General features: G+C 44.3%; 1 pseudogene; it reads left to right on the plus strand.

The window, feature by feature from the left end:
• The first annotated feature begins 38,669 nt into the window (after positions 1-38,669).
• Positions 38,670-49,747, plus strand: LOC137313348 (NACHT, LRR and PYD domains-containing protein 3-like; annotated as a pseudogene).
• The last annotated feature ends 22,342 nt before the right edge of the window (positions 49,748-72,089 follow it).

Consider the following 72,089-nt stretch of genomic DNA (forward strand, 5'->3'; position numbering starts at 1 on the left):
TTATATGTCCTTGTTTTTAGTCGGATACTATACTTAATTTATTTACTTAGCCACGGATGGCTGTCATTTCTTTTACACCCTTTTTTCCTCAGTGGAATATATATTTTTTGAAAGTTGTAAAATAACTCCCTAAATGAACACCACTGCTCATGTACCGTCTTACCCGTTAATCTATTTTCCCAGTCCACTTTAATCAATTCCGCTCTCATACCATCATAGTCTCCTTTATTCAAGCTCAGTACATTTGTTTGAGAACCAACCTTCTCACCCTCTAATTGGATATGGAATGTAACCATGTTATGGTCACTCATTCCAAGGGGATCCTAAATTTGGACATTATTAATTAATCCTGGCTCATTATACAGGAGCAGGTCCAAGGTTGCTTGCCCCCTTGTATATTAAGCTGGATATTATGACAGGTCTGAGTCATATTGTGAAACGGCACTAACTATTGCTGTAAAATCCGTCCCACAATAATTTATGCACCAAGTAGAGTTTATTCTGTCCAGTTACAAGTTTTAAATGTTCCCGGACTCCGAGTTTATAGGAGAGGGGAGTCTCTCACTTTATTCCCATTATACTGGCTCTACATTTATTTCACGTATAACGGGCCCGACAGTTTTTGTGGAATTTTCGCAAGTTGCTTACCCGAGTAGGGCCTTACACACAGGGGGCAGATTATGGCATATTCGCGGGATCACTGCACCCGGTCTACCCAAGAGCCTCCCGTTGTGTTTGAGGCCACACCGCTGGCCACTTTGTGTCTGTACTCCTGCGCAAATACCCCACAACCCGGAATTTTTGAACATATTTACCGGCAGATTTTCGCTCCCAGATCCCACTGAAGTGTCGGCCTGGATTAATAAGCGAGGGGCCTGAATCCACGACCTTCTGACTCAGAGGCACGAGTGCTGCCAGCTGGGTGAAGAGATGGTGGGTGTATTGGAGAGTGTAAAGGGCTGTGTCATTGATGAGTTAAGATAACGTACCGATGTCCTGCGGGGAAAGCTCAGCTCGCCCACTGACGGTTGACTGCCCGAAAGCTGTGTTTTGCTGTTTGTTACTGAATGTTAAGTGTTTCTGCTTCCCTCTCCTACACACGTTGACAGTCCGGTGACTGTCACTTGCCCCCACACCTCGGTAAGAGGGTGGGATGTTCCGACACACGGACTGCTGCAGTTAGTGTCAGTCAACGTGCAAGTAACAGTGAGAAGGAGCCGCTTCAATTGACGTATCTCAGGCAGTGAGAGAATCAGCAATAAATATCATTTATTGCAATTAAACTATCAGAATCTTCAAGTGACCTGTATTTACTGATCCGATAAAGACGGTAAAATCCCGACTTGTTCACAAGGATCCATTTTAGATTCTCCAGTCCTTCGGGAATTACAAACCGATCCTCTTATCATTTGTCATATTTGTGTTGAATCTGCTTCTCTCTGGTTTAACTGAACTGTTTGCTTCCCTTTATTATGGAGCTGCAATACAATCCGTGACTGTTCTACAACTAGCCTAATGGTTGGAGACAAATAAAAAGTTAGCTCAACACCTGGCATTTGTGCAGTACGGGTCCCAGCCGCTGGAGTCCTTCACACTGAATGGAGCAGTTCTCCAGATCGAGGTGTTTTATTGTATCACAGAGTCCAATGACATGAGACAGCACCGCACAGTCAATCAGAGTCAGTCCCAATCTACTAAATGTAAGTGTTTCCACAGATCCCACTGTGACCCGAGCGAGTGTTTGATTCTGAGACTCAAACAGATAGTGGAATGTGTTCAGGAGGTCCCTTTTACCAGTTTTACTCTCTGTGTTTCCAATCTGTCCTTCAACCTTCTCCTTCACCCAGTCAATCACTCCACAGATTGTTTGATGAAGAAATGGACCAAGAAACTCCTCCAGGGGCCGAGCTGACTGTGAGGAGGAGAGACCAACAACAAAACGGAGAAATATCTCAAATCGCCCATCTTCCTTGCTGTGGGCTTCACTGAGGAGTTTCCGGATGTCCCCTGGATCTGGAGTCAGGAATTGTGCGAGTGCGGCTACAAACTCTTGGATGGTGAGGTGCGGGAATGTGTAAACCACACTCTGGGAAGAATCATTTCTCTCCAAAAGTTCCATCATGAACCCAGACAGGAACTGGGAAGGTTGCAGAATGTACTTGATCAAATCTCCATTTCTAAACACAATCTTCTTCTCCGAGACTCCTGTGAAGGCCATCTCACCGATCTTCAGTAACACATCACGGGGGGATTCAATCTCTCGGCCATGGTTTTTCAGAATGTTGTAAATATAGTAGGAATATAGTTGGGTGATGGTCCTGGGAACTCGCTGCTGTTTCCTGTCTCTCTGTGTGAAGAAGGGACCCAGTGACAGACCGAGGATCCAGCAGTAGGAAGGGTTGTAACACATGGTGTACAGGATCTCGTTCTCCTCCACATGTTTGAAAACGGCTGCTGCCACCGACTGATCTTCAAAAAACTTTTTGAAATATTCCTTCCGTTCCTCACTATCAAATCCCAGGATTTCAGCGCAGACACTGATCTCAGCCTTTTCCAATAAACGTAATGCAGTGGGGCGGCTGGTCACTAGCACTGAACATCCTGGGAGCAGCTTGTGTTGTATTAAACTGTACACAATGTCAGACACTTTACAACGGCATTCGGGATCTGTGCACATGTGCTGAGGTTCTGTATTTCTCCGATTATCAGCAAAATCGATACTGTCCTTGAATTCATCTAAACCATCGAATATAAACAGTAATCCCTCAGGGTTCTTCCAGAGCTCTCCCAAAATATTCCTCAAGTAAGGATAGAAAATTAGTATCAGGTTCCACAGGTTTATGCTACAGTTTACAGCGTTTAACTCACGGAATTGAAAACTGAAAACAAATTGAAAGTGTGGGTATATTTTCCCAGTGGCCCAGTCATAAACAATCTTTTGTACCATTGTTGTTTTTCCAATCCCCGCGACTCCGCTCACTGCTGCTGAACTCCCAGATTTGGATTTTCTCCGGGAAAAACTGCTCTGGAACAGTTGATCAGTTCGGATTTTTTCCAGTTCTCTCCGGAGATGTTTCTTTCTCCACTCTTCATGGTCTCGGCCTCTTGCCAGCAGTTCATGTTCTACAATTATCCAATCTCGAACAGTAGAAATGACCGTTAGCTCAGTGTATAGAGTGACCAGCTGGAAAATCTTAACCTTCTCCTTTATTAGGATCGTGTTCACTCTCAATGTCTCAGTTTGGACCCGGAGTGTTTCCTTGTGTTTCTGTTGAACATCTTCAATTAGAACAGACAGAAAGTGGTTCTCAATGTTAGTTGTATTGATATAAAAAACATTCTCAATGTCACTTTACTATTCAGTAAAATGTTCCGAGATTGAATTCACAGCTTCGATAGAGGTGCGAGCAGGAAATTAAACTCAGTTACTGAAAACTTCGCTTGAAAGTGAATAATGGCGGAGAAAAGTTTCAAATCCTCTCTTGATTCTAATATTTACTGAACATGGAGATTTCGATGAAGGTGATATTTTCCCTCTGATGATTAATACTATCAGCCCTGCCCTGTACCATGGACATATCATTACAAATCCAAACGTGATTGAGGTTCCAGTAGAGTAATTTATGAAACCGTCAGTGGTGCTGACCCTCTGCGGAAATGGGAAATAGGTTATTGTGGGCATTGGGAGAGGGACAGATTGTGAATGGACAGAAGTTCCACTGTTATTGTATCAGGCCTCGGGCAGGTTATCTGGGATATTTTGGGCATTGGGAGAAGGAAAGATTGAATAGACAGGAGATAAATTGCTATAGTTTCAGGACTCGGGCAGGTTATTTGGTTATTACGTAGATTTCTATAGTCACCTCTTCAGGTAACGATTACTGCCATTCTGAAGGTACAGAGGGGATTCAGAATGATGATGTAAGGTATTCGGACTTTAGGTCCAGGGAATGGCGAGAGGGTTTGGTGTATTTTGTTTGGGCAAGCGAATTTGGGATTGAAATGTTTCAATGGAATTCCCAACATTTGTAAGAACAGAAGAACATAAGAAATATAAGCAGGTGTAGGCCATACGGCCCCTCATTCATTAAGGTCATGGCTGATATACCCCAAATCCACTTGCCCACCCTGTCCACATATACATTGATTCAATTCGTGTCCAAAAATCTATCGATCTGATTCTTGAATATACTCATCGGAAACAGGAAACAGGCTCACAATCAACAAAATAATTAAATACGGAGAAGGGAAGTCAGTGTAACTTTCTCACCCAAAGGGCCAGAGAGCCTGGGAAGGAAACTGAAGGGGCAGTGTAAGTGGGGTCAAGAGATAATTGAACGTGTTTCTGTGGTTATACTGAGAGGAGGGGGAGGTGGGGTCATCTCTCTAGCAGGGACAGGCTTATTTGGGTCAAATGGCCTTCTCCTGTCTCGAATCATTCTCCTGTTATATTGTGTTTCAGAAATTGCGAACAATTTTTCAGCAATTTTACACCTACATCGAATGTGCTTTTATAACAATCCTGTCATATCACCGATTACAGTTAAATATTCAACTACTGCCCACGTCACTCAGTGTAATGTCAAAGCAGAAAACATTCGCAGTTCATTTCAACTGTTCTCCCAATTATTTTACTCCGTTGTTTCATTTTGGTCTGAATTTCCTACAATGCAGGTTTGGGAAATTACAAATCTGTTTCCATCAGTCATTCCATTGGATCTAAGAAGACCCCGAGTTAATGGACTATTCTTTGAGTTGAATAAGTTCTCCCTTTCACTGCCATTAGGAAGCCATCCCATAACTTCCGAATTACCCTGGACATTGTCTTTCCCTCACATTTCTCCACGGATTAATGATCCATTGTGTGAAAATCCGCACATCATCTAAGATCAGATCGTACATTTTGAAGTCAGTGAAATGATAACATTTTTAATATTTCGCATTTCTCCACCTCGTTCCCTACAGGTGATTGTGAGCAGATTTGTAGGGGCGCACGTAAACGTCTGGCACAAAGCACTGCTCATTAATTGTGAGCCGAAAGCATCTGTGGGGCACATTGGAGTTGTGTGTAGGATGCACAATATATCAGGATCCTGCCAGGTGCGTATGGGGATTCACAGTCACAAGTCCAAGTCACACACCATCCCGACTTGGAAATATATCGCCGTTCCTTCGTCGTCGCTGTGTCAAAATCCTGGAACTCCCTTCCTAACTGCACTGTGGGAGAACAGTCACCACACGGACTGCAGCGGTTCAAGAAGGCGGCTCACCACCACCTTCTCGAGGGCAATTAGGGATGGGCAATAAATGCTGGCCTCGCCAGCGACGCCCACATCCCGTGAACGAACAAAAAAAAAGTGTATCAAGATCCTCCCAGGTATGAACGGTTTTTCACAACTGTTATCAATCAGCACCTGGATTAGCTGGAGTAATAAAACATCTGCAAATTTGCAAATAATTGAGAACAACGAATACGAACGGATCGCGCAGATCATTTGAAGATCATCAACTAATCAAAATCAAACTTTATTCCGTTCTCTCCAGCCTATCAACTTCTGATTCCCAGATTGTGACAATCTCTAAACAAAGGACTACAGTCAAACATTCTGATTCTCAGAAGTGAAATAATCGGTTTGAAATCTCCATTTCATCACTTACCTTTCAGGTGACTGGGTATTTCAGGTAAATCTGGTCCGATGTTCATATAATCAAATGGATCAGGACCTGTTTAAATCAATGAGCTTTCATGAAATCAGATCTGTGTAATATTTTAGTAAATTCTGCAGTGTTTCAATCTGAAATTGAATTCAGTGTGTGATTTTACCGTACCAAGTTCCTGCATCTCTTTCAGTATTTTGTCCAACTTTGGTACCGTATGGTGCATTTTCACAAAGGATTCCCACATCACCCTTCGGGCCCGAGAGCCTTTCTCCATCACCAGATTTAGGACAAGTTTGGAACTGTCCGCCCTGTTTCCCTTCTCCACGAGATCAACGACTTTCTGTAAAGAATTATAATTAATATACTGGTCCCTCCTTTTCCCAGTCCCACTTAAACTGTTTCCCTTTTGTTTTCAGTCCCACACAAGAGTTCTACCCGAACCGTTCCCCTGTCCTTTATACAGACACTGACCGCTCCACTGGGTATTTTCACCTCATCGTATCAGTGTTTCAGATTCACTGTATTTTCAGTTTGATCCATTTCTTTCCTATTTGACCTGTTTCTCTTCTGTAACATTCTATGATTCCAAGATCTGACATCTTGTTAGTTCTGTGATGTTTAAATAATCCAAACTCATTCTGTGTTCCTCACACTTACCCGATGTTCCTGTCCACTGAAATGCCTCTCGTATGTTAACAACGAGCTGACTCCGTCCACCACTTCTTCAATCGCCTGTTCTAGTCTGTCCCGGTAGAATTTCGTCAACTGGAACAGCTGGTAATCGTCGCACTTTGTCAGGAGCTCAGTGATTGCAGTGTTCGGATCTGTGAAAAAATGTGGTGAAAACTAAACACATTATCGACTTTCTATCCGGGCGACTACATTTCCTCTTATACCAAACGGCTGAAGCCTCCTGTGAGTCACATTATCGAACACCTTCTGAAAACCCATATACACCGCATGTGCTACATCCCATCGATCTATATGGTCACCTATCAACAAAGCTGTATAAAATTTTTCAAATTCGGCTTGTCTGCAGCAAATCAGTTCCTGCCTCCCCTGATCATCTCCTGTATCTCTAAATGTTCACTCATTCGACCTGGAATTACAGATTCGAGGAGTTTGCTCACTACTGATGGAGACTAATTGGTCTCCAGTTACCCGTTGACCGTCTCTCCTTATTTTATCAGATGTAAACAATTTTACAACACCAAGTTATAGTCCAGCAATTTTATTTTAAATTCACAAGCTTTCGGAGGCTACCTCCTTCCTCAGGTGAACGATGTGGTTTTATTAGAGACATTACTTGGGCTCCTTCAGTCCACCTGGATATTTTTAATAACAAACGAGGATTGAGAAATTGTGGTCAGGGTCCCTCCTATCTCCTCTCTGACTTCCTTTAACTGCCTCGGGTGTGTTAACTCTGGGCCCAGTGATTTATCCACCTCGGCGATGTTTCTCAGATCCAAATCCTTCTCTACAGTTATCTCTAACTCTGGCCCCACATCCTCCTCTCGTACACCAACATTTTCACTTCCACCATCATTGTTAGAAACTAAAGGAATTATTTTGTATCTCCTCTAAAACTTCATTCAGAACTAGTTTCTCCCAGTTCCCCATCTATCTCACTTCCACTGATTACTCGTCTGCAAAACCCACTGAGAATTGTGCTAATTCCCTTCGTGTTGTTTAACTGCGTTCATATGGATTCCATGTTAACATAGCTCCCTGGAACATCCTTATGTTCTAAACCGCTCCACTCTATCTCTCTGTTCGCCTTTAAGACTCTCCTTAAAACCTATCTCTTTGGCCAAACTAAAATCTCCGTATTTGACTTGGTGTCATATTTTGTTTGATAATCGCTCCTGTGAAGCCCCTGGGTCGTTTTACTACGTTAAAGGCGCTATATAAATGCAATTTGTAATTGTTGGAGCTCTGTAATCGAACCTTTATTAATACTGGCGTCCATCACTATTTTTCTCTCCACTCAAAATGTTCTAACCAGGAACATTTCACGCTGAGTCCTGTGACAACTCAGGCCTTGTCTCACAGAAACGACATCATATTTCTTATGCTTCTGATTTTCCAAATGTGTTTGGGATGATTTGTAGATTCACAGAATTAACGCACAATCCGAACTCCGATTTTTTGGAATGTTGACCCGTTTTCGTTTCTTCTTTTTTTAAATCGCAAGTGAATTTCTCTCTCAATACTTCAAAACCTCCTAACTTTTTTCCTGCTAATACCTTTTCATGATTTCATAAATCTTCCATTCCTGCTCCAACAGTTTTATTAATTCCACTCTCCAGTCTCAGACCCGGATATTTCCCACCTTCCTGTCATATCAGCAGAAACCCTCCCACTGCTCCAGTCGCCCAGTCTGTAAAACCACTGTTGGTTGGTTCAGATCGTGACCGTCCCTCCCCTTCTCCCTGAACTCACTCTAGTCCACAAGACCATGACCCCTTCCCTCTTGCTCCAACCTTACTTCTACACATTGACCTGCCTCATATTTCCCTACTTAAGTGGCCGAGTGTAAAACAGTGGCACCCCATCCACCACCCTGAACATTCACTCCCTTCTCCGGCGCACTGTGGCTGCAGTGTGTACCATCCACAGGATGCACTGCAGCAACTCGCCAAGGCTTCTTCGACAGCACCTCCCAAACCCGCGACCTCTACCACCTGGAAGGGCAAAGACAGCAGGCACATGGGAACAACACCACTTGCACGTTCCCCTCCAAGTCACACACCATCCCGAGTTGGAAATATATCGGCCGTTCCTTCATCGTCACTGGGTTAAAATCCTGGTGCTCCCTTCCCAGCAGCACTGTGGGAGAGCCTTCACCACACGGACTGCAGCGGTTCAAGAAGGCGGCTGTCCACCACCTTCACAAGTGCAATTACGATTGGTAACATACTGGGTTATAAATAAATGCTGGCCTCGCCAGCGACGCCCACATCCCATGAACAAATAAAAAAACCACGGAGATCACCAGCTGGAGGCCTTGTTTTTTAGTCTGGACCTTGAATCTTAATATTCCCTCCATAAACGTATTCCTCTCCTTTCCCTCCCAGAGATGTTCCCACCCGTTCCAGCATGTTCTTCCATCTGGCACCAGGGAGGCAACTTACCGTTCGGAACCTGCTCAGGGCTGCATAAAAGTCTGTCTGTTCCCCTAACTATATAATCTCCCTCCACTATTGCTCTCCTATTTCTGTGTCCCATCTGCCTCTCACCCGCGCCCGACTCGGGATGCACCCCTGCTCCCCGATCTCACACTGTTACTCAGGAAGAGCATCTTCTGATCACTGTCACTATAGAATCATAGAATCATAGAAGTTACAACATGGAAACAGGCCCTTCGGCCCAACATGTCCATGTCGCCCAGTTTATACCACTAAGCTAGTCCCAATTGCCTGCACTTGGCCCATATCCCTCGATACCCATCTTCCCCATGTAACTGTCCAAATGCTTTTTAAAAGACAAAATTGTACCCGCCTCTACTACTGCCTCTGGCAGCTCGTTCCAGACACTCACCACCCTTTGAGTGAAAAAATTGCCCCTCTGGATCCTTTTGTATCTCTCCCCTCTCACCTTAAATCTGTGCCCCCTCGTTATAGACTCCCCTACCTTTGGGAAAAGATTTTGACTATCGACCTTATCTATGCCCCTCATTATTTTATAGACTTCTATAAGATCACCCCTTAACCTCCTACTCTCCAGGGAATAAAGTCCCAGTCTGTCTAACCTCTCCCTGTAAGTCAAACCATCAAGTCCCGGTAGCATCCTAGTAAATCTTTTCTGCACTCTTTCTAGTTTAATAATATCCTTTCTATAATAGGGTGACCAGAACTGTACACAGTACTCCAAGTGTGGCCTCACCAATGCCCTGTACAACTTCAACAAGACATCCCAACTCCTGCATTCAATGTTCTGACCAATGAAACCAAGCATGCTGAATGCCTTCTTCACCACCCTATCCACCTGTGACTCCACTTTCAAGGAGCTATGAATCTGTACTCCTAGATCTCTTTGTTCTATAACTCTCCCCAACGCCCTACCATTAACGGAGTAGGTCCTGGCCCGATTCGATCAACCAAAATGCATCACCTCACATTTATCTAAATTAAACTCCATCTGCCATTCATCGGCCCACTGGCCCAATTTATCAAGATCCCGTTGCAATCCTAGATAACCTTCTTCACTGTCCACAATGCCACCAATCTTGGTGTCATCTGCAAACTTACTAACCATGCCTCCTATCCACCTTACAGTCCCCAACACCAGGTATCGAATGGATAGTTCCAGTATTCAGGAGATCCCTCCACCTGTGACTGCACTGTCCCTCTCGATGGTCACTCACTTCCCCCTATCTACACAGTATTTGTGCAGTTACCTCTTCCTGTGTGAGCTGCAGGTTCTTGCTCGAGATCCGGACCCTTTGTCAGGACAGAAATTATAATTTGATGAATTTTCTGAACTTACCTGTGTCCATTCCCATTCTTGTTGAAGATGTTGGTTCTTCTCCCCTGTTTGGACCTTCAGCCATGGTGGTGACAGGCGTTCCCTGATTCTGATGCTCTGTAATAAATATAATATTAATAGGAGGGTTAGACAGAAGTATTAAAATGAGCAGGAGAACGTTCCCTTGTTAAACGTGATACCAAGTCCTTCCTCCCCCATCAGTACAACAGCTGATCGCTCTGGAATTGAGCATTCCAAGAGTGTTATGATCAACACTCCACATTAGATGTGACACAGACAGCTGCCCAGTGAAATTCAGTGAGTCCCGCTGATTTCCAGAACCCAGTTCCAGACGTGCTCCCGTCGGCCGAATCGCTGCACTGGGAGGGCCCATTGATAAGAATTACCCACACAGTTCAGGCCAGCACCAGCCTGATTAGGAACATAGGAGCAGGGGTAGAGCATTCAGCCGCTCGAGCCTTTTCTGCCATTCAATGAGATCATGGCTGATCTGTATCCTAACTCCATCCACTACTCTTGGCAAAATATCCCTTAATACCTTTGGTTGGTAAAAATCTATCGATCACAGATTTAAAATAATGAATTGAGCTCGCATCTATTGCTTTTTACGACGGAGAGTTCCACACTTCTACCACCCTTTGCGTGAAGAAGTGTTTCCTAACTTCTCTCCTGAATGGCCTGGCTCTGATTTTAAGGTTATTTACCCTTGTCCCAGAATCCCCCTCCAGCAGAAAAAGTTTCGCTCTATCTACCCGATCGATTCCTTTCAAAATCCTCAATCAAATCACACCTTAACCTTCCATGTTCCAGGGATTACAAGCGTAGTATATGTAATCTCTCCTCATAATTTAAGCCTTGGGGCCCTGGTATCATTCTGGTGAATCTGCGCTGCACTCCTTCCAAGGCCAATATATCCCTTCGACAATGCCGTGCCCTGAACTGTACACAGTTCTGAGGTAGTGAATATTCTGGAGGGAAATATGGAGCGGGCTGACCATTGATAAATTAAATAACCCTTCACTCGGTTTTACACAGTCTGGGGCAATTGAATTATTTCATTTATAGATTTGTGCTTGATAGTTTAAATCTGTTGGAGGAGGATGGTGTATTCGACCGTATCAGACAGGTGGATAAGGCCAGGAAGTGATAGAGTACCGCGGTCACAGTCACAGAGGGCGAGAGAGAGGGATAAGGAAAGGGAGGGATAGAGTACCGCGGTCACAGTCACAGAGGGTCAGAGAGGGGGATAAGGACAGGGAGGGATAGATTACCGCGGTCACAGTCACAGAGGGTGAGAGAGGGGGATAAGGACAGGGAGGGATAGAGTACCACGGTCACAGTCACAGAGGGTGAGAGAGGGGGATAAGGACAGGGAGGGATAGAGTACCGCGGTCACAGTCACAGAGGGTGAGAGTGGGGGATAAGGACAGGGAGGGAAAGATTACCGCGTTCACAGTCACAGAGGGTGAGAGTGGGGGATAAGGACAGGGAGGGATAGAGTACCGCGGTCACAGTCACAGAGGGTGAGAGAGGGGGATAAGGAAAGGGAGGGATAGAATACCGCGGTCACAGTCACCGAGGGTGAGAGAGAGGGATAAGGACAGGGAGGGATAGAGTACCGCGGTCACAGTCACCGAGGGTGAGAGAGGGGGATAAGGACAGGGAGGGATAGAGTACCGCGGTCACAGTCACCGAGGGTGAGAGAGGGGGATAAGGACAGGGAGGGATAGTGTACCGCGGTCACAGTCACAGAGGGTGGATAAGGACAGGGAGTGATAGAGTACTGCGGTCAAATTCATTGAGGGCGAGATTTGTGACGGTGATTTGGGCCACTTCATTGCTGAGGTCGGGGCGGAAACTTGATTGAATTGGTTCGATTGTGGAGTTATGAGAAAGATGGGCAGATTTGGGAGGCAAGGAATAATGGAGAGGGAAGGTAGGTTGGAGATGGTGATCCACATGTGTAACTATTCAGCCACGTTTCAAACTGGCCGTGTCTCTTTGATCAAACCCTCCGCTGTGAAATACACAAGAGTAATTTGTGGGTTAATGTTATAGAAACAGGGAAACTCATTACACTGTCCATAACATCCCGCGGTCTCGGGCTGGGTAATTAGTGCGGGGCGACCGGAATCTCCCAGTTTCATCGGAGGGTTTCGCTTGTTGCATGCTACAGAACTAAAGCAAAGCTTCCAATATTCTCATTTTACAAAACTGCTTCAGAAAATGCAGCTTCTTCGCCATCTCTTTCTCTCAGTGAGGCTCTGTAACCAGGAGCTTGCCCTCTCACAGTCCCGTGCTGTTGTTACACAGTCCAGGCTGCCGATTCACTTCCTTGTGTGGTCACTGCTGAAGGTATTTTTTAAATTCAGCACCGGAAACACAGGACGCCATAAGAACATAAAAAACAAGAAATAGGAGCAGGAGTAGTCCATACGGCCCCTCGAGCCTACTCCGCCTATCCATTGATTCTCCTGGAGTCCAAAAATCTATGCATCTCAGCCTTGAATATATTCAGTGACTCAACATCCACAGCCCTCTGGGGTCGAGAATTCCAAATATTCACGACCCTCTGTGGGAAAAAAATTCCTTCTCATCTCATTCTTGAATGGCCAACCTCTTATCCTGCGACGATGTAGACTCTCCAGCCAGGGGTCTTTAGTTTACTTTCAAATTCCATTTTCTCCCTTTTTTTCAATTTTTTGATCGTCCTTTGTTGGTTTCTGAAATTCTCCCAATCTCCAGGCTTATTACACTTCTTCGCAACATTATAGGCCTCTTCTTTCAATCTAATACTATTAACTTCTTTACATTCCAATGGGCGGACCACTTATCCCGTGAAGTTTTTATTTCTCAACGGAATGTATACTTGTTGTGAATATTGAAATATTTCTTCAAATGTTTGCCACTGATTTTCAACTGTCAAACCATTTTATTTTATTTCCCTCTTTTCCTTTGACAACTCGCCTGTCATACCTATGTAATTGGCTTTATTTAATTTTAAGATTCCAGTTTCTGACTTTAGAACGTTTCTTTCAAACTCAATGTGAAATTCTATCATATTAAGATCACTCTTCTCCAAAGGTTATTCTACTGTTAAATTTCTAATTAACCCAATCTCATTACATAATACAAGATCGAAAATAGAATGTTCCCTGGTAGGTTCAATGAAGTATTGCTCTTGGAAATCGTCTCGAATACATTCCATGAACTCGTCTTCAAAACTACCTTCGCCAATTTGATTTGCCCATTCTATATGCAGATTAAAGCCCCCATAATGACTGCATTTCCTTTGTTACAAGCTCCTGTTATTTCATGATTAATACTCTGTACATCTGTATTGGTAATATTAGTGGGGCAATACAATACTCCCACTTGTTATTTCCAATTTCCACCCATATTAATTCGACTTCCTGATCTTCCGCGTCGAGAGCCTTTCTCACCAAAAGACCATAAGAGATAGGAGCAGGAGTAGGCCATTCGGCCCCTTGAGCCTGCTCCGCCATTCAATGAGATCATAGCTGATCTGATTTTTACCTCAACTCCACTTTCCCGCCTTTTCCCTATATGCTTTGACTCCCTTGCTGATCATAAATGTGTCTAACTCAACGTTGAATGTATTCAATGACTCAGCCTCCTCAGCTTTTTGGGGTAAAGAATTCCAAAGATTCACGACCGTCTGGGAGAAGAAATTCCTCCTCATTACCGTCTGAAACGGGCGATCTCTTATTCTGAGACTATGCCCCCTAATTTTAGATTCCCCCATGAGGGGTAACATTCTCTCAGCATCTACCCTATCGTGTCCCCTCAGGATCTTGTATGTTTCAATAAGGTCTCCTCTCATTCTTCTAAACTCCAATGAGTATAGACCCAACCGGTTCAATCTTTCTTCACAAGGTTCACTAGGTTGATTCCATACCCGGAATCAACCTAGTGAACCTTCTCTGAACTGCCTCCAATGCAAGTATGTCCTTCCTTTAATAAGGGCACCAGAACTGTACGCAGTACTCCAGATGTGGTCTCACCAGCACCCTGTACAGTTGTAGCATGACTTCCCAACTTTTGTACTCCATCCCCCTAGAAATAAATGCCAATATCCCGTTTGCCTTCCGGATTACCTGCTGCACATGTCCTTATGTCATCCTTTATTATTTGGGCTACACCCACTTCTTTCCCACTCTGCCCGTGTTTTCTAAAAGGTCATGTACCCTGTAGTATTTAGTTCCCGAACTTCGTCATTTTTCAACCAAGTATCTGTAATGGCTATTTGTTCAAACCCATATATCGCTATATGTGCAATTAATTCATCTATCTTGTTACGAATGCTCCTTCGCATTCAGATAAAGAACCTTAAATTTTGACTTTTTACAAGTTTTTCCCTCTTTGACCTTCCTTGTCGTTGCATTATTATTAGTAAACTCCATGTCCCTTCCTGCCACAGTCTGATTATCTTTACCCGGGTCAGCAAACTGTTTCACTGTATTAACATTTCTCATTCGATTTCGAAATTTCTCCTCACCTGACCCCTCCCCCTTTTTCAGTTTAAAGCCCTACACAGGAGAATAGTTGATGAAAATACCGACTGTGTAAAGGTCAAACTAATTTTCCCTTAGTAATGTTAAAAAAAATCAATCGTTGAAACGTAGCTGATGGAAAGCTGACATCGCCCTAAGGAAACAAACCACTGACTCAGAGCTGCACTGATCCCCAACTTACCCAGTCCCAAACCGACATCCTACTGACCCAGTCCCACAAAGACATCCCATTGACCCAGTCCCAAGCCCACACCCAACTGACCCAGTCCCACATCGACACCCCACTGACCCAGTCCTAAACCTACATCTCACTGACCCAGTCCTAAACTGACTCCTCGAAGACGCAGAAATACACCGACACCGCACTGAAATGTTGTTTTATTAAATGTGGTAACTTCCTCCTTACCATTTAAATGTTTAAATAAACTGGTCCGTGACACATGATCTGCACCCAGGAGGTTATAAACATCGGTAATTCGCCAGGGTGCTCTGTGTTGTATTTTTCACAACATGGCACTGTGTGAACACCAACAGTTTAATCCACACAAACGACACAGAAAGCAGCAGCAACTTTAGTCAAATGCCACTTTCGTATCTTTGTTCCAGTGAGGCCATTGGGGAATAAATACCAGATCTCCAATATTACACCGAAGAAAAATACTTTTCATTATCGTCCTGTAGATTTGTTTTTACTGCATGATCTATTTCACAAAAAGAAATTGTAACATCGAACATCGATCCAATAATGTTGAACTAAATCAAAATCATTGTGCTGTTTCAACTTACCCGATATCCTTGTAACGCCCCGAAATTTCGCTCCTTATACAGACTCCAGTGGGTTAAACCTCCTCCCACACTGAGGGACAATCAGAGATTTATTATACAGCGTCCCCGGCCCCGCTCCTTATACAGACTCCAGTGGGTTAAACTCCCTCCCACACTGAGGGGCAATCAGAGATTTATTTATACAGGGTCCCTGGCCCCGCTCCTTATACAGACTCCAGTGGGTTACACCTTGTCCCACACTGAGGGACAGTAGGAGATTTATTGACACAGGGTCCCGGGCCTCGCTCCTTATACAGACTCCAGTGGGTTAAACCTTCTCCCACACTGAGGGACAATCAGAGATTTATTGATACAGGGTCCCGGGCCCCGCTCTTTATACAGACTCCAGTGGGTTAAGCCTTCTCCCACACTGAGGGACAATCAGAGATTTATTGATACAGGGTCCTGGTCCCCGCTCCTTATACAGACTCCAGTGGGTTAAACTCCCTTCCACACTAAGGGACAATCAGAGATTTAATGATACAGCGTCCCGGGCCCCGCTCCTGATAATGACTCCAGTGGGTTTGTGTGTGAAATAGAACCCCCGGTTGGCAGAAAACCCGTGGGGGTACGTTATTATCCCGCGTCGGAGCATCAGAGCGACTATAGAGTCCCTGAAATAATGTGGCGAGGGAATGTGGCATGGCATTGGGGTTTCGGGACCGTTCGCAATTTCAAGCCCAGTGGTGACAAAACTGCACCAGGATCCTAAAGTTCCTGAGTTCAAATCCCGACATGGCATCTGTGAAACTCAAAAGAGCTGATATTACTGACAGTATCTGGACTGATTATAGAGCTGGTATTACTGACAGTATTTGTACTGATCATGGAGCTGATATTATTGACAGTATATTTGATGATTAGAGAGCTGATGTTACTGACAGTATCTGTACTCATTGTAGCACTGATGTTACTGATAGTATCTGTACTCATTGTAGCACTGATATTACTGACAGTATCTGTACTCATTGTAGCACTGCTGTTACTGACAGTATCTGTACTCATTGTAGCACTGATATTACTGACAGTATCTGAACTGATTATAGAGCTGATATTACTGACAGTATCTGCACTGATCATGGAGCTGATATTATTGACAGTATATTTGATGATTAGCGAGCTGATGTTACTGACAGTATCTGTACTCATTGTAGCACTGATGTTACTGACAGTAACTGAATTGATTATAGAGCTGATATGACTGACAGTACCTGTGATGATTATAGAGCTGATAAGACTGAGAGTGTCTGCACTGATTATAGAGCTGATTTTACTGACAGTATCTGTGTTAATGGAAGAGCTGGCATAATGAAAAAAATACTGTTTTACCGCACAGCAAGAGGCCATTCGGCCCAACAAGTCTATGCTGGGATTTATGCTCCACATGACGCCCATCCCGCACTACTTCATCTCACCCTATCAACATATCCTTCTATTGCTATGCCGCTCATGTATTTATCTACCTTCCCATTAAATGCATCTCTGCTATTCGCCTCAACAATTCGATGTGGGAGTGAGTTCCATATTCTCATCAGTCTCTGAATAAAGGAGTGTGTGCTGAATTCCTTATTGGATTTATTAGCAACTATCTTATATTTATGGCCTCGAGTGTCGGACTGCCCTCAGGTGGAAACATCCTCTCTGCATCTACCTGAGTGAACCACTTCATAATATGAAACACAGGTCATCTGCCAGTCTTCACTTTAGTCGAGAAAAGAGCCTCAGCCTGTTTATTCTCTCCTGATAGTTGTTAGATAAATAATACATTCAACAGGAACACCAGAAATGAAAGGAAGTTAATGCCAGGAAGGAACACCCAGGCCATAATATTCTCCCCCAGGATCGGATTAATGCCGACAATCTAGGCCCAATCCAGTGCCTGTGGAAGGATACCTTAAAATTGCACCAACAAAATATCTGGAGCCGGGAGGCCGTGTTTGTACATTGCTGCGGTTACAGCTCACCAGTTAGAAGGACTGCACTGGGCAACTCACATTTTAAAAAACAACCTTCTGTGGAATTGTTGTCTTGTCCCAACAGGTGGGTGCGGGAGAACTGCTGGGACTCGCCCGGCAGAGGCGGAGATTCCGAAACGGCGCCAGAGAGATTGCGGTGTCCCGACCTGTCTCAATATTTATCGACTAAACAACAAGGTTGTTATTATAACGTGGGTTTAGGTGGTGGGTGAATTGCGATCCAGAAACCAGGAAACAGCAGGATCGCATCTCGGCAGATACAAAAAGCCTCAATTTCACGACCCCAGTAATTGAAATTTTTTTATCGACAATGTCTTGAGCCGAACTTTTAACCGTCCCCGAAATAGAATCACATTTAAGTTTCAGGGAGTCACTCTTTAATTGTGGCACAGGGAGGAACAGTGGGTGTTTTTACTAAACTATATTGAACATTTATTCTCTCGATCGTCTCGCAAATATTATCTGATCTTTTACTCCCCTAGAATTCTGTGAAGTTCGGAACAGATGGCACTCAACCTTAAATAAGACATTGGCCCGTCCCCTCAGACACTGGCCCGTCCCCTCAGACATTGGCCCGTCCCCTCTGACGCCGGCCTGACCCCTCAGACCCCGGCCCGTCCCCTCAGACCCCGGCCCGCCCCCTCAGATCCCGACCCGTCCGCTCAGAGACTGGTCCGTTCCCTCAAGTAAAATGATACCACCCCGTTCCTCCTCTCGGTGGACCTAAAAGTTCAACTGCTCCCTGCGGTGCTTCATCTCGACCTCTACAATAAAGATGTAGGTTTGTCCTGCGTTTATATTCACCGTTTGTTCTCACTGAACAACCATTATTGTTTTATTGTTGTTCGCAAGACCCCCAGAAATGAGCTAGTTCGTCATAGAACTCCAGATGGCCAATTGATTTAACATTAATCATATAGTTAACAATATAAATCTCGCAACATTGTCCGGCTTCTATCAGTATCGGAGGCTCATTGTCTCATCACAAACCTGTCTCGTTTCACAATGTGGAAACCAGTTCCAGCAAGCAGTCACAGTTAGTACAATTTGCATTTCAGTAAATAAGCAGCAGTCAGTTACGTTGTCCAATCGATACATTAACGCACAGCTTTCACTTACTTAGACATTAAGCACATCAGACACCCTTATTACCCAGACCCTCAATAAACCCCTTCACAGCATGCATCTGTTGAACTGAAAACAGCTAATATTACTGATATTAACTGTATTAATTATGGAGCCGCAAGTACTGAGAGTATCTGAACCGATTACAAAGCTGCTATTCATGACACCATCTCTATTGATTACAGAGCTGATATTACTGACAGTATCTGTACTGATTATGGAGCTGATATTACTGACAATATCTGTATTGATGATAGAGCTGATATTACTGACAGTATCTAAACAGATTATAGAGCTGATATTACTGACAATATCTGTATTGATTATAGAGCTGATATTACTGACATTATCTAAACAGATTATAGAGCTGATATTACTGACAGTATCTGTATTGATTATACAGCTGACATTACTGACAGTATCGAAACAGATTATAGAGCTGATATTACTGACAGTATCTGTATTGATTATAGAGCTGATATTACTGACAGTACCTAATCAGATTATAGAACTGATATTACTGACAATATCTGGATTGATGATAGAGCTGATATTACTGACAGTATCTAAACAGATTAAAGAGCTGATATTACTGAAAGTATCTGTATTGATTATAGAGCTGATATTACTGACAGTACCTAAACAGATTATAGAGCTGATATTACTGACAATATCTGTACTGATTACAGAGCTAATATTACTGACAGTACCTTTATTCATTTTAGAGCTGAATTGACGAACAGTACCTGTATTGATTATAGAATCATAGAATCATAGAAGTTTACAACATGGAAACAGGCCCTTCGGCCGAACATGCCCATGTCGCCCAGTTTATACCACTAAGCTAGTCCCAATTGCCTGCACTTAGCCCATATCCCTCTATACCCATCTTACCCATGTAACTGTCCAAATGCTTTTTAAAAGACAAAATTGTACCCGCCTCTACTACTGCCTCTGGCAGCTCGTTCCAGACACTCACCACCCTTTGAGTGAAAAATTACCCCTCTGGACCCTTTTGTATCTCTCCCCTCTCACCTTAAATCTATGCCCCCTTGTTATAGACTCCCCTACCTTTGGGAAAACATTTTGACTATCTACCTTATCTATGCCCCTCATTATGTTATAGACTTCTATAAGATCACCCCTGGACCTCCTTCTCTCCAGGGAAAAAAGGTCTCAGTCTATCCAACCTCTCCCTATAAGTCAAAACATCAAGTCCCGGTAGCATCCTAGTAAATCTTTTCTGCACTCTTTCTAGTTTAATAATATCCTTTCGATAGAAGGGTGACCAGAACTGTATACAGTATTCCAAGTGTTGCCTTACTAATGTAGAGCTGATATTACTGACAGTATCTGTATTGATTATGGAGCTGATATTACTGACAGTACCTAAACAGATTAAAGAGCTGATATTACTGACAGTATCTGCACTGGTTATAGAGCTGATATTACTGGCAGTATCTGTACTAATTATAGAGCTGATATTACTGGCAGTATCTCTACTGATTATAGAGCTGATATTACTGACAGTATCTGCACTAATTATAGAGCTGATATTACGCTCAATACCTGTATTGATTATAGAGCTGATATTCCCCTCAATATCTGTACTGATTATCGAGCTGATATTACTGACAGTATCAGTACGATTATAGAGCTGATATTACTGTCAGTATGTATATTGATTATAGAGCTGATATTACAGACAGTATCTGTACTGCTTATAGAGCTGATATTTCTATCAGTACGTGTATTGATTATAGAGCTGATATTACGGATAATAAATGTGCTGTTTGCAGAGCTGATATTTTTTGCAGTATCCGTGATGATTGTAGATCTGCTATTACTGACTGTACCTGTACTGATTATAGAGCTGATATTACGCTCAGTATGTCGACTGATTATGGAGTTGTTATTACTGACAGTAGACTTATTGATTCTAGAGCTGATTTTACTGACTGCAGCTTTATTCATTAGCGAGCTGAATTTACTGGCAGCACCTGTATTGATTATCGAGCTGATATTAACGACAGTACTTGTTCTGATTATAGAGCTGATATTACTGGCAGTATAGAGTCATAGAGTCATAGAGTCATACAGCACGGATAGAGGCCCTTCGGCCCATCGTGTCCACGCCGGCCATCAGCCCTGTCTACTCTAATCCCATATTCCAGCATTTGGTCCGTAGCCTTGTATGCTATGGCATTTCAAGTGCTCATCCAAATGCTTCTTGAATGTTGTGAGGGTTCCTGCCTCCACAACCCTTTCAGGCAGTGAGTTCCAGACTCCAACCACCCTCTGGGTGAAAAAGTTCTTTCTCAAATCCCCTCTAAACCTCCCGCCTTTTACCTTGAATCTATGGCCCCTTGTTATAGAACCCTCAACGAAGGGAAAAAGCTCCTTAGTATCCATCCTATCTGTGCCCCTCATAATTTTGTACACCTCAATCATGTCCCCCCTCAGCCTCCTCTGCTCCAAGGAAAACAAACCCAATCTTCCCAGTCTCTCTTCATAGCTGAAGCGCTCCAGCCCTGGTAACATCCTGGTGAATCTCCTCTGCACCCTCTCCAAAGCGATCACATCCTTCCTGTAGTGTGGCGACCAGAACTGCACACAGTACTTCAGCTGTGGCCTAACCAGTGTTTTATACAGCTCCATCATAACCTCCTTGCTCTTATATTCTATGCCTCGGCTAATAAAGGCAAGTATCCCATATGCCTTCTTTACCACCTTATCTACCTGTTCCGCCGCCTTCAGGTATCTGTGAACTTGCACACCAAGATCCCTCTGACCCTCTGTCTTGCCTAGGGTCCTCCCATTCATTGTGCATTCCCTTGCATTGTTAGTCCCTCCAAAGTGCATCACCTCGCACTTTTCCGGGTTAAATTCCATTTGCCACTGTTCCGCCCATCTGACCAACCCATCTATATCGTCCTGCAGACTGAGGCTATCCTCCTCGCTATTTACCACCCTACCAATTTTTGTATCATCAGCGAACTTACTGATCATACCTTTTACATTCATATCCAAGTCATTAATGTAGACCACAAACAGCAAGGGACCCAGCACCGATCCCTGTGGTACCCCACTGGCCACAGGCTTCCAGTCACAAAAACAACCTTCGACCATCACCCTCTGCCTTCTGCCACTAAGCCAGTTTTGTATCCAAAGTGTCAAGGCACCCTGGATTCCATGGACTCGTACCTTCTTGACCAGTCTCCTGTGGGGGACATTATCGAAGGCCTTACTGAAATCCATGTATACCACATCCACTGCGTTACCTTCATCCACACGCCGAGTCACCCCCTCAAAAAATTCAATCAAATTAGTCAGACATGATCTTCCCTTGACAAAGCCATGTTGACTATCCCTGATTAATCCTTGCTTCTCCAAGTGGAGACTAATTTTGTCCTTCAGAATTTTTTCCAATAATTTTCCTACCACTGATGTTAGGCTCACTGGCCTGTAGTTCCCCGGTTTTTCCCTACTCCCCTTCTTGAATAATGGTATTACATTAGCGGTTCTCCAGTCCTCTGGCACATCCCCTGTGGCCAGAGAGGTTCTGAATATATGTGTCAGAGCCCCCGCAATCTCCTCCTTTGCCTCACACAGTAGCCTGGGAAACATTTCGTCCGGGCCTGGGGATTTATCCATTTTTAGGCCTGCTAAATCCGCCAATACCTCCTCCCGCTCGATGTTCATATGTTCGAGTATATCACAGTCCCCCTGCCGTATTTCAATGTCTACATCGTCCTTCTCCATAGTGAAAACAGATGCAAAAAATTCATTTAGGACCCTTCCTACATCTGCCGGCTCCACACACAGATTGCCATTTTTGTCCCTAATGGGCCCTATTTTTTCCCTAGTCATCCTCTTATCCTTAATATACTTATAAAACATCTTAGGATTTTCCTTTATTTTGCTCGCCAGTGTTATTTCATGGCCCCTCCTTGATCTCCTAATTTCTTTTTTAAGTATCCCCCTGCACTTTTTGTACTCCTCTAGGGCTTCCTCCGTCTTTAGCCTTTTGTATCTGCCAAAAGCCCTCCTTTTTTTCCTAATCCATTCTCGTATATCCCCTGACATCCAAGGTTCCCTGGAGTTCTTGTAACCACCCTTTACCTTTACGGGAACATGTTGCCATTGTATGGTCTCAATCTCCCTTCTGAAAGACTCCCATTGCTCCGATGCGGATTTTCCTACAAGCAGCTGATCCCAGTCCATTTTGGCCAGATCCTGCCTTATCCTATTAAAATCGGCCTTCCCCCAATTTAGAACCTTTATTTCCGGCCCCTCCCTGTCCTTTTCCATGACCACCTTAAATCTCACCGAATTATGGTCACTGTCACCAAAGTGCTCACCTACTAGCACTTCTTCCACTTGGCCGGCCACATTCCCTAGAATTAGGTCCAGTACCGCCCCCTCTCTTGTAGGACTTTCTACATGCTGGCTCAAAAAGCTCTCCTGGATGCACGTTAAGAATTTTGTACCCTCTAAGCCTTTTACACTCTGAGTATCCCAGTTAATATTGGGGAAGTTGAAATCCTCCACTATTATTACCCTATTATTTGCACAATTTTCTGAGATTTGCCTACATATCTGTTCCTACATATCTGTGATGATTATACATCAGCTATTACTGACTCTATCTGTACTGATTATAGAGCTGGTATTATGCTCACTGTCTCTAATGATTATCAACTTGTTATTACTGACAGTGTCTTTATTGGTTCTGTCGCTGATTTTACTGGCAGTACCCCTCATCATTATAGAGCTGAATTCACGAACAGCACCTGTATTGATTATAGAGCTGATATTAATGACATTACCTGTATTGATTATAGAGCTGATATTCATGACATTACCTGTTCTGATTCTAGAGCTTATATAACTGACTGTTTCTGTGCTCAATATAGAGCTGATATTACTGAGAGAATCTTTGATCAATATTGCGCTGATATTATTGACAGTATCTGTGCTCAATATAGCGCTGATATTACTGACAGTATCTGTGTTAATGAAGGTCATGTATAATGCAAAAAATACAGAATTGCATACTATTTTACTGCAGAGCAACAGGCCATTCAGCCCGACAGGTCTATGTCGGGATTTAAGCTCCACAAGATGTTCCTCCCGCACTAATTCATCTCACCCTATCAACATATCCTTCTATTGCTATTCCCCTCATGTATTTATCTACCTTCCCATTAAATGCATCTCTGCTATTCGCCTCAACCATTCCACGTGGTAGTGAGTTCCATGTTCTCGCCACTCTCTGAGTAAATAAGTTTCTCCTGAATTCCTTATTGAATTTATTGTTAATTATTTTGTATTTATGGCCTCAAGTTTTGGACTGCCCTCAAGTGGAAACATCCTCTCTACATCTACCCGAGCGAACCCCTTCATAATATGAAAGACTGGCCATCTCTCAGTCTTCATTTTGTAGAGAAAAGAGCCTCAGCCTGTTCATTCATTCCTGATAGGTGTTAGATAAATAATACATTGAACAAGGGACACCAGAAATGAGAGGAAGTTAATGCCAGGAAGAAACACCCAGGCAATAATATTCTCCCCCAGGATCGGACTAATGCCGAAAGTCCAGGCCCAGTCCAGAGCACTGTGGAAGGGTAGCTTAAAATTACACCAATTAAATGTCTGGAGCCAGCAGGCCGTGTTTCTACATTGCTGCGGTTACAGCTCATCAGTTGGAAGGATGCACTGGGCAACTCACATACTAAAAAATATCCTTCTGTACAAGTGTTTTATTGTCCCGCCAGGTGGGTGCGGGAGAACTGCTGGGACTCGCCCGGCAGAGGCAGACACTCCGAAACGGCGCCAGGGAGTGTGCGGTGTTCCGACCTGTCTCACTATTAATCGAGCGAACTACAAGGTTGTTATTATAAAGTGGGTTTGGGTGGCGGGTGAATTGCGATCCAGAATCCAGGACACATCAGGTTCTCATCTCGGCAGATACAAAAAGCATCAGTTTCAGGACAATAATAATTGAAATTTATAGAGACAATGTTTTGGACCGAACTTTTAACTGTCTCCGAAATAAAACCACAGGTTCAGATTCAGGGGGGTCACAGTTTAAGTCTGACTGGACATTGGGCGGAACAGTTGGAGTGTTTTTACTAAACTATATTTCAGAAAGTTTACCCTCGATTCACTCGCACCGATTATCTAATCTTTGCTCCCCTGGAATTCTGTGACGTTCAGAACAAATGAAGCTCAGCCTTAAATAAAAACAGCCAAACACAGGCAGCTTGGTTCAGGGACAGAGTAGCCACGTCCCTACGAGGGGGGAAAGGAAGGGCATCCAAAGCTCGAGCTCCCTGGATGACTAAAGATACAGAGATTAAAATTAAGCAGAAAAAGAGACTTCTGACGAATGTAAGGTTCTTAAGAGAGGAGAGAACTTGGCTGAACACAGTAAGTACAGAGGCGATCTAAAAAAGGGAATAAGAGGGACAAAGAGAGAGTGTGCGAATAGATTAGTGGCTAAAAGAAAAGGGAATCTAAAAGTCTTCTATAAACATACAAATAGGAAAAGAGTATTCAAAGGAAGCGTGGGACCGATTCGGGACGAAAAACGAAACATTCTTATGGATTAAGAGGGCAAGGCTGAGGTACTAAATGAACACATCCCTCGTCACTAGAGGAGAGGATGCTGCCATTGTCGCAGTAAAGGAGGAAGTAGCATCGGTATTGGATAGGATAAAAATAGATAAAGAGGAGGTACTTAAAAGATTGGCAGTAATCAAAGTATAAAATCACCTGGTCCAGATGGTTTGCATTCTAGGTAACTGAGGGAAGTTAGGGTGAAAATTAAGGAAGATCTGGCCATAATCTTCCAGTCCCCCTAAGATACGGGGATGGTGCCAGAGGATTGGAGTATTGCATCTGTTACACCCCTGTTCAAAAAAGGAGAGAGGGATAAAACCGACAATCACAGACCAGTCAGCCTAACGTCGGTGGTGGGGAAAATTTTAGAGGCAATAATCCGCAACAAAATAAATTGACACTTAGAAAAGTGTGGGCTAATAAATGAAAGTCAGCACGGATTTGTTGAAGGCAAATCGTGTTTGACTATTGAGCTTTTTGATGAAGTAGCGGAGAGGGTCGATGAGGGTAGTGGGGTTGATTTCATATGTATGGTCTTTCAAAGGGCATGTGACAAACTACCAGGTAATAACTTATTAGCAAAATTAAAGCCCATGGAATTAAAGGGACAGTGATGGCGCAGATACAAAATTGTCTAGGGGACAGAAAGCAGAGAGTAGTGGTGAACGGGTATTTTTCAGACTGCGGGGAAGTTCCCCAGGGTTCAGTATTAGGACCACTGCTCTTTTTGATATATATTAGTGACCTGGACTTGGGTATAGAGGGTGTAATTTCAAAGTTTGCAGATGACACGAAACTCGGAAATGTAGTAAACAATGAGAAGGATCGTAACAGACTTCAGGAAAACATAGACAGACCGGTGAAATGCGCAGACAAATGACAGATGAAATTTAATGCAAAGAAGTGTGAAGTGATGCGATTTGGGAGGAAGAATGAGGAGAGGCAATATAAATCAAATAGTACAATTTTAAAGTGGGTGCAGGAACAGAGAGACCTGGGGTGCACACACACAAATCTTTGAAGGTGGCAGGACAAGTTGAGAAGGCTTTGAAATTGGCATATGGGATCTTGGGCTTTATTAACAGAGGCATAGAGTACAAAAGCAAGGAAGTTATGCTAAATCTTTATGAAACACTGGATAGGCATCAGCTGGAGTATTGTGTTCATTTCTGGGCACCACACTTTCGGAAGGATGTCAAAGCTTTGGAAAGGGTGCAGAAGAGATTGACTAGAATGGTATCAGTGATGAGGGACTTCAGCTATACGGAGAGACTGGAGAAGCTGGGCTTGTTCTCCTTAGAACAGAAAAGGTTAAGCGGAGATTTGATAGAGGTGTTCAAAATCATGTGCGGTTTTATCAGGGAAAATAAGGAGAAACTGTTTCCAGTAGCAAAAGGGTCGGTAACCAGACGGCACAGATTTAAGGTGATCGGCAAAAGAGCAAGTGGCGACATGAGGAAACATTTTATTACACAGCGAGTTGTGGTGATCTGGAATGCACTGTCTGAAAGGGTGGTGGAAGCAGATTCAATCGTAACTTTTAAAAGGTAATTGAATAAATACTTGAAGAGAAAAAAATTACAGGGCCGTGTGGAAAGAGCAGGGGAATGGGCCTATTTGGATAGTAATTTCAAAGAGCTGGCACAGGCACGATGTGACGATTGGCCCCCTCTTGTGCTGCAACTACTATGAAACTATGATACATCCGTTTAAAGGGAACGTGCAAACCCTCCAGTGATTAAGTCATTGTCCAGAAACTCTGGTTAACCTTCACATTCAACGGAATTTATAATCCAGCATATGAAGATCGGGATATCAGTAGGCCATTCAGCCCCACAAACCTGTTTTCCCATTTAATTAGATTATGGCTGACCCGTACTTGAAATCCATTTAACTAACTTTGATCCATTTCGCTCGATACGCTTACCAAATAAAAAACTGCATCTCTCAATCTTAAAAATTTCGATTGACCCAGAATCCACAATCTTTTGGGGGAGGAAATGTTACATTTTCCCTTCACCTTTTGTGTGAAAAACTTCTTCCAGATTTCACTGCTGAACGGCCGAGCTCTATTTTAAGTTTGTGCCCCCTTGTTTAGGACTCTCCCATCAGAGGAACTGCCTTCTATGTACCTGCTGACTGTGAGGTATTACATTTCGTAATAAGTGTGAGGTATTACCTTTTGTAATAAGTGTGAGGTGTTACATTTCATAATAAGTGTGAGGTATTACATTTCGTAATAAGTGTGAGGTATTACATTTCGTAATAAGTGTGAGGTATTACATTTCGTAATAAGTGTGAGGTATTACATTTCGTAATAAGTGTGAGGTATTCTATTTTGGTAGGAGGCCACATACTGCTTGGATAATAAGAGTTTAATTGGGGTGGGGAGCAGAGGTTTCTGGGTGGACAGATACACAGATCATTAAAAGTAGCGATGCAGGTTAATAAGGCCGTAGAACCGCAAACAAAGCACTGGGGTTCATTTCGAGAGGGATAGGTTTGAAAAACAGAGATGTTATGTTAAAATTGTATAGAAACTTGGTTCGACCACACGGAGTACTGTGAACTGTTCTGGCCTCCATATTATACAAAGGATATAGAGGCACTGGAAAAGGTGCAAAAAGGTTTGCTAGAATGATACCAGAACTGAGAGGTTATACTTATCAGTAAAGATTGAGCAGGCTGGGCGTATTATCTCTGGAAAAGGGAAGACTGAGGAGTAGCCTGATAGAAGACCTTAAGATTTTAAAAGGGTTTGATACGATAGACTTAGAGATGTTTCCACTTGAGGGGGAGACCAGAACTCGGGCCATCGATTTAAAATATTCATTAATAAATACAATAGGGAATTCAGCAGAAATTTCTTTACCCAGAGAGTGTTTAGAATATGGAACTCACTACCACAAGGAGTAGCTGAGGCGAATAGCATAGGTGCACGTTAGGAAAGATGTGAAGGCCTTAGAAAGGGTGCAGAAAAGATTTACAAGAATGATTCGAGGGATGAGGGACTTCAGTACCGTGAATAGACTGGAGAAGCTGGGGTTGTTCTCCTGAGAGCAGGGAAGGTTGCGAGGAGATTTGAAAGAGGTATTCAAAATCTTGAAGGGTCTCGACAGATTAAAGAAACTGTTCCCATTGGCGGAAGGGTCCATAACCAAAGGACATGGATTTAAGGTGATTGTCAAAAGAACCAAAGATGAAATGAGGAAAAACTTTTTTAAACAGCGAGTGGTTAGGATCTGGAATGCACCGCCCGAGGGGATGGTGGAGGCAGATTCAATCATGGCCTTAAAAAGGGAACTGGTGAAGTACTTGAAAGGAAATATTTGCAGGGCCACTGGGATCGGGCAGGGGAGTGGGAATAGTTGCATTGCTTTTGCATAGACCCGGCACGGGATCTATGGGTCGAATGGCCTCCTTCTTTGCTGGAACGATTCTATGATTCTACGATCTGATTTCACCAGAAAGGCTGCTCCGTGTTCTGAAACAAACGAGGAATGTTTGTGTTGAAATCCATCCTGAGGTTTGACAGCAGCTTTCACACAGAGGGCGGAGTTCAAAATCTCACATCACAAGGTTCAGATCAAATTCATAATTAATGACTTGTTCAAATAAAACAAATAAATTGCACCTGATTGGTTGCAATGAAATAACAAGGATACAAGTTGCAAAATCGACACGGACATTGAGAGAGAGAAAATCCTTGCGGGATTAAGGTAAGCTATTGTAGCTTCTCAGCTGCATGTTGCAATTTTATTATCGTTTCCTTCCCTTCCTCTTTCTTTTCAAAGCCGATTTCCCGCGGTCAGATATGTTCCCCGGCGTGGGGAGCTCTGTATTCCTCGCGGGTGTAAAAATTCACTAATTGTTCGCTCGGACAGTGACTGAAGGCGGGATATTTTACACCCCGGATTTCTTGGCTAAACCCTCTTCGGGTCTCCACTGGTCTCTCCACAGACACAATATTAAAAGAGCGGTTACTGGACAGAAAGTAGGAACATGAACTCTGGGGATTTACCCCATTCTGGTCCAGCGGCGCCTCCTCCCTATTTTACAATTTGAAGCTTAGTAAACAGGCGTGGATAGCTCGTCATTTCTCAGTCCATATGTATTTATTTTTACTGTAACACTGGCTCTTTTTACTCACTGGACCCTTTGGTGCCCGGTACACTTTTATTTAACTGATAAAAGGCGGGACCATCTGTTCAGACCGAACACACAGTTCAGCTCAGTGAAGGGTTCACACATTCGCTCTGGCCGATTATCGATCTCAGCTGGGCAGCTGGAAAATCAGCCTCTGGTTACCCGAGGCCGGACTGAACGCGATCCAGTCAAATGATAGGAGCAATTTCGGAGATAAAACTTGATGCAGATTAATTACAATAATTCATTTCTGTTTAATGTGACAGTGTCAGTTGGAAACGGATGTGCATTAGCTGGGAAAATAGAGCAGGAAATTCCGCTTCTGCGAAAATAAGTTCGAATTACTGAGGAATTTATTTGCCAAACTGACTCAACTGAAAAACGGAGACGCCGCTCCCTTTAGAGAGAAAAAAATCAGGAATGTTTTGATGGAAACCGTTTCAGGGCTGAAACAATCTTTCACGCAGATAGGAGGTTCCTGATCATTAATTAAGGTAATTTGTGGGGATGCTTTGAATGTCAACAGGTAGGAGGGTCCATCAGTAATCTTTATATAAAAAATAACTTCATAAATTACCAACAGGTAGGTGGGTCCATCAGTAATCTTTATATAAAAAGTAACTACACAAATTACCAACAGGAAGGAGGGTCCATCACTAAACTTTATATAAAAAGTAACTGCACAAATTGCCAACAGGTGGTAGGGTCCATCACTAATCTGCTGATATTATAACCTTCCAGGATTGATAAACTAACACCAAATGGATAATATACACCGCCTTTGTCTCCTTGACTTTCTCTTCACAGATCGAAGCCCCACAATTTCCGAGACCCTGCAATTTCCGACGATTGCCGGCTGTTAAATATCAAGATGTCCACCCGGGATAGAATAGAAGAGAACAGGCAATTGATGAATATGTGGAGGGGGGCAGCTTTGTATTAAGATACAAGAAACTTTTCAGTGATCAAGGATATCAGGTAAATTGAAACAGCACAATGCTTTTGATTTAGTTCAACATTATTGGATCGATGTTCGATGTTATAATTTATTTTGGTGAAATAGATCATGCAGTAAAAACAAATCAACAGGAGGATAATGAAAAATATTTTTCTTCCGTGTAATATTAGAGATCTGGTATTTATTCCCCAATGGCCTCACTGAAACAAAGATAGCAAAGTGACGATTGACTTAAGTTCCTGTTGCTTTCAGTGTAGTTTGTGTCGATGAAACTGTTGGTGATCTCACAGCGACATGTTGTGAAAAATACAACACAGAGCACCCTGGAGAATTACCGAGGTTTATACTTACCTGGGTGCGGATCATGTGTCACGGATCAGTTTATTCAAACATTGAAATGGGAACGAGGAAGTTACCACATTTAATAAAACAACATTTCAGTGGGTGTCGGTGTATTTCTGCGTCTTTGAGGAGTCAGTTTAGGGCTGTGTCATTGGGGTGTCGATGTGGGACTGGGTCCGTGGGGTGTCGGTGTGGGACTGGGTCAGTGGGATGTGGGTTTATGACTGGGTCAGTGGAGTGTCGGTGTGGGACTGGGTTAGGGGGATGTGGGTTTATGACTGGGTCAGTGGGATGTCGGTATGGGACTGGGCCAGTGGGGTGTCGGTGTGGGACTGGGTCAGTGGGATGTGGGTTTATGACTGGGTCAGTGGGGTGTCGGTATGGGACTGGGCCAGTGGGGTGTCGGTGTGGGACTGGGTCAGTGGGATGGGGGTTTATGACTGGGTCAGTGGGATGTCGGTATGGGACTGGGCCAGTGGGGTGTCGGTGTGGGACTGGGTCAGTGGGATTTGGGTTTATGACTGGGTCAGTGGGGTGTCGGTGTGGGACTGGGTCAGTGGGGTTTCGGTGTGGGATTCGGTCTGTGGGGTGTCGATGTGGGACTGGTTCAGTGGGGTATCGATGTGGGACTAGGTCAGTGTGGTGCGGGTTTAGGACTGGGTCAGTGGGTTGTGGGTTTAAGACTGGGTCAGTGGGGTGTCGGTGTGGGCCTGGGTCAATGGGATGTGGGTTTAGGATTGGGTCCGTGCGGCGTCGGTGTGGGATTGCGTCCGTGGGGTGTCGGTGTGGGATTGGGTCCATGTGGTGTCGGTGTGTTACTGGGTCGGTGGCGTGTAGTTGTAGGACTGGGTCAGTGGAGTGCCGGTGTGGGGCTGGGTCAGTGGGGTTTCGGTGTGGAGCAGGGTCAGTGGTGTTTCGGTGTGGGATTGGGTCAGTGAGGTCTCGTTCTGGACTGGGTCAGTGGGGTGTCGGTGTGGGACTGGGTCAGTGGGGTGTCGATGTGGGACTGGGTCAGTGGTGTGGGTGTGGGACTGAGTCAGTGGGGTTTCGCTTTGGGACTGGGTCAGTGGGGTGTCGATGTAGGACTGGGTCAGTGGGGTGTCAGTGTGGGACTGGATCAGTGGGGTGTCGGTGTAGGACTGGGTCAGTGGGGTGTCGGTGTGGGACTGGGTCAGTGGGGTGTCGGTGTCGGACTGGGTCAGTGGGGTGTCGGTGTGGGACTGTGTCAGTGGGTTGTCGGTGTGGGACTGGGTCAGTGGGATGGTTGTGGGACTGGGTCAGTGGTGTCGGTGCGGGTCTGGGTCAGTGGTTTGTTTCCTGAGGTAGATGTCAGCTTTCAATCAGTTACATTTCAACGATTTGATTTTTTATTTAATATGAGTAAGGGAATATTAGTTTGACCTTTACACAGTCGATATTTTCATCAACTATACTCCTGTGAAGGGCTTTAAACTAAAAAAGTGGGGAGGGGTCAGGTGAGGAAAAATTTAGAAATCTAATGAGAACATTTAAGACAGTGGAACAGTTTGGTGACTTGGGTAAAGATAACCAGAGTGCGGCAGGGAGGGACAGAGAGTTTACCAATAATAATGCAACAACAAGGAATGTCAAAGCGGGAAAAACTGGTAAAAAGTCAAAATTTAAGGTTCTATATCTGAATGCATGGAACATTCGTAACAAGATAGATGAATTAATTTTAGATATAGCGAAAAATGGGTTTGACCTAATAGCTATTACAGATACATGGTTGAAAAATTACGAAGGTCGGGAACTAAATACTCCAGGGAACATGATGTTTTAGAAAAAATGGGCAGAATGGAAATGATGGGTGTGTAGTCCAATTAATAAAGGATGACATAAGGACAGGTGCAATGACTTGGATGAAGGGACAGAGGGTCTTGTGGCCAAATTTGCTGATGATACAAAGATAGGTGGAAAAGCAAGTTGCGATGAGGACACAAAGTGTCTGCAAAGGGATATTGACAGGTTAAGCGAATGGGCAAAAATTTGGCAGATGGATTATTATGTGGGAAAATATGAAGTCATCCACTTTGGGAGGAAAAATAAAAAAGCAAAATATTATTTGAATGGAGAAATATTACAAAATGCTGCGGTACAGAGGGATCTGGGTGTCCTCGTACATGTAACACAAAAAGTCAACATACAGGTGCAGCAGGTAATCCGGAAGGCAAACGGAATATTGGCCTTTATTTCTTGGGGTATGGAGTATAAAAGCAGGGATGTCATGCTACAACTGTACAGGGAGCTGGTGATACCACACCTGGAGCACTGCGTACAGTTCTGGGGCCCTTATATAAGGAAGAACATACTTGCATTGGAGGCAGTTCAGAGAAGGTTCGCTAAGGTGATTCCGCGCATGGAAGGGTTGTCTTATGAGGAAAGATTGAACAGGTTGGGTCTATACTCATTGGAATTTAGAAGGATGAGAGGAGACCTTATTGAAACATACAAGATCCTGAGGGGACTCGATAGGGCAGATTCTGAGAGAATGTTGCCCCTCATGGGAGAATCTAAAACTCGGGGGCGGAATCTCAGAATAATGAGTCGCCCGTTTAAGACGGAAATGAGGAGGAATTTCTTCTCCCAGAGGGTCGTGAATCTTTGGAATTCTTTACCCCAAAAAGCTGTGGAAGCTGAGTCATTGAATACATTCAAGACTGAGTTTGACAAATTTTTGATCAGCAAGGGAGTCAAAGGATATGGGGAAAAGGCGGGAAAGTGGAGTTGAGGTAAAAATCAGATCAGCTATAATATCATTGATTGGCGGAGCAGGCTTGAGGGGCCGAATGGCCTACTCCTGCTCCTATCTCTTCTGGTTTTATGTTGCGAAAGGATCTTGGCTCGGAAGATCAGGAAGTAGAATTAATATTGGTGGAAATTAGAAATAACAAGAGGCAGAAAACACTGTTGGGAGTATTTTATTGGCCCCCTAATATTACTAATACCGTTTTATAGAGTATTATTTATGAAATAATTGGAGCATGTAACAAAGGAAATGCAGTCATTATGGGGGGCTTTAATCTGCATATAGAATGGGCAAATCAGAATGGCGATGATAGTTTGGAAGACGAGTTCATGGAATGTATTCGAGACGGTTTCCAAGAGCAATACTTCATGGAACCTGCCAGGGAACATTTTATTTTCGATCTTGTATTATGTAATGAGATAGGGTTAATTGGAAATATAACAGTGAAAGAACCTCTGGAGAAGAGTGATGATAATATGATAGAATTTCACATTGAGTTTTAAAGAAACGTTCTCAAGTCAGAAACTAGAATCGTAAACTTAAATAAAGCCAATTACATAGGTATGACAGGCGACTTGTCAAATAAAAAGGGGGAAATAAAATTAAATGGTTTGACAGTTGAAAATCAGTGGCAAACATTTGAAGAAATATTTCAATATTCACAACAAGTATACATTCCGTTGAGAAATAAAAACTTCACTGGCAAAGTGATCCGCCCGTGGGAACCTAAAGAAGTTAAGGAGAGTTTTAGATTGAAAGAAAAGGCCTATAATGTTGCAAAGAAGAGTAATAAGCCTGGAGATTGGGAGAATTTCAGAAACCAACAAGGACGATCAAAAAATTGATAACAAGGGAGAAAATGGAATATGAAAGTAAACTAAAGTCCCCTGGCTGGAGAGTGTAGAAATCAGGGGCATCGTCGCAGGATAAGAGGTCGGCCATTCAAGACTGAGATGAGGAGGAATTTCATCCAACAGAGGGTCGTGAATATTTGAAAATCTCGACCCCAGAGGGCTGTGGATGTTGAGACACTGAATATATTCAAGGCTGAGATGCATAGATTTTTTGACTCGAGGAGACTCAATGGATATGGGGATCGGGCAGGAAAGTGGAGTTGCGATTGAAGATCATCCATGATCTGATTGAATGACGGAGTAGGCTCGAGGGGCCGTATGGACGACTCCTGCTCCTATTTCTTGTTTAATGTATTCTTATGTTGTGCTGCGTTTCCGGTGCTGAATTTAAAAAAAAACACCTTCAGCAGTGACCACACAAGGAAGTGAATCGGGAGCCTGGACTGTGGAACAACAGCACGGGACTGTGAGAGGGCAAGCTCCAGGTTACAAAGCTTCACTGAGAGAAAGAGATGGCGAAGGTGCTGCATTTTTCTGAAGCAGTTTTGTAAAATGAGAATATTGGAAGCTTTGCATTAATTCTGTAGCCTGCAACAAGCGAAATCCTCTGGTGGAGCAGGGGGATTCTATTGCCCCGCACGAATTACCCAGCCCGAGACTGTGGATTACATTAATCCACAAATTAGACTTGTGTATTTCACAGCGGAGGGTTTGATCAAAGAGACACGGCCAGTTTGACAAGTGGCTGAACAGTTACACATGTGGATCACCATCTCCAACTTCCCTTCACTCTCCATTTTCTTTGCCTCCCAAATCTTTCTCATAACATCATAATCGAACTAGTTCAATCCATGTTCCGCCCCGACCTCAGCAATGAAATGGCCCAAATTACCGTCACAAATCTCGCCCTCTGTAACTGTGACCGCGGTACTCTATCCCTCCCTGTCCTTATCCCCCTCTCTCGCCCTTTCTGACTGTGACCGCGGTACTGTATCCCTCCCTGTCCTTAGCCCCTCTCTCATCTCTGTGACTGTGACCGCGGTACTCTATCACTCCCTGACCTTATCCTCCTCTCTTACACTCTGTGACTCTGACCGTGGTACTCTATCCCTCCCTGTCCTTATCCTCCTCTCTCGCCCTCTGTGACTGTGACCGCGGTACTCTATCACTCCCTGACCTTATCCTCCTCTCTTACACTCTGTGACTCTGACCGTGGTACTCTATCCCTCCCTGTCCTTATCCACCTCTCTGATCCACCGACACGGTCGACCAAACCATCCTCCGCCAATGCCTCTCCTCCATTGTCGAATTCATTTGGACTGCCTTTTACTTGGCTTTAGTTTGACCTTTCCAGGTGTAGCCAGAGCATCTTCAGCAATGGGTTCTCTCCCCGCGTCCGCAACGTATCTGCGGAGACCACAGCGATCTATCCTTGGCACCCTCCTGTTTCTCATCTACACGTTGCTGCTTGAAAACATCAACTGAGGACATGGGGACAGCTTCCACATGTATACTACTGAGACCAAGATGTACCTCACCATCACTTCTCTCGACCCCTCCACTGCCTCCACATTACCAGTCCGCTTGTTCAACCTCCAGTCAAGGATGGGCCACAATTTTCTCCAAATAAACACCGGGAAGTCCGACCCCATTGCTCGCTCGCCACTGATTCCATTCCCGCCCCAGCGATTGCCTCTTGTTAAACTAGACTGTTCACAGCATCGATGTACTATTCGACTCCCGAGATGAACTTCCGACCAGATATTCTCCCCATCACCAAGACCGCCTACTTTCACCTCCATCGCCCATCCTCGTCCCTGCTTCAGCCCATCAGCTGCAGAAATTCTCTTCCATCTCTTGACTCAACTATTCTAATGTTCTGCAGCTTAGCATCATCTGGCCTCAATGTCCTAACCGGGCTTGTCCCGCCCACCGATCACCCCTGTCCTTGTAAACCTCCATCGGCTTCCGGTCCTCCAGCACCTCCATATTAAAACTCTCATCCTCGTGTTGAAATTCCTTCATGGTCTCGTCACTTCCGATCTCTGTAGCCTCCTCCAACCCTCCAAGCCCCCATCGCCAATATCTCTCTGTTCCTCCGACTCTGGCCTCTTCTACAGATCACCCTCTCCTCACCCCATCCATGGCGTCCTTGCCTTCAGATGTCCGAGCTCTCTGTTCTCACCCGAGACCTCTCCACCTCCCTCTGCTCCTTTTGGACACTTCCAAAAGCTACTTCTTTCACCAATCTTTTGACCATCCCTCCTTTTACCTCCTTTATTCAGCGCCCATCTTTTGTTTGATTCGGCTTCTGTGAAACGCCAAGGGATACTTTTTCGATGTTAAAGGCTCTTTGGCAATGCACGTTGTTGCTGTTGTGTCTTTATTATTATAGTGTCAGTTTGAGTGAAACAGCAGTAACTGAATTTTAAAAAGTCTCAAACTTGGTTATAATTTAAATCTGGAGAATAACTTCAACTATAGTTTGGAGAAATTACTGATCCGAGACCTAATAATTTTTACATTTCCATTGTGGGGAAAGGAAAGGGCACTGACTGATAGTTTGATTGGGCGCATGTGCGTTGACACATACACAAAGCGTGATAGATGCACAAGTGCAGAATATTCACTGAAAAATTGCCGTCAAATCTACCACTTCTATATTCAAGGTATTTTTTGAGATTGAAAGACCACTAAAGATATGGAAAACAGAAATTCTGTGCACATCTAACTGCTTAAAGTTATATGATTCATAGCATTAGACATTTGTGTTAATATAAGTTGAACACTGGTAAATCTCCTCACCTCCTAAGTACTCATTAGTGTTAATATTAGAACAGTGGTAAATCTCCTCACCTCCTACAGTGCTCATTAGTGTTAATATTAGAACAGTGGTAAATCTCCTCACCTCCGACATTACTCATTATTGTTAATATTCGAACAGTGGTAAATCTCCTCACCTCCGACAGTGCTCGTTTTTGTTAACATTAGAACAGTGGGAAATCTCCTCACCCCCACAGTGCTCATTCGTGTTAATATTAGAACAGTGGTAAATCTCCTCACCTCCTACAGTGCTCATTAGTGTTAATATTAGAACAGTGGTAAATCTCCTCACCTCCTACAGTGCTCAATGGTGTTAATATTAGAACAGTGGTAAATCTCCTCAGCTCTTGCAGTGCTCGTTAGTGTTAATATTAGAACAGTGGTAAATCTCCTCACCTCCTACAGTGCTCATCAGTGTTAATATTAGAACAGTGGTAAATCTCCTCAGCTCCTACAGTACACATTAGTGTTAATATTAGAACAGTGGTAAATCTCCTCACCTCCTACAGTGCTCATTATTGTTAATATTAGAACAGTGGTAAATCTCCTCACCTCCTTTGTGCTCGTTAGTCAGGTGCTGACACCATGAAGGATGTGGTAAATATATACAAATAGAAGCACCAACCAGGACACATTTCAGTAAACACACGGACAATGTAACTGCCCATAGAGACCAGAGGAATCACACCCAGCTCTTGATTGCGTATGTGGCTAGATCCATATTCATAAAGTACCAGAATTTAATATCAAAACATAATAAATCAAAGATATTCAATGTAGATCTGTGACTATAATGTTTCAATAGCCCCTGACTATGTAAAACAGAGTGAGGGTCATTTGATTGATCAATGAACACCCTGTTGCAGAATTTCCTCCAGAATATTCACTAACTCAAGAATAAGACCTGCACTGTGTGAGTAAATCTTACCAATTGGCGCTCTCAGTGCAGAATCTCGGCCGACGGGGACCCCTCTGGAACTGGGTTGTGGAGATCAGCGGGACTGACTGGGTTTCACTGGGCAGCTGTCTGTGTCACACCTGATGTGGAGTGTTTATTATAACACTCAGGAAATGCTCAATCCCAGAACTAACGGCTATTGTACTGATGGGGGAGGAGGGACTTGGTATCATGTTTAAAAAGGGAACGCTCTCCTGCTCATTTTAGTATATCTGTCTAACCCTCCTATTAATATTCTATTTCTTACAGAGCATCAGAATCTGGGAACGTCTGTCACCACAATTGCTGATGGTCCAAACAGGGGAGAAGATCCAAAAACTTCAACAAGAATGAGAATGGACACAGGTAGGTTCAGAAAATTATTTAAATGTCAATTGTGACAAGACAATTGGTCCGTATCACGAACAGGAACCTGCAGCTCACACAAGAAGAAATAACAGCACAGAAACTGTGTAGATAGAGGGAAGTGAGTGACCATCTAGAGGGACAGTGCAGTCACATGTGGAGGGATCTCCTGAGCACTGGAACTGTCCAATTGATACCTGGTGTTGGGGTCTGTAAGGTGGATGGAGACATTAACTCAGAGGATGGTCTTCCTGAGTAACAGCGTGAGACCGGGGAGCAGGTGGAGAAGAGGCAGGTGGGACACAGGAATAGGAGAGCGATAGTGGTGGGAGATTCTATAGTCAGGTGACTAGACAGTCTCTTGATCAGCCCTGAGCTGGTCCCAAATGATACGTTTCCTCCCTGGTGCCAGAGTGAAGAACATCCTGGAACAGGTGGGACCATCTCTCGGAAGGAAAGGAGAGCAGTGAATAGTCATTCTTGGAACCAGTAACACAGATAGAAATACGTTTATAGAGGGAATATTCAGACTGAGGCGGTATATCAAAAAAACAAGGATTCCAGGTATTGATCTCCGGATTGTTTTACACTGGGCCGCTTAAGGGAGGAAACATGAGGCAAGTGAATGTGTGGATGCAGGGCTGGAGCAGGCGGGAAGGGTTCACGGTCTTGGGACAGTGGAGTGAGTTCAAGGAGAAGGGAAGGGACAGTCACGGTCTGAACCGACCAACAGTGGTTTGACAGACTGGGTGAATGGAGCAGTGGGAGGGATTCAGTTGATATGACTGGAGGTTGGGAAATATCCGGACCTGAGACTAGAGAGTGGAATTTATAAAACCGTTGGAGGAGCAACAGAAGAGTTATGAAATTGTGAAAAATTATTCGCAGGAAAAAAGGAAGGGGGTTTTGAAGTATTGAGAGTTAAAGCCAATTGGTAATAAAAAAAACCCGAAGAAACGAAAACGGGTCAACATTCCAAAAAATCGGAGTTATGGTTGAGTTTTTTTTCTGTGAATCTACAAATCATTCCAAACACATTTGAAAATTCAGAAGCATAAGAGATGTGATCAATATCTATAAGACAGGGTTTGGGTTTTCACAGGACTCAGAGCGAAATGTTCCTGGTTACAACATTTTGAGTTGAACGAAAAATAGTTCTGGACGTCAGTATTAATAAAGGGTTCTATGACAGAGCTTAGATAATTAAAACATGCATTTATATAGCGCCTTTAATGTAATAAGACGAACCGGGGCGCTTCACAGGAGCGATTATCAAATAGAATTTGACAGCGAGTCAAATAAGGAGATAATAGGACGGGTGACCAAAAGTTTGGTCAAAGAGGTAGGTTTTAAGGAAAATATTAAAGGGGAACAGAAAGGTAGAGAGAATGAGAGGTTTACTACATAAGGATGTTCCAGGGAGCTGTATTAAGATAGAATCCATATGCACACAGTTCAGCAATAGGAAGGGAAATAGCACAATTCTCCGTGGGTTTTGCAGGCCAGCAATCAGTGGAGGTGAGATAGAGGGGGAACTGGGGGGAAACTAGTTGTGGATTAAGTTTTGGAGGAGATACAAAATATTTCCTTTAGTTTCTAAAAATGATGGTGGAAGTGAAAATGTTGTTGCACTGGAGGAGGATATGGGACCACAGTTAGAGATAACTGTAGAGAAGGATTTGGATCTGAGAAACATCGCCGAGGTGGATAAATCACTGGGCCCAGAGATAACACACCCGAGGCAGTTAAAGGAATTCAGAGAGGAGATAGGAGGGACCCTGATCACAATTTCTCAATCCTCGTTTGTTTTTAAAAATATCCAGGTGGACTGAAGGAGCCCAAGTAATGTATCTGTTAAAATAGGGAGAGAGGGTCTCCGTCAGTAGTGGGAAAATTCCTCGAATCTGTAATTCCAGTTCGAAATAGTGAACATTTAGAGATACAGGAGATGATCGGGGGAGCGGGAACTGATTCGCTGCAGCTATGTCGTATTTGACAAATTTGATACAGCTTTGTTGAAAGGTGACTATATGGATCGATGGGATGTAGAACATGCGGTGTATATGGGTTTTCAGAAGGTGTTTGATAATGTGACTCACAGGAGTCATCAACCGTTTGTTATAAGAGGAAATGTTGCCGCTCTGATAGAAAGTCGATAATGTGTTTAGTTTTCTCCATTTTTGTTCACAGATCCGAACACTGCAATCACTGAGTTCCTGACAATGTGCGACGGTTACCAACTGTTCCAGTTGACGAAATTCTACCGGGACAGACTAGAACAGGCGATTGAAGAAGGGGTGGACGGAATCAGCTCTTTGTTAACATACGAGAAGAATTTCAGTGGGCAGGAACATCGGGTAAGTGCGAGGGACACAGATTTTTTTTTTATTCGTTCACGGGATGTGGGCATCGCTGGCGAGGCCAGCATTTATTGCCCATCCCTCATTGCCCTCGAGAAGGTGGTGGTGAGCCGCCTTCTTGAACCGCTGCAGTCCGTGTGGTGACGGTTCTCCCACAGTGCTGTTAGGAAGGGAGTTCCAGGATTTTGACCCAGCGACAATGAAGGAACGGCGATATATTTCCAAATCGGGATGGTGTGTGACTTGGAGGGGAACGTGCAGGTGGTGTAGTTCCCAGAATGAGTCTGGATTATTTAAACATCAGAGAACGAACAGGATATCAGATCTTAGAATCATAGAATGTGACAGAAGAGAAACAGGTCATATCGGAAAGAAATTGATCAAACTGAAAATACGTGAATCTGAAACAATGATACAAAGAGGTGAAAATACCCAGTGGAACGGTCAGTGTCTGTACACAGGACAGGGGAACGTTTCGGGTATAACTCTTGTGTGGACTGAAAACAAAAAGGAAACAGTTGAAGTGGGACGGGGAAAGTGAGGGATCAATATATTCATTGTTATTGTTTACAGAAAGTCGTTGATCTCGTGGAGAAGGGAAACAGGGCGGACAGTTCCAAACTTCTCCTAAATCTGGTGATGGAGAAAGGCTCTCAGGCCCGAAGGGTGATGTGGGAATCCTTTGTGAAAATGCACCATGCGGTACCAAAGTTGGACAAAATACTGAAATAGATGCAGGAACTTGGTACGGTAAAATCACACACTGAATTCAATTTCAGATTGAAACAATGCAGAATTTACTATAATATTACACAGATCGGATTTCATGAAAGCTCATTGATTTAAACAGGTCCTGATCCATTTGTTTATATGAACATCAGACTTGGTTCATCTGAAATACCCAGTCACCTGAAAGGTAAGTGATGAAATTGGGATTTCAAACTGTTTATTTCACTTGTGAGAATCAGAAAGTTTGACTGTCGTCATTTATTAGAGATTGTCACAATCTGGGAATCAGAAATTCAAGGGCTGGGGAAACAGAAATTAACCTCGTTTAGATTTGTCATCAATACTCAACTATTCTGCGTAGATTCAAATTACAGTTCATAAGATTTCTCAATTATCCATGAATATGTGGAGGTTGCATTATTTCACTTAATCCAGCTGCTGATCGTTGTCACTTGTGAAATCCCCATACACACCTGGCAGGATCCTGATGCACTGTGAATTCTCACTCACACCTGGCAGTATCCTGATTCACTGTGCATCCCCACACACCCCTGGCAGTACCCTGATACATTGTGAATCCCCACACACACCTGGCAGGATCCTGATACACTGTGAATCCCCATACACACCTGACATTATCCTGATACGCTGTGAATCCCCATACACACCTGGAAGGATCCTGATACACTGTGAATCCCCATACACAACTGGTAGGTTCCTGATAAACTGTGAAATCCCCATACACACCTGGCAGGATCCTGACACACTGTGAAATCCCCACACACAACTGGCAGGATACCTAAGTGCCGTCATGACATTCTGGACTCACAAGTAAAGAGCAGTGCCTTGAGACGGATGCTGTGGGTCACCTGCTCCCCGAGATATCTGACCCACCATCAACTGTAGGGAAATTGGTGGAGAAATGCAAAACATTAAAAATGATTTCATTTCACAGCACAAAATGAGACAAATTGTTCGGTCTGATCTGAGAAGATGCACAGATGTTCACACAATTGATCATGAATCCGTGGAGAAATGTGAGGGAAAGACAATGTTCAGGGTAATTAGGAGGTTTTGAGCTGGCTCCACAAAGGCAGTGAGAGAGAGAACATATTCTACTCAAGGAATAGTCCTTTAAATCAGAGTCTTTTTAGACCGAATCGAATGAGTAATGGCAGTGAAAGGGAGAACTTATTCCACTCAAAGAATAGTCCTTTAACTCAGGATCTTTTTAGACCCAATGTAATGACTGATGGCATTGAAACAGAGAACTTATTCCACTCAAAGCATCGTCCTTTAAATCAGCGTCTTTTCAGACCCAATGGATTGACTAATGGAAATATAATTCAATTTCCCAAACCTGCATTAGAGGAAATTCAGACCAAAATGAAACAACGGAGTGCAATTATTAGGAGAACAGTTGAATTGAACCGTGAATGTTTTCTGCTCTAACTTTACTCTGAGTGGGCAGTCGTTCGAAATCTACTTCTAATCGGTGATATGAAAGGACTGTTCGGAAAACACATTCAATGTAGGTGTAACACTGCTGAAAATGTGTTCACAATTTCTGAAACACAATACAACAGGAGAATGATTCGAGACAGGAAAAGGTCATTTGATCCAAATATGCCTGTCCCTGTTAGAAAGATGACCCCACCTGCACCTCCTCTCAGTGAATTCACAGAAACTCTTCCAATTGTCTCTTCACCCCAATTACACTGCCCCTTTAGTGTCATTCCCTGGTAACTGTGTTCCCTGATGTCCGACACATTGGGTGAAAAAATTACTCTAATTTCCATTCTTATTTCTGACTTTCAATTTTCTCCGTTATTAATTATTTTGCTGATTGTGAGCCTGTTTCCTGCACTAATGTTGGGAATTCCATTGAAACATTTCAATACCGAAGTCTCTTGCTGAAACAAAATATATCAAACCCCCACACCCTTCCCTCGACCAATACTCCAATACCTTAAATCATCTTTCTGATTCACCTCTGTACCTTCAGAATTGCTGTAATCTTTACTTGTGCTCAGGTGACAATAGAACTACTAGTAACACCCCAGATAACCAGCCCGAGTCCAGTTTCTAAAAGCTCCCACAACACAGAGGTTAAACAGTGGAACTTCTGTCCATTCACAGTCTGTCGCTCTCCCAGTGCCCACAATATCCCAGATAAGCTGCCCAATGTCTGATGCAATAAGAGTGGAACTTCTGTCAATTCACAGTCGGTCCCTCTCCCAGTGCCCACAATATCACAGATAAGCTGCCCAAGGACTGATGCAATAGGAGTGGAACTTCTGTCCATTCACAGTCTGTCCCTCTCCCAGTGCTACCCAATACCCTATTTCCCATTTCCACAAAAGGTCAGCAACACCGACAGTTTCATAGATTGATCCATTAGAACCTCCACTGTTGTATAACCAGAATCACGTTTCGATTATAATGAGATGTCCATAGAACAGGGCTGGGCTGATAGTGTTAATCATCAAAGGGAAAATATCACCTTCATCGAAATCTCCATGTTCAGTAAATATTGGAATCAAGTGAGGATTTGAAACGTTTATCAGCCATTATTCACTTTCAAGCGAGGTTTTCAGAAACTGAGTTTAATTTCCTGCTCGCACCTCTATTGAAGCTGTGAATTAAATCGCGGAACATTTTAATGAATTTGTTTTTATGTCAATACAACTAAAATTGAGAACTACATTCTGTCTGTTCTAATTGAAGATGTTCAACAGAAACACAATGAAACACTTCAGGTCCAAACTGAAACACTGAGAGTGAACACGATCCTAATAAAGGAGAAGGTTAAGATTTTCCAGCTGGTCACTCTATACACTGAGCTAACGGTCATTTCTACTGTTCGAGATCGGACGCTTGTGGAACATGAACTTCTGGCAAGAGGCCGAAACCATGAAGAGTGGAGAGAGAAACATCTAAGGAGAGAACTGGAAAAAATCCGAACTGATCAATTGTTCCAGAGCAGTTTTTCCCGGAGAAAATCCAAATCTGGGAGTTCAGCAGCAGTGAGTGGAGTCGCGGGGATTGGAAAAACAACAATGGTACAAAAGATTGTTTATGACTGGGCCACTGGGAAAATATACCCACACTTTCAATTTGTTTTCAGTTTTAAATTCCGGGATTTGAACGCTATCAACTGTAGAATAAACCTGATGAATCTGATACTGGATCTGTATCCTTACTTTGGGAATATTCTGGGAGAGCTCTGGAAGAACCCAGAGGGATTACTGTTTATATTCGATGGTTTAGATGAATTCAAGGACAGTATCGATTTTGCTGACAATCGGAGAAATACAGAACCTCAGTACATGTGCACAGATCCTGAAGACTGGTGTGAAGTGTCTGACATTGTGTACAGTTTAATACAGCACAAGCTGCTCCCAGGATGTTCAGTGCTCGTGACCAGCCGCCCCACTGCATTACATTTATTGGAAAAGGCTGAGATCAGTGTCTGGGCTGAAATCCTGGGATTTGTTGGTGAAGAACGGAAGGAATATTTCAACAAGTTTTTTGAAGATCAGGTGGTGGCAGCAGCTGTTTTCAAACATGTGGAGGAGAACGAGATCCTGCACACGATGTGTTACAACCCTTCCTACTGCTGGATCCTCGGTCTGTCACTGGGTCCCTTCTTCACACAAAGAGACAGGAAACTGCAGCGAGTTCCCAAGACCATCACCCAACTATATTCCTACTATATTTACAACATTCTGAAAAACCATGGCCGAGAGATTGAATCCCCCCGTGATGTGTTACTGAAGATCGGTGAGATGGCCTTCACAGGAGTCTCCGAGAAGAAGATTGTGTTTGGAAATGGAGATTTGATCAAGTACAATCTGCAACCTTCCCAGTTCCTGTCTGGGTTCATGATGGAACTTTTGGAGAGAGATGAATCTGCCCAGAGTGTAGTTTACACATTCCCGCACCTCACCATCCAAGAGTTTGTAGCCGCACTCGCACAATTCCTGATTCCAGATCCAGGGGACATCCGGAAACTCCTCAGTGAAGCCCACAGGAAGGAAGATGGGCGATTTGAGATATTTCTCCGTTTTGTTGTTGGTCTCTCCTCCTCACAGTCAGCTCGGCCCCTGGAGGAGTTTCTGGGTCCATTTCTTCATCAAACAATCTGCGGAGTGATTGACTGGGTGAAGGAGAAGGTTGAAGGAGAGACTGGAAACACAGAGAGTGAAACTGGTAAAAAGAACCTCCTGAACACATTCCACTACCTGTTTGAGTCTCAGAATCAAACACTGGCTCGGGTCACAGTGGGATCTGTGGAAACACTTACATTTCATGGATTGGGACTGACCCCGATTGACTGTGCGGTGCTGTCTCATGTCATTGGACTCTGTGATACAATAAAACACCTCGATCTACACCACTGCTCCATTCGGTGTGAAGGACTCCGGCGGCTGGTACCCGTACTGCACAAATGCCAGGTGTTGAGGTAACTGTTCATTTGTCTCCAGCTGTTGGGCCAATTTTGAAACAGTCACGGATTGTATTGTTGCTCCGCAATGAAGGGAAACAAACAGTTCAGTTGAACCAGGGAGAAGCAAATTCAACACAAATATGACAAATGATAATAGCATCGGTTAGTAATTCCCTAAGGATTGAAGAATCTAAAATGGATTCTGATGAACACGTTAGGATTTTACAGTCTTTATCCGATCAGTAAATACAGGTCACTGAAAGAGTGATAATTGAATTGCAATAAATGATATTTATAGCTGCAGCAGTCTGTGTGTCGAGTCATCCCACCCACTTACCGAGGTGTGGGGGCTAGTGACGGTCACCGGACTGTCAACATGTGTAGGAGAGGGAAGCAGAAACACCAAACATTCAGTAACAAAGAGCAAAACACAGATTTCGGGCAGTCAACCGTCAGTGGGCGAGCTGAGCTTTCCCGGCAGGACGTCGGTCCGTCATGTTAACTCATCAATGACATAGCCCTTCACACTCTCCAATACATCCATCATCTCTTCACCCAGCTGGCAGCACACGTGCCTCTGAGTCAGACGGTCGTGGATTCAGGCCCCTCGCTCATTAATCCAGGCCGAAAATTCAGTGGGATTTGGGAACTAAAATCTGCTGGTCGAAAGGTTGAAATCGAACGGGTTGTGGCGTTTTCGCCCAGGAGTATAGACATACACCGGCCAGCGGTGGGGCCTCACACACAGCGGGAGGCTCCTGGGTTAACCAAGGGGCAGTGAACCAGGGAATTTCCCATAATCTGCCCCCTGTGTGTGAGGTCCAGCTCGGGGAGGGAACTTCAGAAAATTCCCCATAAACTGTCGGGCCCGTTAAACCTAAAATAAATGTGGAGCCATTTTAGTGGGAATAAAGAGAGAGCCTCCCCTCCCCTATAAACTAGGAGTACAGGGACATTTAAAACTTGTAACGGGACAGAATAAATTCTCCTTGTCACATGAAATCCTGTGGGACGGATTTTACAGCAGCCATGAGCGCCGTTTCACAATATAACTCACTCCGAGATATTGTACAGATTAATATAATACTGCATAATGTACAAGAAATCACCGCTTTATCATTTAATTCGGGGAAAATCATCACATTCCCATTAAATCTGGGCTTTAAGAAGCAGCAGAAATGAGACACGTTTCCCCAAACATGAAGGGACCGTCCAGGAGGGTAATTCTGATCATCAGGGAATGAGACCGGACTGAGGGACATTTAAAGGCTTCACACAGACAGCACTTTATTTAATAAATACATTTACTGACAGTCCGTGAATATATGGGCCGTTGGACAGAGTGAGATTCATTGTCAGTGACAGGGAAATCTGGTTATTAATTTCCTGAAGATTTTTCAATTGTTTCCTGTAATATCAGAGAAATTGTATCAGATCGGGGATTGGATTCAGTTTGTTTCTCACTCTCTGTCTGTTTGTGTTTAGACTGGGGAGGAATGAACTGGGAGATTCAGGAGTGAAACTTGTGTCTGCGGCTCTGGGAAACCCGGACTGTAAAATACAGGAACTGGGGTAAGTACTAGACTGTGTGAGATTGTGTTTATAATAACCGGATGTCTCCCACCGTATATTAATGTCAGTATAAGCAATCATAATACAAATAAATACTGGGAATTTACTCTCATTCCTGTTATCTCTGCTTGTCTCTCTCTCTCTCTCTGATCTACAGGTTATGGGATAACGATCTCACAGATTCTTGTACCGATTATCTCTCCACCGCTCTCAGTACAAACCGGTTACTGACGGAGCTGAATCTGGGTAAGAATAAACTGGGAGATTCAGGAGTGAAACTATTGTCTGCGGCTCTGAGGAACCCGGACTGTAAAATACAGAAACTGCAGTAAGTATCAGACTGTGTAAGAATGTGTTTATAATAACTGAATGTCTGACACTGAACTTTATTATTAGTACAAGTAATAGTGTTATTAATAAATACTGTACATATTATTAGTGTCAGTAATAGTGTTACGAATAATAATTTACAGTGTTTATTAATATCAGTAACAGTGTTATTAATAAGGACTGTACAATTTTATTAGTATCAGTAATATTGTTATTAATCAACACTGGGGATTTACCCTGATTCTTGTTATTTCTCTCTCTCTCCGATCCCCAGTCTGGATGATGTCGGTCTCACAGATTCTTGTACCGAGGATCTCGTCTCTGCTCTCAGTACAAACCGGTCACTGACGATTCTGGACCTGGGATTAAACTCCTTCACAGACCGATCTGTCCCCGCTCTCCGCTCCCTCATACTGACCCGCAGGAATCTGAAGCGGATCTGGTGAGTGTTTGTGTTAATGTTTAATGTAATAAATAAAGTATCACTGGGATTCAGTCCCTCTTATGGGTAATATTTGTCAGTAATTATTATTGAAATATTAACCCCAGTCTCCCTGTTATTTACACTGTTGTTCAATCTGTTTAATTCCTGTTGAATCTTTAATCTGTTTCAGGTTGAGGGGGAATCGGTTCAGTTCAAACGGAAAGAGACACCTGGAGTCACTGCCGGAATCCAGACCCGGACTGAGTGTGGGAGTCTGAACATTTCAATTTCCAACCATTTCTGGTCTCATGAAATGAACATTTTTGGCCGATTCTCTGTCCCTCCCCTTTAACTGGCCGCGCTCCAGGTTTAAATCCGAACGGCCCTTTAACAGGTTCCAGCTCGAGCTGAGCGAGCGTCGTCTCCCATTGTGACGTCAGAGGCCCAGCGACAGGGTCACGAGACTCAGTCACCCGGTCCCACAGCGCTGATTCTGCCGGATATCCGGGGCTGGATGGTCCCCAATGGGGCATTGGGTCAATGTACAGACAGGAAGGGCCCAGGGTGGGGCTCAGTCTGGGCTGCAGTGGGACACTGGGTCAATGTACAGACAGGAAGGGCCCAGGGTGGGGCTCAGTCTGGGCTGCAGTGGGACACTGGGTCAATGTACAGACAGGAAGGGCCCAGGGTGGGGCTCAGTCTGGGCTGCAGTGGGACACTGGGTCAAAGTACAGAGAGGAAGGGCCCAGGGTGGGGTTCATTCTGGGCTGCAGTGGGACACTGGGTCAATGGACAGACACGAAGGGCCCAGGGTGGGACTCAGTCTGGGCTGCAGTGGGACACTGGGTCAATGTACAGACAGGAAGGGCCCAGAGTGGGGCTCAGTCTGGGCTGCAGTGGGACACTGGATCAATGTACAGACAGGAAGGGCCCAGGGTGGGGCTCAGTCTGGGCTGCAGTGGGACACTGGGTCAATCTACAGACAGGAAGGGCCCAGAGTGGGGCTCAGTCTGGGCTGCAGTGGGACACTGGATCAATGTACAGACAGGAAGGGCCCAGGGTGGGGCTCAGTCTGGGCTGCAGTGGGACACTGGGTCAATCTACAGACAGGAAGGGCCCAGAGTGGGGCTCAGTCTGGGCTGCAGTGGGACACTGGGTCAATGTACAGACAGGAAGGGTCCAGGATAGGGTTCATTCTGGGCTGCAGTGAGACACTGGGTCAATGTACAGACAAGAAGGGCCCAGGGTGGGGCTCATTCTGGGCTGCAGTGGGACATTGGGTCAATGTACAGACAGGAAGGGCCCAGAGTGGGGCTCAGTCTGTGCTGCAGTGGGACACTCGGTCAATGTACAGACAGGAAGGGCCCAGGATGGAACTCAGTCTGGGCTGCAGTGGGACATTGGGACAATGTAGAAACATGAAGGGCCCAGAGTGGGGCTCAGTCTGGGCTGCAGTGGGACACTGGTTCAATGTACAGACAGGAAGGGTTCCAGGATAGGGCTCATTCTGGGCTGCAGTGGGACCATGGGTCAATGTACAGACAGGAAGGGCCCAGGGTGGGGCTCATTGTGGGCTGCAGTGGGACACTGGGTCAATGTACAGACAGGAAGGTCCCAGGATGGGGCTCAGTCTGGGCTGCAGTCGGACACTGATATTTGGATTCGGTACTTCTGGGTGCCTCTCCCAGTGACGAGTCAGAATCTGGAACGTATCCCTGTGCACTGTGCCTTCAGCTGCCGAGGCCCTAAGCTCTGGAATTCACTCCCTAAACCTTTCCACCTCTCCGCCTCTCTCTCCTCCTTTACTATGCTCCTTAAGAACCCCCTCTTTGACCAAGCTTTTGACCACCTGTCCTAATATTTCCTAATGTGGCTCAGTGTCAACTTATGTCTGATTGCTCTTGTGAAGCACCTTGGGATATTTTACTACTATAAAGGCGCTATGTAAATTTAAGTTGTTGTCCGTGTGCTGTGTTCATAAAACTCCACCGTTTGCTTCAGCTCCGGCCTGGTCTCCTCATTATTTAAAAATAAAATTACTGGTTTTCGTATTTTGAAATATTGAATAAAGGTTCCTGGAAACTGCATCACACATCCTCCAACTGGTACCACAGATGTGACCGGTCGGTCTATTAACCGGGTGGGTCTTGCGCGGGGTGGGGGAGCTCAGCTGGGACTCCACAAAATGGCCGACCGACATGCGACGTAAAATGGCCGCAATGCAATTCAAAATGACTGCCATGCAACTTTTGGAAAATGGCCGCCAAGAACTAGCCAGCAATATCAAGAATGATATTTCACTGAAGCAGTCCATTCGGCCCTTCGTGCCTGTGCAGCCGCTTTGCAGCTGGTCCCATTCCTTTCCCCAAACCGAACAATTTGTTCCTTTTCAAGTATTTATCCAATTTCCTTTTGAAAGTTACCATTGAATCTGCTTCCAACACACTTTCAGGCAATAAATTCCAGATCATAACAACTCACTGCGTAAAAATAATCCTTCTTCATGTCACCTCTGGCATTTTTGACAATTATTTTGAATCTGTGTCCTCTGGTTACCGACCCCCTGCCACTGGAAACAGTTTCTCCTTGTTTACTCCATCAAAACAGCTCAAATGGCCGCTCCTTCCCATCAAAGTTGTCCCATCTCCCTGAAACACAAGCATCATTTTGAGATTATAACAAACCCTCGAAGCCCGTACAGGGGTTCACGTTTCCGACATTAATCTCCTCTCGGCCCCTGTTTGTCTCACACTGGGTTAACGTGTTTGTATAACATTGCAGGCCGGGCTACTTTAACCCCAGGCTTTAACCTGGTTAAATCACAACGGTCACAATCGAACAGGAACATGTTAAACCGAGGCCCCAAAACCAGGGCCCAGAGAGGAAATGAAACCCCAGGGCAATAAACAGACCGAACTCTCGTGGGCCCTGTTTGGGTGCAGCTGTGGAGGAGGCCTCGGTCGGTCCCCTCTGGGGGAGGGCTCGGTCTGTTCCCTTTCCGGGAGGAGGCCTCGGCCGGTCCCCTCTTAGGGAGGCAATGGTCACCCCAGAGTAATCCAGATTAGCACTCTTTATATTTAGGACAACACCACAATAACTGCTACTACAACAACAATAACTTCTATTCACAAAATATATATACATATATATATATGCATTTACACATGGCCTGCACGGCGGCAATCTTGGACAAAGTGGGGGCAAGTACGGCGGTCATCTTGCACAAAATTGCGTGAAGTGCGGCGGCCACCTTGGACAAAATGTGGGCAAGTATCGCGCAGAGTGTCCCCAGTGATATCACAGTTTCTGCAGAGTGAACCCAATCACCCCAGTGTTTTCCAGATTGCACCCGGGATCCCAGAGTGTACCCAATCACCCCGGAGGGATCGCAGAGTGGCAGTCTTCATATTTAGACCAGCACCACAACAACAACTACAACAGCAACAACTAGTATTTATAATATATATCTATTTACACACGTCCAAAATGGCGGCATTTTGGACGAAGTGGCGGTAGGTCCGGCGGCCATCTTGTACAAAATGGCGGCAACAATTGCGCACAGAATGTTCAGTGATCACACAATGAATCCAGAGTGCACCCAGTCAAACCACAATGAATCCAGAGTGCACCCAGTCAAACCACAATGAATCCAGAGTGCACCCAGTCAAACCACAATGAATCCAGAGTGCACCCAGTCAAACCACAATGAATCCAGAGTGCACCCAGTCAAACCACAATGAATCCAGAGTGCACCCAGTCAAACCACAATGAGTCCAGAGTGCACCCAGTCAAACCACAATGAATCCAGAGTGCACCCAGTCAAACCACAATGAATCCAGAGTGCACCCAGTCAAACCACAATGATTCCAGAGTGCACCCAGTCAAACCACAATGAATCCAGAGTGCACCCAGTCAAACCACAATGAATCCAGAGTGCACCCAGTCAAACCACAATGAATCCAGAGTGCACCCAGTCAAACCACAATGAATCCAGAGTGCACCCAGTCAAACCACAATGATTCCAGAGTGCACCCAGTCAAACCACAATGATTCCAGAGTGCACCCAGTCAAACCACAATGAATCCAGAGTGCACCCAGTCAAACCACAATGAATCCAGAGTGCACCCAGTCAAACCACAATGATTCCAGAGTGCACCCAGTCAAACCACAATGATTCCAGAGTGCACCCAGTCAAACCACAATGATTCCAGAGTGCATCCCGGGATGCCAGGGTGCACCCAGTCGCTCCAGGGAACATCCAGTCACCCCAGAGTGAACCCAGACTGCACCCAGGCACTCAGAGTGCAGCCAGTCACCCCAGAGTGATGCTAGAATACACCCAGGGATCCCGAAGTGCACCCACTCACCCCAGCGTGATAAAGAGTGCAACTAGGAATCCCAGAGTGGCAGTCTTTATACTTAGACCACCGCTATAACTACTGCGACAACAACAGCAGCTTCTATTTATAAGATATATACTACATATATGTATTTACAAACAGCCAGCAAGTGCCGCGCAGAGTGTCCCCAATAATCCCACGGCGACCTCAGATTGTCCCAGTGACCCTACAATGACACCGGTGTGCACCCAGTCACCCCGGAGAAATCCCAAATGACAGTCTTTATATTTAGACCACCACCACAACAACTACTCCTGCAACAGCAACTTGTATTTACACAACTGCCACCATGCCATCTTTGACAAAATGGCAGTAAGAATGGCCACCGTCTTGGATAAATTGGCGGCAAGAACACAGCCATCTTTAGATCATGGATGATCTGTATATTAACTCCATTTACCGCCTTGTTTCCAGAATCCTTAATAACCTTGCCTAACTAAAATATATCAATCTCCGTTTTGAAATTTCGAATTGACTCCCAGCCACAACAGACTTTTGTGGGAGAGAGTTCCAGATTTCCACTACCCTTTGTGTGAAGAAGTGTTTCCTGACATCAGCCCTCGACGGCCGAGCTCAAATTTTAAAGTTATGCCCCCTTGTTCTGGATTCCCCATCAGGCGAAGTAGTTTCACTTTATCTACCCTATCAACTCATTTAATCATCTTAAACACCTCAATTAGATCACCCCTTAATCTCCTATATTCAGGGTAACACAAGGCAAGTCCATGCAACCAGTCCTCATAACTTAACCCTTTTAGCCCCGATTTCATTCTGGTGAATCTGAGCTGCAGCCCTTCCAAGGGCAATATATCCTTCCTGAGGTGCAGTGCCCAGAACTGAATGCAGTCCTCCAGATGGGCTCTAACCAGAGCTCTGTACAGCTGTAACATAACTTCCACCCCTTTATATTGCAGCCCTCGAGAAATAAAGGCCGACATTGTATGAGCCTTTTAATCATTTTTTAAACTGTCCACTAGCTTTTAATGATTTCTGTGCTTGGACCCCTACATCTCTCTGCTCCTCCACAGTTCCGAGCTCCTCACCATTTAGAAAACTCTCTGATCTATCTTTCTTAGATCCGAAGTGGATGACTTCACATTTCCCCACATTGAACTCATTTTGCCACAGTTTTGCCCACTCACATAATCTCTGAATGTCCTGGGAATGCTTCGTACTCTTGTTTGGTTGGAGAATGCTTTATATCAGGTCGTTATATTAAAAAGATTACAACTGATTTTTATTTTGTACTTTTTGAACAAGATCATTATTCCCCGATCAGTAAAATGTCCGTGTTTTTCAGATCGTGGAGACAGTTCAGAGATGGTTGCCTTTTTGTCTACTTTAATGAAGTGAAATTTTGCTGATTTAAAATCAGCTGTATTTCTAAGCTTGAAAAAGCAGCTCCTCTGTTAGGTGAGGCTTCACTCCCAATGTCTCAGTGTTTCTACTTGTCCTGATATCAATGTAACATTTGAAGGGCTCCAGATAATGAACAGTGAAACCCCTTCAGATTATCTCAGCCCACTCGTTCCATCCAGTGCCTAATAGTGCCTGCTCTTCAGAGGGTGACAGATTCACACTAGACTAGACCTTGTTTTAGACTTTAACTGCCAAACAAATTGATGAAACAGTAAGAGAATAAACAAATAGCAGCAGTAAGACAACAGTTTTACTGTGAAGCTCAACCAGATCCTGATTGGAAAATAAAATAATAAATAATTCACAAATACTATACGAAACTGTGACCGAACTTTCGAACATCCTGCTTCTTTGTTGTCTTTTTCTCACAAACTATGGAAGCTGTCGACTTGATGAACATTCTCAGAGATTCCAAACAGACTCACCAGTTTGAAAAAGACAGGCTGATAAATGCCTTCAAAACAGTGACTGGGAGCCAGTCATTTTAAGCAATCATCTGTTTAATTCAAAAGAAGCTGAAAATCAAAACTGCACAAGAAGAAATGACCCCGGAGGTATGGATCTGAATCAAATGTTTGACTTTGCGAGGTGCAACCTGCCTTTAAGAGGTGTAGCCTGCATTTAAGAGGTGCAGCCTGCCTTTAAGATTTGCAGCCTGCCTTTAAGATGTGCTAACCACTCACGCAATATCAGGGCCCCCCTGCTGGTGAGAAGCCGCTCAACAGCGCAGCCAGGCCTGACTGCTCGCAGGAATCAGGTAAATCACCAGGCAGCACCAATCTCACGGACTGTCTGCATCTCAACGACCGGGTTCAGGTTAATCACTCGGGGGTTAATCGACCCCCGCGCCCGGATTCGGGGGATATCCAATTTAACCCCGGACATATCTTTATATATATTTTACATAAAATACAGCACGGCACAGAAATAGGCCATTCGGCCCATCTGGGTAAAGAAGTTCCCCTGAATTTCTTATTTGACAACAACTTCTGGAGTAGAAAATATAATACAATATATAATCAAATATTACATGTATATATATTTAACATCGAATGTACAGTACAGAACAGTACAGTGTCCATTCGGCCCGACTACTATTTCTGTTTTACAACAGCCACTTCTTTATATAAAATACAATACAATATATCTTTATATTAATATTACATAGAATTCAGCACGTCACTGAAACAGGCCATTCGGCCCACCTGGGTAATTAAATATCCCACAGTGTTCCCACAGTGACCAAGTGATCACACAGTGCACCCAGTGATAGTGCCCCATTGATCCACAGTGTCCCAGTGATCTAAAGTGCCCACAGTGATCCCAGTGATCTAAAGTGCCCACAGTGATCCCAGTGATCTAAAGTGCCCACAGTGATCCCAGTGCTTGCAGAGTGACCCATTGATACCACAGTGCATTTGTGATAGTGCCTCAGTCATGCACAGTGTCGCAATGATCCACAATGCACCCAGTGATCCCACAGTGAACGCAGCCTGACCCAGTGATCCCACAGTGCACCCAGTGATATTGCCGCAGTGATCCAAAATGTCTCAGTGATGCCAAAGTATCCCAGTTCTCTCAAAGTGCCCCCAGTGTCCCCACCGTGCACCCAATGATTCCACGGTGCACCCAGAGGTACCAATATCCAAACTGCATTTGTGTAAACGTTGGAGAGACTTTCTTTATATACAACAACTTGTGCTTATGAAATAACGTGTTATATATATATATATAATATATATATAATATATATATATACATATAACATATTACATAGAATGGGTAATTAAATTCCTCCTGTAACACCATGAAGCTGAAACAGAATGGTGGCCATTAAGGCGGTCATCTTAAACAAAGTGGTCGCCAGTGTCCCAGTGCTCCCACATTAACCCAATGATTCCACAGTGTCCCACGGATCCCACAGTGTCCCAGTGATCCCAAAATATCCCAGTGGACCTGCAGTGTCCCAGTGAACCCACAGCAACCTGTGACCCCACAGTGCACTCAATGATCCCACAGTGACCCAGACAAAACTCACGTGAGTCTCATTGGGTGCAGCCTGTGGTGAAGGCCTCGGTCAGTGCCCTGTGGAGAGAAAGCCTGCAGTTTGTAGTCAACTTACAGTTTGTGGCTTTTTGCAATCAGCCAAAGAGTTCAAACTAATTCATGACATTTAAAAGAGCCAAAGCAAAAAGTTTTTTTAAAAAACGAACACACAGCATGATCCCTCATCCGTTACAGGGACAATCTCTCAGCAACATTCAATTACACAGAAACAAAGCCCAGTTTATAAAGGAGAAGAATCTAAGCAGTAAAAGATTGAGAGACAATCTTTATCGACAACAACTTGTATGTCTTACAGCAACGACTACAACATCAATTTGCATTATTACATATATATGTATTTGCATAATACAACTACTATTACAAAGCCTCCATAAAGGATGTGGGGAAAAAGCAAAGGGGGAAATGGGACGAATTGGACAGCCCTTTCAAAGAGCTGGCACAGGCACAGTGGGGCGAAAGGCCTCCTCTTGTGCCGTAGTTACCATGAAACCTTAAATCTATGAACAACAGCTTCAATGTCATGATCCTGAAACAAAATGGACACCAGTAAGGCAGTCATCTTACTGAGGGGCAAGCTGGACATCTTCCTGAGGGGCAAGTCTGCCATTTAACTGAGGGGCAAGGCGGCCAAATTACTGGGGGGCAAGTCTGCCATTTAACTGAGGGGCAAGGCGGCCATTTAACTGAGGGGAATGGCGGCCATTTAACTGAGGGGCAAGTCTGCCATTTCACTGAGGGGCAAAGCGGCCAAATTACTGGGGGACAAGATGGTCATATTGAACAAATTGACCGCCATGAAGCTTAAACAAATTGGGCGCCTTGATCCTGAAACCAATAAGGCAGCCATCTTACTGAGGGGCAAGATGAAGCGAGCTGTGTTGTGAGACACGGAGAGGGTTCATTTGCTGTTTCTGTTAAATCACTGTTGAACTATAGTTAAAGATACAAACGGAGTGAGACTGGCACTAGCTGGTGTTTAACACAAAGACAGCGGTGCAGTGAGGAAATCAAGGACCAAAATGTGAACATCTGCAAAAAAATGGATTAACATTTGGTTATTTGGACGTAATGCGTCTGGAGAAGGAGAGACCAGACATTCGGAGGAAAAGTCAAATAAACCATTTTGAATAGCGTTTGTAATTCTAGCTTCTATCAAATAAATCAGAGTAAAATTGGACTCAACCTGAATGCAGTTCTGATCTAGGATTTGGTTCATTTCTCCATTATTCATATTTTTCTTTAATCTGAAACAATAACAGTATTTGTAACAGTAACAGAACAGGAGAGTGCTGCGGGACTCTGCCCAGTTTAGTAAGACAGCAGAAGGGGTAAGAGTACATTGTGATTTATTACAGAATACAGCAGCTCACTGGGAAAGTTACACATGGTACAGATGGAGGAATAAAAAGGTGCAAAGTGATTTTACACTTTAATTTGGGACAGTGCCTTTTTATCTCCAAAAGGTTAAAATTTATGTTTAAATAATGGGCTCTTTCTCCTAAAGAAACTGCAGGCACAAACCATGGCTTTATGAACAAAACAATCATTTATTATTCTTAATGCACTAGAAAATTTTACATTTGAATTTAATCAATATCTTGGGATTATACCCGATTTAGAATTGCTTTAACACCAATAAAACAACACATTCTGAATTCCCAAAATGCATAACCGTTTGGAAATCCAATGTCTATCTTCCACTAAGCTGATAACGAAAGTTCAATCCTTATGGTTGACTCAAGCTTGCCTGGAAGATTCCAGGCGTTTTGATGGATACCGTGTCGTGTAGCCCGTCTTAGTCTTGTATCCAGGTCATCTGCTTCACAGGCAATCTGTAAACCAGCATCGAGGCATCCAGCTGGGAGGTAGCGAGCAGTCATGAAGATTCCAGGTGAGGGCGTGCTGCCAGGAAGCGAAAGGTGAGTTTGGAGCAGCAGTGGTGGATCTGCGTCTCTCCCCACTCACCTTCTGCCCAGCTTCTTTATAACATAGAATCACACCGCTGGGGCGTTCGCTTATCAAAAATAGTTTCCTACAAATACAACCCATGATTGATTGACACTTCACTTGTTTTCTCTCAGTGTCCACAACGTAACCAAGTCAAGCCGGCAGGAGTTCATACCATCTCTAGCCCTCCTGGAATCGTTATTATTGCTATGGTGATCTATCCTCTGCTGTGTGATCTTTCACAACGTGTCATTCACAATCCTTCTAACAGCCCTTCCTCCTTTTAATCGACCTTTTCCTTCAGACATGCTGAAGCCGATTTCGTCTCAGGCTTTCGTTTATCAGATGATTGTTTACTACACAGAGCAGTTGGGAAACTCCTGCAGTCAGTAACGGTCAGGGTCAGGTACACAAGGCTGAGTGACTTTATTGTGCAGCCTCCTGGCATCACCTCTCCATTTGTTTCTCTCTGTGGATCGACTTTTCCCTTTTCCTTCTCTCTATCTGTCTCTTCCTCCTTCCCTTTCCATCTGTCTTTATTTCATTCTGTTTGCTTCTCACTCTCTCCAGATCGACTTCTGTCTACTTCTTTCTCTCTGTTTCTATTTGACTTCTCGAACTCTTCTTTGCATCTGTTTCTGTATTTCATTCCATCTCTCTCAGTCTCTGTTTTAATATTTGTATTTCTCCTCCTCTCTCCTGTTTTCTATTTTCTCCCTGCGTTCTGTTCCTCTTGTTCTCTTTCTCTTTGTCGTTTTATGTCTGACACTCTACTGCTCTGAATCTCCCTCAGTCTCTAGTTATTTTGAATTGATTTCTTCTGTCTATTAACCTCTCCTCTCCTTTGTAATTATTTGGCAGTGTCTCTCTCTCTCATTATATATAGAGAAAGAAAGTATATATATATATATATATATATATATATATGTATATATGCTTTCTTTCTCTCTTTATTTTTCTCTCTTGTCTTAATAACTTACTCTTTATTTCTCTCCGTCTCTGAGTAACTCTCTCTGCCCTTCTTTATTTCTGCACTTTTCTAATTGGTACATTTATTTTGTCCTTCTGTTCTCTCTCTGTCTGTCCCTCTCTCTGGCTCTCGTCTCTCTCCCTCTGCCTCTCTATCTGTTTATCCCCCTTTCTCTGCCCTCTCTGTCTCTCATTCTCTCTGTGTCTCTCTTTCCCTGCCTCTTTCTTTTGTCTTTCTCCTGGTCTCTCTCTCTGTCTCTATCTCTGTCTCTCTCTGTGCCACTCTCTCTCTGTCTCTCTCTCTCTCTCTCTGTCTCTCTCTTTCCCTCGCTTCCCTCTCTCTATATCTCCCTCTCTGTCTCTCTGCCTCTCCCTCTTTCTCTCATTCTCTCTCTCCCACCCTCTCTCGCCCTTTCCCTCTCTCTTCCCCTTTGTCTCTCATTCTCTGTCTCTCTTTCTCTGTCTCTCTCCAACTCTCTCTTTGTCTCTGACTCTCCCTCTCTCATTCTCTCTGTCTCCCTCTCTCTGTCCCTGTCTCTCTCTAATTGCCTCGCCCTTTCTCTCCCTCTTTCTCGCTCCCTCACTCCCTCTTTCTCACACTCTCGATGTCTCCCGTTCTCCCCCTCCCCTCTCTCTCTCTGTCTCTGTCTCCCTCCCTCGCTCCCTTCCTCTCTCCCTCTCTCTCACCAGTTATGTGAAGTACACACATCCTGATCAGGTCCACAGAAGTGACTTTGATTTCGAGCTTTGTCCATTTGGTCTTGCGGTCAGTTAATTAAAGTCCAGCTGAGCTCTTTAGTGCCGTCATTTTGAACAACAATTCACGTGTTGTCTGCAAAGCAAACCCTGCCTCAATCGGTTAGATTATCAATAAAATATAATCTCAGAATCAGATTTGAGATCATTTCAGGGCCCTGTGCTGCTAATATAAAATGTACTTTCCGTCCCCTGGGAAGTGTAGGGGATGGAGAATGAAATGAGATTTAGTTCTGGTGCTTGAAACCCTTCAGCTCTTTCTATGATTTCACTAATTTAACAATTAGATTGAATGGGTATTTCACCGCGTTCTTCAGCTCCTCTCTGAATTTAGTCTGGGTCAGGACATAAATACACGTGTTTGTGCAGGAACTGAGAAGCTGCAGCATCCTTGATATCTGTAGCGTGATATACCCAGGGTCAGAGTAGGAATAATAAGACCGAATGTCTGCAATTCGTAGATAAATGTTGAATGCAGCCTGTGTCATCCACAACAGTATAAAACTGCCCGATATACTGAAGAGTAAAATGATGGATTTCTTTCGGTTCTCCATCTCTGGATCATTCTGATTCTCTCCATTACTGCGGCCCCGGAGTCCGCTGCGGACTCGACTGGACACTAAAATACGCCTGACCGTCAGAACATTGAACAGCAAAATCAGACAGAACGGGACACAAGGGGTTAAAATGAGGTTAAACATGTCAAATGCGGCCCATGCTGGGGAAGTACGGAAGCTCGGTTTAATTTCACAACCCCAGGGAACATTATCAATTATATCGTCAGGTTCATATGCAAAGTACAAGGGGACACTCTGTGAACAGCCCAGCACACTCACTGTTCCCAGAACCACAGCCGCCGTTCTCTCGGTGCAATATTTAGTTTTCAGCTTCTCACAACAAATGGCCACAAATCGATCAAAGGTGAAAGCGACCGTGAACCAGACAGAAACAACCGTGGTTGCATCACTCAAGGAGATAATAGAACTACACACGGGAGTAATGAACAGGAATGAACCTGGGAAATAAATCGCACCAATCCAATTCAATATCACACCAATGATAACGACCATGAGATCGGCCACTGCCATTCCCACCAGGTAGACGCTGATACATTTGGAGAGACCGCACTTTCCTCGGGACAGGATCACAATCGCCACCAAGTTAACTGTAAGAGAGAGAAAAGGAAGCTGAGAAATTACTGCTCAAAGCTGGCGCCAAAGCAGCAGTTTGAGAGGATCTGGGGTAAAATTTCCAGCTTTGTTGCTGCATCGAAGGGTGGAAAGTGATTGATTGACCTGGGCAGCGCTTTCGGGCAGAGAGATGTTTTTAAACACAATGATCAATAATGAATTGGGAGATGGATACAGAAAGTGAATAAAGTGAGCACTGGATCCACTGGAAGGGCTGAGTGGGGGGCGCAGTGCCGGTGGGGAAGGGAGAAGGGGTTTTACACACCGGGAATACAGCGGATTAAAGCCGGATTTGGGCTCCAGACTGACGGGAAAGACAGGGAAGTGTCGGGAAGGTGAGGTGTCAGAGGTAGGTACATCTAGTTTGTTGTTCTGGTTTAAGAGAGCTGACAGGGGCTGGCACTAAACTGGAAAGGCGGCTGAGGACCGTCCCAGTGAGACAGATTGGGAGGTAGACAAGGAAAAGGACATGTCAGAGCTGGAGGGGAGTCCGGAGCAGATAATTTTGGAACTTGCACGAACTGAAGTAAGGGAAGAAGAGACAGAGGATTCAATGCAGTGGGAGGAGAGGCTGGGATTCACAGGGAGAGAAGGCAGCAGAGTGTGAGAGGAAATCTAATCTATAGGTCCCAATAACACAATCCAACTAATGCATTCAACAGTTCATTTCTGTGGTTATTGGCGTCAGGCAACCTTTGTTGGGTATTAATTATATCAAACTTGTTGTTCATTGAATTCAGCCTCGCTTTGAAAACACTGCATCTTCATAATTCATCACGATCAATAAATTGCTAATTCTACTCTTGAAGTAAATTTCAATTATATTTGGTACTAAGTTGGAAAACAAGGAACATTCACAAAAACAGACTGAGGACCTGACAGGGATATAAACATGAGGAGCGAGTACCACAATAAAAACTCACCCAATCTGACCACATCATAATGACACCTTCAAATCACATTTTTCAATATTTAATTTTACTGCAAGTTTCAGCAGTTCATTCTGATGAATTATTCACACCACAGCCTCTCGCTTTCCCTCTCAGTCGCCCTCTCTATCACTCAATCTATTCTCTTTCTCAAGTCCATTTTCATATCCGATTAAATCCTATCATCCTGTGCCTGCATTCTGTTCACCAACCCCGTGTTCCACCGATCTTATTCTCAGTGTCGTTTTGTTCAATAGTGAAGCCGCTGTGGAATAGTTCAATGTTTCCACAGATCATCCGAATCTCCACCTGTTCACCTACACTGTTCACTTAATCTGCAACAAATGGAATAAACAGAATCGAATGCCTTTCCCAGACAGATCTCACAATAATTGAGATTCCTTCTCCTGTAATTATAAAGTAAAGGGATAGATGGCGGGATTGTTCAATTAACAAACGCCAATATCACACTTATAATCTGCAGATACATAGAAGAGCTCCTGATTCCAACAGATACAGTGCAAATTTAGACAACATAAGAACCAAACATTTCATTTTACAATGAAGTCCATTGACAGTCAGTGAATTCATCCACAGTGAAGCAGAGAAGGAGATGTGAAAGAATCAGCAGCAAACTCAGTTCAGTAGCCATGCATCTGAAGCGGCGTCAGATACACACATAATGAAATAATATTTCATAACAGTGATCACCAATAAATACATTGAAATCCGAGTTAAACTGAAGCATATTATTGGGGAGTGACGACACTGCGCTGCCTCCTTCTAACACTGAGACCGTGAGCTGTCTCATTATCAATCACTGAAAACACATTGATGAAAACTTATTCCAGGACAGATTACTTCCACAACAAGAAACTGTTATCATCTCCTGATGGTCTGATACCAACTCTTAGCCCAGACACATGATTCCAATACATTCAGCACAGAGAATAATCCAGTCACAATGCCAGGGTTGGATATAAAAGGGTAATAATGGATATACTGCAGCTCCTACAAGACCGAAAGAGCAGAGACTTAACATATTCCATCATTCAACCGATAGAACAGAACAGGTCGCTGTGTTAAACATGGTAGGAGAAAAAATCATGTGCCAATACAGCAGCGGAGTCAACACTGATTTACGTCATTAACAGCTGGGATAACGGCTTACCTGGAACTCCAACCGCTGCAAGAACAGGAAAATAAATGTCTTGTACCAGAAATATTACTGGATATCCCATTTCTGTGAGAAGCACAGACTTCTGTTGACCAGGAAACCACAGCTCCAGCAGGCACTCTGAGCTGATCCATTCCAACAAGCCCTGATTTATACAGGGGATAAGTCTCCACTGACACGGTTATACTCCTGACCATTGCTATTAGTAACAGTCAGTTTAACAAACACATTAGATCAGCAGCTTTGACTCCGCTGTAAATAATGTGGTGAATAAAACACAAACATCTCAAAGTCCAGGTTATTACTCAATCAGACCTCTCTCAGGAATAACGTTTAAATCTGTTCTCATACAGGACTGATCGAACAATAATAAACGGCTTCATTTACAGCTTTTATAGAACTATATTGACCATGTTCACTCCTGGTGTTTCATTTATAATTTAGACAGATGTCTCCGCAGTGTGCACTGAATCCAGGGACACGAGCAGACCCGTTTCACTCTGTTATTGCAGTTTCCCAGTTAAAATATGAATTGTGAGTCTCTGATACGAGGACAGTTAAAGGGCAGGTTGAGGATTGCAGCCTAGAAATGACTGTGGGTGATATGAGGGGACGGACACTGAACGTGTCCCATTGACATTCCTCTCTCCGCTATTTTACTGCGGATGTTTATCCGTTTATTCTACATTGGTTAACGGCTCCAGTAAAATTGGCTCCATGTAACACCGAGCTGAGATCGTGACCCGATTTGACCTCCATCACAAAGGCGCCGTGATTCTCTCACCCGCCTCCATTCCTTCCTCAGCCCATTGCCATTCAAACCCTCATCAATGTCTCTGTCCCCTCCAGACTCCATTCTTCCAATGCACTCCTGACCGGCCACCCAACCTCCACCTTCCATAAACGTGAGCTCGTCCAAAAATCATGTCCGTGTCCAACCAGCACCAGGTCCTGCTCGGCCTCACTGACCCTCACTGGCTCCCAGTTACATATTCATTAAATTTAAAATTCTCATCCTTGGGTTTAAAACCCTCCCCATCTCCATACCTAAAGACAACCCATCCGTCACCATCTCATTCATCGGACATTGGCCTCTTTTGCTGGGACTTCCCTCACTTGGTTCCACTCACCTATCTGATCAGAGCCAGAAGAAGCTTCTCTTCCCACCCTATCACCGTTATCTCTGATGTTTCTAAAGGTTCAATCCTTGACTCCCTCCTCTTCCTCATCCACATGCTGCCCTTTGGTGACACAGTCCGCAGACACGGACCAGCTTTCAGATGGACGCTGACGAAACCCCCGCCTCTCTTGACCCTTCCAATAACTTTGTGTTGTCAGGTCCACATTCGATTTTAGATGAGTCACCAGTTCCTCCAGTTAAAAATTGGGAAGTCATGATCTTTGGCCCCACAATCTCCACATCCTTGCCAGGGATTCCATCCTCACCCCTGGTTTTTTGATTGGTGAGTCACTCACCAATCACTCAAGCCCTTACTGACTTGCTTTGGATTCCACTCTCCTCAGCCTTTAGTTTATTTTTACTCTTTCTCACACTTGAATCTCTCAGGGTCTCACCCCTCCCTATCTCTATAAACTACCAGTTCCGACAGCCCCTCCCCAACATTCTGCTCCTCCACCTCTGGCCGCTTGTGCATCTGCAGTCCATTTGTCCCACTTCTGACAGTCGTGCCTTCAGCCAGATCCACGCTCCTGAATGCCATCCCTCAGCCCCTCCATCTCCATTCCTCCTTTCACGTGTCAGACGTGGCTCAGTGGTAGCAGTCTCACCTGTCAGATAGAAGTCTGTGCATTGAAGTCTAATTCCAGAGACTTGAACATATAATCCCGGCTGACACTGCAGTGCAGTCCTGAGGGAGCACTCGACTATCGGAGGGTCACTGCTGAGGGAGCACCTTACTCTCGGAGGGTCAGTACTGAGGGAGCACATTATTCTCGGAGGGTCAGTACTGAGGGAGTGCTGTATTGTCGGAGGGTCAATATTGAGGCAGCACAGTACTGTCTGAGGGTCGGCAGTGAGGGAGTGCTGCACTGTCGGAGAGTCGGTACTGAGGGACTGGCGCACTGCTGGATGGTCAGTGCTAAAAGAGCGCAGTACTGTCGGACGGGCAGTACTCTGGGAGCGCTGTACTGTCGAAGGTGCCGACGGTTGGATACTTTAAGCCGAGGGCCCATCTGCCCTCTCAGGCAGATGTAAAAGATCCTAGAGCAATATTCGAAAAAGAGCAGGGGAGTTCCTTCCAGTGTCCTGGCCAATATTTACCCTTCAACCAATGTTTATAAAACCGACTTTCTGGCCATTTATCTCATTGCAGTGTGTGGGAGCTTGCTGTGCGCAAATTGGCTGCCACGTTTCCTACATTAACACAGCGACTACTCTTAACAATGTACTTCATTGACTGTTTAGGGACGTCCCGAGGTCAAGAACGGCGCAAGATAAAAGTAAGTTCGTTCCTTCTTTCAGACCTTCCATGAAACCCATCTCTTGCTCCAAGCTTTTGCCGTCCTTCCTACTATTTCCTTCCTTGGTCAGGGGTCGTCGAAATTCTACTCTTGAAAACCAATCATATCCCCTCCGATTCTCCATTTTCTTCTCCTCCTTTTACATCCTCCCTAAACCCACTCTTTGACCAAGGTTTTCGCCAGTCCTCCTGATATCTTCTTATTAATTTTACTTCTCCGTGAATCCAATTGGGAATGTTTATTCCATTAAAGGCGGTCTGGGAATGCAAGTTGTTGTTAACTTTCATTGGAATGTGTTCATTAGTTGTCCACTGTATGAGTAAAAGTAGTTTCTTGGATCATATTCTTGTCCCAGAAAGAGATTTATATCAGAGACAGACTTGCTCACATAAATTAACATTGGAAACTGCTCGTGGACACCGTTTTGTTCGAACAACATAACTTGGTTTATGTTCAGGCATCGCATTGAAATCGGTTTGTACAGCCGTGAGGGATCCTTTAGGGAGTGCTCTATCTAATAGGAGACCAGCAACACTGACTAGGATGAAGATTTATTAGTTATTTGTCTTTTTACTCTTTGATTATAACCAGTTTTACTGCTCTCTGGGACTGATGATTATGATGAAGATTTATTCGTTATTCTATTCGGTTAAACGACATAGTTCCAGAGCAGTTTCGGTGTCCCATTATAGAAACAACATTAAAGCCATAGGGAGAGCACAATGTAGATTCACTCGAATGAGGCCAGGGAAGGGAAACCTATCTGGAAAGACTTGAAAAAACAGGATTATTTCCATGGGAATCGAAAAGACGAGACGTAAATCTTAAACAAAAACAGGCCATTCGGCCCACCTGTTCCATTCCGGTGTATATGCTCCACACGAGCCTCCTCCTGACTTCATCTAACTCTTTCAGAATATCCTTCTGTTCCTCTCTCCCTCGTGTACTTATCCAGCTTCCCCTTAAATACATCTCTACTATCCGCCTCAACTACTCCAGGTAGGAGCAAGTTCCAAAATTCCATCCACTCTCATGGTTAAAAAGTTTCTCCTGAATTCCTTATTGGGTTTGTTAGTGACTATTTTATATTGATGGCCCCAAGTTTTGGACGCCCCACAAGTGGAAACATCTTCCCGACCTCTAACATATCAAACCCCTTCCTAATTGGAAAGACCTCTATTAGGGCAATCCTCAGCCTTCTCTTCTCTAGAATAAAAATATCCAGCCTGTTCAGTCTTTCCTGATATTTATAACCTCTCAGTTCTGGTATCATTCTAGTGAATCATTTTTTGCACCTTCTCCAGTGACCGTGTATCGTTTTTATAATATGGAGACCAGAACTGTTCACAGACCTGAAATGTTAACACTGTTTCTCTCTCTACAGATGCTGCCTGACCTGTTGTGTGTGTCCAGCATTATCTGATTTAATTACAGTTTACTGGTCTAACCATGCTCTTGTACAAGTTCAACATAATATCTCTGCTTTTCAATTCTATACCTCGAGAAATGTTTGCATTTTTATGGCCTTCGCCCCTCTGCAAAATAGCCAGCTTGTCCCTCAGTTTGATGGCCGCCTTGCCCCTCAGTATGATTGCCAGCTTGCCCCACAGTATGATGGCCGCCTTGCCCCACAGTATGATGGCCGCCTTGCCCCACTGTATGATGGCCGCCTTGCCCCTCAGTAAGGTGGCCGTGTTGCCCCTCAGCAAGATAGCCAGCTTGCCCCACAGTAAGATGGCTGCCTTGCCCCTCAGTATGATGGCCGCCTTGCCACTCAGTAAGATGGCCGCCTTGCCCCTCAGTAAGCCTTGCTGGCAGACAGTTTGTTTTCAGTTCAGGGCGGGAGTGAATGGTTCCCTTTTACCCACTGTGTGCTGTACATGTCCAGGAGCTGTCACTGTTCCATACATGGGCCGTAAAGTACAGAGAAGGAGAGACACACTGAGAGAGGTATTTTGTTCAAATGTGAAGGCACTGATTTTTTACAGGTATATGTCTCAATTTTGTGTTTATTCAGGGCCACCATTTGTTGTCAACACAGCACTGGGACATTTATTACAGAGTACCACTCGTCACTGGGAAAGAAACACACTGTACAGAGGACAGGAAATATAAAGTGAAACACAGATAAAGGTCTGAATGGAGATCAGAAATTGCACAGATAAAACACAGGTGCATATCTCGTTGTTATGTTTCATAACTGTTTTTTTTATTCGTTCATAGGATGTGGGTGTCGTTGGCAAGGCCAGCATTCATTGCCCATCCCTAATTGCCCTTTAGAAGTTGGTGCTGACCTGGCTTGTTGAACCGCTGCAATCCGTGTGGTGAAGGTTCTCCCACAGTGCTGTTAGGAAGGGAGTTCCAGGATTTTGACCCAGCGACGATGAAGGAACGGCGATATATTTCCAAGTCAGGATGGTGTGTGACTTGAAGGGGAACGTGCAGGTGGTGTTTACTCCAAGTGCCTGCTGCTCTTGTCCTTCCAGGTGGTCGAGGTCGTGGGTTTGGGAGGTGCTGTCGAAGAAGCCTTGGCGAGTTGCTGCGGTGCATCCTGTGGATTGAACACACTGCAGCCACGGTGCGCCGATGGTGAAGGGAATGAATGTTTCGGGTGATGGATGTGGTGCCAATCAAGCGGGCTGCTTTGTCCTGGATGGTGTCGAGCTTCTTGAGTGTTGTTGGAGCTGCACTCATCCAGGCAAGTGGAGAGTATTCCATCACACTCCTGCCTTGTGCCTTGTAGTTGGTGGAAAGGCTTTGGAGAGTCAGTAGGTGAGTCACTCGCAGCAGAATACACAGCCTTTGACCTGCTCTTGTTGCCACAGTATCTATGCGGCTGGTTCAGTTAAGTTTGTGATCAATGGTGATCCCCAGTATGTTGATGGTGGTGGATTGGGCGATGGTAATGCAGTTGAATTTCAAGCGGAGGTGATTATCCTCTCTCTTGTTGGAGATGGTCTTTGCCTGGCACTTGTCCGTTACTTGCCATTTGTCACTTATCAGCCCAAACCTTGATGTTATCCAGGTCTTGCTGCGTTCGGGCACGGACTGCTTCATTTTCTGAGGGGTTGCGAATGGAACTGAACACTTTGCAATAATCAGCGAACATCCCCATTTGTGACGTCATGATGGAGGGAAAGTCATTGATGAAGCAGCTGAAGATGGTTGGGCCTCGGACACTGCCCTGAGGAACTCCTGCAGCAATGCCCTGGGGCTGAGTTGATTGGCATCCAACAACCACTACCATCTCCCTTTGTGCTAGGTACGACTCCAGCCACTGGAGAGTTTTCCCCATGATTCCCATTGACTTCAATTTTACGAGGGCTCCTTGTGCCACACTCGCTCAAATGCTGCCTTGATGTCAACGGTATTCACTCTCACCTCACCTCTGGAATTCAGCTCTTTTGTTCATGTTTGTACCAAGGCTGTAATGAGGTCTGGAGCCAAGTGGTCCTGGCGGAACCCAAACTGAGCATCGGTGAGCAGGTTATTGGTGAGTAAGTGCCGCTTGATAGCACTGTCGACGACACCTTCCATCACTTTGCTGATGATTGAGAGTGGATTGATGGGGCGGTAATCGGCCGGATTGGATTTGTCCTGCTTTTTGTGGTCAGGACATATCTGGGCAATTTTCCACATTGTCGGGTAGATCTCAGTGTTGTTGCTGTACTGGAACAGTTTGACGAGAGGTGCGGCTAGTTCTGTAGCACATGTCTTCAGCACTACAGCCGGAATGTTGTCGCCTTTGTTGTATCCATTGCATTCAGCCGTTTCTTGATCTCACGTGGAGTGAATCAAATTGTCTGAAGACTGGCTTCTCGGATGGTGGGGATATCGTAGGGAGGCCGAGATGGATCATCCACTCGGTACTTCTGGCTGAAGATGGCTGCAAATGCTTCAGTCTTGTCTTTTGCACTTTTATTTTATCTATTGAATAAAGGTTTCTCAAAACTAACGGGCAGATCCTCCAATCTGCATATCAGGCCCGATCAATCTGCCGGCCTGAGTTTGTACCAGTCATTTTTTCTCTTTCTGAAACGGTACTGGAACAGTACTAAAACGCACCTTATCAAATTCACACATGACATCCTATGTGACTGTGACCGTGGTAAACTATCCCTCCTCATCCTTCTCGACCTGTCAGCAGCCTTTTACACTATTGACCACACAACCTACCTCCAACGCCTCTCCTCTGTCGTCCAGCTGGGTGGGACTGCGCTCGCCTGGTTCCATTCTTATCTATCCAGTCATAGACAGAGAATCACCTGCAATGGCTTCTCTTCGCACACTCGCACCGTTACCTCTGGAGTCGCCCAAGGGTCTATCCTTGGCCCCCTCCTATTTCTCATCTACATGCTGCCGCTCGGCGACATCATTCGAAAACACAACGTTAGATTCCACATGTACACTGAAAACACCCAGCTCTTGGAGCATGATGGGAGGATCCAGTTGACGAGGTCCACATGGGAACCAACGACATAGGTAGGTCAACGAATGAGGTTCTGCTGAGGGAATTTGAGGAGCTCGGTTCCAAATTAATAAGCAGAACCTCAAAGCTAATCAGCTCTGGATTGCTACCTGAGCCACAAGCAAATTGGCATCGGGTCAAACAGATCAGAGAGTTAAAAGCGTGGCTCAAAGAGTGGTGTGGGAGACAGAGGCTTCTATTCATGGCGAAAAGTCAAGGCCATAGAGCAATGTCATGATTTGGGTAAAGATAGAGTGTGTGAGGGAGGGACAGAGAGTTTAATGGTAATAGTGCATCAGTGAATAAGGTCAAATCAGGGAAAAAGAGTAAAAAGTTAAAATTAAAGGTGGTTCATCGAAATGCATGAAGTATTTGTAACAAGATAGACAAATTAATGGCACAAATAGCGACAAATGGGTTTGATTTAGTCATCATTACTTCGACGTGGTTGCAAGGTGGCCAAGGGTGGGAACAAAGTATTCCAGGGTAGGAGATTTTTGGAAGAGAGACAAAATGTAAAAGGATCGGGGGTAGCCCTGAAAATAAAGGCTGGGATAAAGACAGTAGTGAGGAACGATCTTGTCTTGGAAGATCAGAAAGCAGAATCAGTATGGGTGTAAATAAAAAGTAACAAGGGTCAGAAAACACAGTGAGGGTAGTTTATAGGCCCCCTCCTAGTGGTTATACTGTTGGAAAGATTTTAATGAAAAAATAAGAGGGGCTTGTAACAATGGGACGGCAATAATTGTGGGAGACTTTAATCTTCATAGAGACTGGGCAAATCAAATTGGCAAAAATAGTTTAGAGGACGAGTTCGTGGAATGCATTCGAGAGAGTTTCCGAGAACGATGCTCGATGGAACCAACCATGGAACAGGCTATTTAAGATCTTGTCTTGTGTAATGACACAGGGTTAATTAATAATCGCACAGTAAGGGGTCCTCTGGGGAAGAGTGATCATAACATCATAGAATTTCACATTGAGTTCGGGAGTGACTTGAGTCCAAAACTAGAGTCTTAAACCTAATCAAAGCCAATCACATAGTTATGATGGGCGAATTGGATTAAAAGATGTGATGGTAGATAATCAATGGCGATCATTTAAAGAAATGTTCAGGAAGGGTGCAGTTGGAGTATAATGTGGGGAAATGTGAGATTATTCACTTTGATTGGAAGAATAGAAAAATTGAATATTCTTTAAATGGTGAGAAAAAATAAATGTTGGTGCTCAGAGGGATTTTTGTTTCCTGGTACAAGAAACATGGTTCATAAGGTTGGGGGTAATTACATTAGCATGCAGGCACAACAAGCAATTCGAAAGGCGATTGGCATTCTATCCTGTATGACAAGGGGGTTAAAGTACAAGAGCAAGGAAATCTTACTAGAATTCTACAGTGCTTTCATGACACCTCGCCTGGAGTACTGTGTCCAGTTTTGTTCTCCTTATATAAGAAAGGATACACTTGCCTTAGAGGCAGTGCAATGGAAGTTCATTATCTTGATTCCTGGGATAACAGGGCTGTCCTCCGAGGAGAAATTGAGTAGAATGGGTCTATACTCTCTGGAGTTCTTAATGGCGAGAGACTGGAAAGTACTGCAGTACAAAGGGATCTGGGGGTCCTAGTGCAAGAAAATCAAAAAAGTTGGTATGCAGGTGCAGCAGGTGATCAAGAAAGCCAACGGAATGTTGGCTTTTATTGCTCGGGGGATAGAATATAAAAACAAGGAGGTATTGCTGCAGTTATATAAGGTATTGGTGAGACCGCACCTGGAATACTGCATACAGTTTTGGTCTCCATACTTAAGAAAAGACATACTTGCTCTCGAGGCAGTACAAAGAAGGTTCACTCGGTTAATCCCGGGGATGAGGGGGCGGACATATGAGGAGAGGTTGAGTCGATTGGGACTCTACTCATTGGAGTTCAGAAGAATGAGAGGCGATCTTATTGAAACATATAAGATTGTGAAGGGTCTTGATCGGGTGGATGCAGTAAG

The sequence above is a fragment of the Heptranchias perlo genome, unplaced genomic scaffold, assembly GCF_035084215.1.
Source record: "Heptranchias perlo isolate sHepPer1 unplaced genomic scaffold, sHepPer1.hap1 HAP1_SCAFFOLD_47, whole genome shotgun sequence".
NCBI lineage: Eukaryota > Metazoa > Chordata > Chondrichthyes > Hexanchiformes > Hexanchidae > Heptranchias > Heptranchias perlo.